General features: G+C 32.7%; 7 protein-coding genes and 1 pseudogene across 11 annotated transcripts in view; 3 read left to right on the top strand and 5 right to left on the bottom strand.

Moving 5' to 3' along the window:
- LOC114174008 overlaps positions 1–3,784 on the bottom strand; it is a 3,978-nt gene extending 194 nt beyond the window's left edge. The window contains exons 1-8 of one of the 2 annotated variants that reach the window (XM_028058729.1): positions 3,627–3,784; positions 3,170–3,484; positions 2,416–2,487; positions 1,390–1,457; positions 1,089–1,245; positions 498–581; positions 307–396; positions 1–168 (exon numbers count right to left, since the gene is read on the bottom strand). The exon at positions 1–168 is cut by the window's left edge and continues 194 nt beyond it. In XM_028058729.1, the coding sequence (XP_027914530.1) occupies positions 49–168; positions 307–396; positions 498–581; positions 1,089–1,245; positions 1,390–1,457; positions 2,416–2,487; positions 3,170–3,457 (879 nt within the window). In that variant the 5' untranslated portion in view covers positions 3,458–3,484; positions 3,627–3,784 and the 3' untranslated portion in view covers positions 1–48. The remainder of the gene's footprint in view (positions 169–306; positions 397–497; positions 582–1,088; positions 1,246–1,389; positions 1,458–2,415; positions 2,488–3,169; positions 3,485–3,626) is intronic. The other variant, XM_028058730.1, reaches the window with a different exon arrangement.
- Positions 3,785–12,168: 8,384 nt separating this feature from the next.
- On the bottom strand, positions 12,169–16,067 carry LOC114173271 (PHD finger protein MALE STERILITY 1). The gene is made up of 3 exons (XM_028057548.1): positions 15,779–16,067; positions 14,815–15,100; positions 12,169–13,552 (listed from the first exon to the last, which is right to left on the bottom strand). Exons 1-3 carry the CDS (start codon positions 16,065–16,067, stop codon positions 12,169–12,171), a joined length of 1,959 nt encoding a protein of 652 aa, XP_027913349.1.
- Positions 16,068–17,807: 1,740 nt separating this feature from the next.
- LOC114173369 (probable apyrase 6) lies at positions 17,808–24,048 on the bottom strand. Of its 4 annotated transcripts, none has more exons than XM_028057712.1 (9): positions 23,351–24,047; positions 22,101–22,213; positions 21,787–21,894; positions 21,243–21,297; positions 20,595–20,786; positions 20,396–20,493; positions 19,988–20,184; positions 18,464–18,582; positions 17,808–18,390 (listed from the first exon to the last, which is right to left on the bottom strand). In XM_028057712.1, exons 1-9 carry the CDS (start codon positions 23,916–23,918, stop codon positions 18,371–18,373), a joined length of 1,470 nt encoding a protein of 489 aa, XP_027913513.1. In that variant the 5' UTR covers positions 23,919–24,047; the 3' UTR covers positions 17,808–18,370. The 4 variants fall into 4 exon arrangements, 3 of the variants coding, with proteins under 3 accessions (XP_027913513.1, XP_027913512.1, XP_027913514.1); XR_003602498.1 differs by having other exon boundaries at positions 18,109–18,390; positions 19,966–20,184; positions 23,351–24,048; XM_028057711.1 differs by having other exon boundaries at positions 17,808–18,582.
- A 1,888-nt stretch (positions 24,049–25,936) lies between these two features.
- Positions 25,937–31,104, bottom strand: LOC114174238. The gene is made up of 8 exons (XM_028059035.1): positions 30,969–31,104; positions 30,639–30,767; positions 30,170–30,496; positions 29,577–29,630; positions 29,121–29,189; positions 28,639–28,779; positions 26,575–26,698; positions 25,937–26,191 (listed from the first exon to the last, which is right to left on the bottom strand). Exons 2-7 carry the CDS (start codon positions 30,688–30,690, stop codon positions 26,577–26,579), a joined length of 765 nt encoding a protein of 254 aa, XP_027914836.1. The 5' UTR covers positions 30,691–30,767; positions 30,969–31,104; the 3' UTR covers positions 25,937–26,191; positions 26,575–26,576.
- A 9,369-nt stretch (positions 31,105–40,473) lies between these two features.
- On the top strand, positions 40,474–42,770 carry LOC114169856 (pentatricopeptide repeat-containing protein At2g02980, chloroplastic). Its single transcript, XM_028055202.1, has one exon. The coding sequence runs from the start codon at positions 40,595–40,597 to the stop codon at positions 42,395–42,397; it is 1,803 nt and encodes a 600-aa protein (XP_027911003.1). The 5' UTR covers positions 40,474–40,594; the 3' UTR covers positions 42,398–42,770.
- An 11,236-nt stretch (positions 42,771–54,006) lies between these two features.
- On the top strand, positions 54,007–56,757 carry LOC114174339 (ribonuclease 1-like). The gene is made up of 4 exons (XM_028059175.1): positions 54,007–54,226; positions 54,314–54,469; positions 55,383–55,581; positions 56,440–56,757. The coding sequence occupies exons 1-4, from the start codon at positions 54,122–54,124 to the stop codon at positions 56,661–56,663; spliced, it is 684 nt and encodes a 227-aa protein (XP_027914976.1). The 5' UTR covers positions 54,007–54,121; the 3' UTR covers positions 56,664–56,757.
- A 2,648-nt stretch (positions 56,758–59,405) lies between these two features.
- On the top strand, positions 59,406–61,280 carry LOC114173109 (ribonuclease 3-like). The gene is made up of 4 exons (XM_028057332.1): positions 59,406–59,606; positions 60,196–60,351; positions 60,461–60,659; positions 60,891–61,280. The coding sequence occupies exons 1-4, from the start codon at positions 59,505–59,507 to the stop codon at positions 61,112–61,114; spliced, it is 681 nt and encodes a 226-aa protein (XP_027913133.1). The 5' UTR covers positions 59,406–59,504; the 3' UTR covers positions 61,115–61,280.
- A 2,137-nt stretch (positions 61,281–63,417) lies between these two features.
- Positions 63,418–66,684, bottom strand: LOC114173211 (annotated as a pseudogene).
- Between the last annotated feature and the right edge of the window lie 4,610 nt (positions 66,685–71,294).

Genomic DNA, 71,294 nt, shown 5'->3' with positions numbered 1-71,294 from the left:
CTGCATTTCAACAAACATTGTGAATATTTATACATAGAAGCATAAAAATTACACTTGTTCCTGGTGCACTGTGGCTGGTCCTGGTGCTATTGCGAACTGTAGACCTCTACGCTGCCCAGATTGAAGAACAAAAGCAACTTGGGTTGCCGCTAGTGCTGCAGCCTCCTGCTTCACAATATAATACAAAAATGTAAGAAATGACATACACTTGCAGTTTCCCAGATGCACATGAACACGAACATTGGATGCAGCCCAAAATGAAAAACCATATATAGCATTACTATTCTGAAAATAATGAAAACTGACTTGTCTTTGTCGTCGACGCTGCAGAATACTGATTGCCCAGGCCATGATGTAGCAAGGTAATAAAAATCCAGCAGCTCGAAGCAAGAAAAGCTGAAGAGAATTGTAAGCTAGTTAGGTTTGGCTCCAGATGGGACATTTGAAATCAACACAAAATGGGAAATATGAACAACTTAAGAAACTAAGTCACTTACAGAGAAAAAATTGGATGGATCATCGTCAGAAGAATCACCATCCGAGACAGAGAGTGCATGCCGCAAAAGTAGAAGAGCCATTAACTGATCCAAAAAAAAGAGTTAGGCTTTAAATCATGTCCACCTACTAGCTTGTTCACATTATAAAGAATAACAAATGCACGGCAAGTATATAGCAGCACTAGATGAAACGAAGCTTCATCATTTTATGGCAACGTTTGGTCCAGCTTATTTTGGGCTTCACCCTTCCTAAATAACAGCTATTATAAACACAATAAAAAGCTCTAGAAAATCAAAAAGACCTTTTTTAATGAAGAAAACAAGACTTTCACAGAAATTAATTTTAGGAACTTCTCTATTATCGCTTCCACTTGTTAAGATCAAGCCACAAGACGAAACTTAATTAAAAGCAACTTTTAATACTTAAAAATGAATCAAATTTTCAAACAGCTTTAACCTAAATTTTAACTCAAGTTTTGAAGATCCAAAAAGTGCTTGACCAATCACTCCCCGTCCCCATATCCTATTGTGTTATCCATTACGATGGCACAATTATATCTGGTAGAAAGGAACACAGGGTTAGTGCCTTACAATTAAAGCAGCTGAGCGGCAAAATGCAGCCCCACTGGCATTGGAAGCAGCATACTCATCATATTCAGCATCCAAGAATTGACGTTCTGCCTCTGCAATTGCCAAGAGCCGAGGATCACGCAAGTCTAAAGGTGTGCCAGATATTGTCCAGCCACCTCTGCAAGAATATTGACAACGTGTTAAGGAGATGAGCTTCAAAATTTTACAAATAAAGCATGATGGCCACCATGCAACTTACAAAGATAACAATACACATATGTAATGGAAAACTGTTATTTAGAAAATGAAAATTTCAGCTTACCCTATATCAATGGTAGTTTCTTCAGGGTTTGGACGAGGTGGTGGTGCAGTATACCCAGGTTGATAAGGCTGAGTGTTACATGCAGAAAAGGAGGAAATAACTCCCATCAAATTAAGCACAAAATATAATTGCAAGGATTCCAATAAGACAGAGGAAAGCCACCATTTGGTTCAATCCAAAAGGTGAAATTAAAATAAGTAATCAGAACACTATTATAATCTAAAAATACAAAATTATATATTCTAGACATGAATAATGTTTTCCCTTCCCTCCAAAAGCAGGGAAGTTATGGAACAAGGTGTACTGTACAAATGCATCCTCGAACAGGCAGCTAAAGCTCCAAAATATCTTGAATTGCTAAGCAATACGCCCATGTTTGTAATGTACAGCTAGTTCAACCTTTCATAAAAGTGTAAGAATATAAAATGGTTTTGAATCAAGAAATTAAATACACAGATCTTTTTTAAATCCATGCATGTTACACTTATTGTTGTTGCAGGAAGGCCACCCCAATGGCTTGTTTATTTAAGAGAAAAAGGGATGGGAGTGTCATAAAGGAGAGAAGTCAGTAGTTAGAAATACAGTTGGAAGTGATTGTTCTCGAATCAGTGGGCATGAGATGACTAGATTTCAGTTCATGGAGGATATGTAAGCAGAGGGTGTTACAAGCAGAACAGAGTAAAAACAACAGTTAAGGTTATAGGAGGAGTAACTATTTTCTTATGGATTCTGGCTATTAGCACAGAGCAAGATCTTAAACAGGAACATATCCAATGTCTCAGTGAAATTCCAGATGTAACTTATTTTCAATTAAGGGCAGAGTAAGTTAATCAAACACACAGATACTTCTTCAAACTGTCACTGCACCCTCATAGGCAGAAAAATAATCTTTTATGAGAGAATTCTTAACATCAAATGAAGAAAATACAGAAAAACTTTATGGGGAGCCACTGCCTCCCGTTCTAGGTCCAACAAATAAAGCTAGACACTTAAAATAAGCTTTCCTATCATTCCCCATCATCATACCTGATGACATATCTCACAAGTAATGTCTCCTTTCTCATCACACCAATGCTGGACACACTTTCTGTGAGCATACTGCACAAAGCAAAAAGCCAACAGTTCAAGAATTAAGAATACTGAATGAGAGGTGGAAAATGAAAATGAACCTGACACATAACAATATCCCTCCACCCTTCTTTCTCATTCCTCTATAAAAGCTGTCAATATTAATGCATTCACCAGAAAATAAAGAATACAAAGCATTTTCTCATGTGAATAATTAGCTGTCATTGTCAATAAAACATGGACCTAATCTAAAAACTCACATGAGAAAATGACAGAGTTTTGGACCAACAAATGTTCAAAAATGACAGAGTTTTGGACCAATTTGTAAACAGAGTTTTGCTTCGACTTTGCCTTCAAATTTTGAAAATCTCATGAACATGTTTGGACCAGGGCAGCATCTAGAAACAGAAAACAGTGCATACACACAACAGAGTCACAAAACTAAAAATCTTCTACCCAAATTTAAGCAAACATCTACTCATTAACCACCATCAACACAAAAATCAACTAATAAATATCACACCTTGAAAACAGTTTTCCACATTGAACGATCATTTAACCTACAACATAATTTCTAAATCCAAAGCGCAGAAATAATTATAACTAACAAAAATAAAATTAAACTTTTCTTTCTAACTTTTCTTTTCCCACAACACCAACCTAAAATTCAAAAGAAAAAAAAAAGAAAATTCTCAAAGACACAAATCGATACCTTAAGACTGCCGCTACAGGCGCAGGGCGTTTCCAAATTGGAAACGCCGTCCTCCTCCTGGCAGATGCGGCACTCCGCCATCTGGATCAGCGGCTCCTCCTCATCACCCCCCTCCCCGACGCGATCCTCTGCCGGAGCGGTGCCGGAACTCTCAGCGACGGCTATGGTGGCATCCGCGGCAGCCGGAGGCGGAGAGGGCTCGGAGGGAAGCTGAGCCGGCTGCGCCACCGGGTCAACGGGGACAGGGCGCGCGAGACGGTCAACGAACAGCACCAAGTGATCGCTCATTGGAAAAACGAAACCCAAATCAAAACCCTAACGAAACAAAAGCAAAGAAAAGAAACGCAATTTCAGAACGAACAACACAAACGCAATAGAAAAAATTAGGGGAAATCGTGGAATCACACGAGGCAGAGCAGATCTCGAGGTTTCACGAAAAAACGAGAGAAAATCTTACCGGAAAATGGAAATTGCGAGAAAGAGAGAGAAATACAATTAAACTGCGTTTTTGTGTTGTGTTTATATTTATGTTGCGTTGTTGCGCGTTTTGTTCTTCTTGTTTTTTGTATTTTATCTTTTCTTTTATATTAATTTTTGGGTTTGAAAAGTTTGCTTGAAAAATGGATAAAGGAAAGTAGGGACTAAGGAAGATACTGTGTTATGGCAGTGCCACGCTTGAGAAATTCAACGTTATCGAGACACGTGCAAAGGGTCATTTTCGTCATTGACGCGTCTTATGCCTTGTCGCTAAACGACCGTTTCGTTTGCTCCGTTGTTACCTAATCTTTTTTATTGTGTCGTTATTTTCACAGTTACTGTCTTTGACGGAAATATCAGATAAATGTGACTTTGAAGAATCAAGTAACTCAATTTTTTATTCCTTACAATTTATTTATAAATAAAAGAGTGTAAAAACATTACTTTAATACATAATTTATTTTCAAGTGTTATTTGATTTCTTTAAAATAGATAAAACTACAGATAAAAAACCGTAATAAATATGCCCCGTCAAAAGTTAATTAATTGCCAATAAGTTTATTTTTTTCTTTTCAAAATAGTCAATATCAAAATTAGTAAATTTAATCATACAATATGATGTTTATATTGAATGATAGTATAAGAAAATTAATGAAACTCTTTTTAAAAAAAAATATATTGTTTGGTATTAATTTGTTATTATATAAATTAAAAGATGTCATGATAAAATATGTGAATTTTTTTAATATAAATAATTAAATAGGAAAATAATCAATAAAGATGAATGAAATATTAAAAAATAATCAATTTTTACCTTTTTAGTATAGTTAATATTTCAATGTGGTTAAGTTTTAAGATCAAAAGAAAGTTTAAATTTTCTTCTAATCTTCGAGATTTATTTTAAGAATAAACATGTGATTGACGAAACTTTAAACTTTAAAGGGACAATACTTTAATAACAATACTTAAATTAACTTGTTTTAATTATATATTAAAATTTATATTTTAAATCACAAAATTATTTATTACCTTATTTTACAACAATATAAAAAATAACAATGAAAATAAACTATTAATGTTATAAAAGTGATTACACATATGGCTATTATGAGTACCTTTTAATAATCACACGTAAGTTTTTTTCTTTTTTCATGCAAATGTCTACTATATATGGTTTCTTTAACAATTTTTTCATTTAAATTATAAATTATACATCGAACATGAAAAACAATAATACATATATTTTTATTTAAATAGATATATAAATACAGACATCACATTAAACTTCGTAACTATTTATGTTAACATTATACATAAATAAAATAATTAAGTTTTAAATATTTAAAAACATGAGAAATATAATTACATTAGAATCAAAGAAGATGAATAGATATATATATTTTTAATTAAGAATATTTGAAGAAAGTTTAAATATATTATGATATGTTGTTTTCCTAAATAATAATGAAATACGTATTTGAAGAGTAATTGAAATTTAGGCGACGTAAGATAAAGATTGAGGTAAGAAGAATAATTTGTGTCTCCAAAGACAATAAATGAATGATGTTGAGAATGTTGATGATGTCCATATCCATAATAGTATTCCAACTGTCTCTCATGTTGTTTTGTGGTATATTTCATATCAAATATCTAAGATCTCATGTGCCATATATTTCTCTAAAATTTGTTTGGTAACAAGAAAACAAAGTGAATCATAGTTGAAAGGAAGATGTGAAACTTGTTTGGAAAACCTAAAATAAAATTAATCATATGATTTGTATTATAGTGTAAAGTATTTGTTTAAGAGGTTTGAGTGTGAGGAGTTGTCATCAAATTTATTAATTTCTCATGAATAAGAAAATGCAAAGTATTTGTTTTATTACAAAAAAGATTAATAAGTATATATATGTTTTTTTTAGCGTGTAATTTTTTTTTTCTCGTCTCAACTAAAGAGAATAAAAGAGATTCCATTAAAAAATAGCATGCGGCAGCTTTGGTAACACGCACGAGGTTTTAATGAAAAAAAGGTTAAAATAACTTTTGTTTTAATTTTCGTCAAATCAAATAAGTTATAATTTTATTTTTGTGTTTAAAGAGATTTTAATTTTCATCAATTTTGTTCAATCAAGTTCTTTTTTACTAATACAGTTTAAATCATTAACGGTCATGAATCGTGACCGTCACGTGTCACTTCGTGATTTTTTTAATTTTTTTTAATTTTTTTAATTTGTAATTTTTTGTTTTAATTTTTTAAATGTCCACGTGCCAATCTAGTCGTGTGTCACGTGTCAGAGTCAATGTTTTATATTCAATTTGGTTTTTATATTTGTTATTTTTATTTAATTTAGTCCCAATTTTGGTTAAAATTGACCAATTTTGTTCCTGTCAAAGATGAGACCAAATTTAATTTTTATATAAAAATTATACAATGTGAATTTTAATATATTATATAAAACTATTTATTTAAAAATGTAAATTTTAATATACAAATTAAATTTGATTTCAATTTAGAGACGAACAAAATTTGTTCATGTTAATAAAAATTGGGACTAAATTGAACAAAAATCACGAATATATGGACCAATTTGAATATAAAACATTGACTATGACACGTGACACGCTGCTGGATTGACACACGGACATTTAAAAAAAATTAAAAAAATCATGAAGTAACACGTGACAATCATTGTTCATAGTCATTAATGATTTAAACAATGTTAGCAAAAAATGACTTAATTGAACAACAAAATTGACGAAAATTATGACCTACTTGAGCATAAAAAAAAATTGGGACTGATTGGATAAAACTTGACAAAAATTAGGACCAAAAAAGTATTTTAACAAAAAAAAAATTGAATACAAAAATAAAAGTGTTATAAATTATAAAAGTTCCTTCTTTATTTTATTAATTAGAATGTTATCCTTTAAATATTTAGCTACACACATAATTTCTAAATTATAATCTCTAAATTGTAAAGATAATCTAACCATAGTTGTACTTTCAAACTATATTTTTGAGATGAAAGTAAAGTAAACATATTCTTGATTTAGATAAGTAATTAATTTTCTATTAAGGGACTTTATTCATGTTTCTGTTCTTTAGGTGTTTTGTAAAAAAACAAAAAAGTTATCGGTGTAGAGTTAATGTTAACCTCTAGTAGATGAGATGGGTGATTAGATATGTGACAAATGTGGTTATTATTAAATTAACATGTCTATTTTGCACAAAAAATTGTTTAAATAATGTAAAGTGTACAAAAGACTATTGGTTAGTTTAAAAAAATTTACCAATATTATCGATAGTTTTAAGAGATTTAATCATAGGATAAGTGTTAAATTGTTAGATGTATTATTAGTTGTTAATCAAAAATGTTTTTTGAACCAATATTGCTCAAGTGATGGACTATTATTGAAGCGACTCCTAAATAATAAATCATACTTACATGTACCATTATTATCGATGGACCACCGACGGTCAAAAATTTGTTGATAAATTTTTTGTCAATAAATTTTTTTGACAAAAATTTTGTTCCGTCAGTAATTACCAACAAAAATTCTATCGATAAAACTTGTAGGTAATTATTGATGGAAAATTATGTTGGTAAAAATTCGTCGATAATTATTGACCAAAAAATTCGTCAGATATTATTGATAAAAAAACTCGTCGGCAATTACAAAAAAATTCGTCGATAAATAGCATGTGCCAGTTCATATTCTTTCTTCTCCTTCTATCTTCTTTTTCCTTTTAGGGTTTATCTTTCATTTTGTTTTATTCTAGAATCTCATCCACTCCATTTCAATAAATGCATCGTTGTCACCGCCATTGTCGTCGTCGCTGTCGTCGGTCCCTCCTCTTCCTTCTCCTTCCCTGATTTTCGTACTCTTTTTTCTTCCTTCTTTTATCTTTCTCCTTAACCACCCCTATTATATATTATTGACAGATTTTATCGACGAACGGTTCCGTTAATAATTGAAATCTATATTTGCAACATATTTTACTAGCAGATTTTTTCATTGATAAATGAAATTTGTATTACTGATAGATTTTTCTGTCGGTAATTAAAATATGAAAATCCGTCAATAAAATCGATCGGTCATTTAAATTCATCTATAAAAATACATCAATCGATAAAATTTTATCAGTAATTCCAATATTTTTTGTAGTGACTTTAAAAATAGGACTTTGACTAGGAAACCATTTTTAATGTATTTTTTGGGTATTAAGCTTGTCGATGCAGTACTCACAAATGCAAACACCTTAAAATTACCGAGGACACTTGGGATGTGGTCTAATTGAAGATGGTGTGATTTTCTTTATGTTTTTTATAAATATACTCAAGTTCTTTTACTTATTTATTTTTCTTACATTAACTCAATAAGCGTTGACTTTTTTCAGATTGACAAAATAATATTTTTTTCGTTAATTTACAATATATTAATTAATGCATATTGATGAGTGAAGGTGAAATAGGGAAAATAGGGTTCATGAATGAAGGTGAAAGCTAGATGGGGTTGTTAATGCATGTTCGGTGGTCTTGGAGAATAAAGATAGGTGATTTTGGAAAGAAATCAGGTGGTGGATTCAGGTGTGTGAGGAAAAAAAAAAGGAAAATGCAGGACACGTTATATTAATGGCCACACTGTTCATTATATCGTTAATTATTTAAATAATGTTATAAAAAATATTAAATTAAATAAAATTAATAAATATTAGAATTTAATTAAAAAATTATATTAAAAATAAATTACAAAAACTCAACAAAAATAAGATAAGTCTATTATTTCTTTTAACAATTGTTTGGATAAGTTTAAAATGCGTTTAGCCAACTCCATATTTTATAATTAATTTAGTGTCACATTTGAGTAAGGTTAAGTGACTCTAGCAATGTCCCCTTAATGCCTAATAGTATTACGGACACTAATAGTAAACATTCTTGTAATGTTTTGAATTAATTAAAAATTAAAACATATCACAAAATTGTTTCTTAAAATTTATTTAATGATTTGTTTATATTTTACTTAAAAGTATTTATACTTGTTATTACAGTTGTCAACCATAAGATTATATAATTTGTTTACAAACGTAGGAGAGATAAGATTAAGAACATACTAACAATCACACATAAATAATTAAAAAAAAAATTCATAGTATGCCTTTTTATTTAATAAATTTTCGTTATAAAATGTTTAACCATGCATATTTCTATAAATTTTATTTAAATATTTTAACACTTTTATAATAACAAAAAATAACTGAATGAGTCATAAAATACTAATTTAATTTAGTTTACATTTTATATCAAACTTAAACTAAAAAAACGAAGTCACATTAAATATATTTAATGAAAGTTCGAACTAAATACATGACAATGGTGATAGAATAGTAGTTGATGGGTAGTTAGATCCAAAGGATGATAAAGTCAAACTTTTATTTGTTTTCTTTGGAAAACTCGTAGCAGTTTCAATAGTTGAAATTAAAAATAATTAGGCACCCACCCCCCAACCCAAGTTCAAAAAAGGTTGCTTCTAAATTCAACCATAGCATTAAAAAATCTAACTTCATTGTCTCTTTATTCCGATACCTTCATTAATTTTGGTAACTGCTTTCGTTGTACCCATTTGTTTATCAGAACATTTTTTTTTATTCAAGAATTAGTTCAACTTTAAACTGATCAATTTTGTTTTGTCATAATGGCTGGGCCAATAACAGTGTATATTAGTTAATATCATTTGGCTCTGAAGATAACAATGTGATGTATCAACTAATTCTTCCATGGAGTCTGTAAGACACGTGCATTTGTTAAGTTTTTTGAAGCCTTAACAACAAAAATGAGATCATGGGTGCATGGGAGGTGGGACAATCCGCCGGCGGATTTTTAATCAAAATTTTGGGACGTCAAAATATTAAATGAATTACTCTTTTGATTCATTTTTTATTTAAAAATATTAAATTGATCATTTATTTTTTTAGTCTTTATTTGGTTTTCATTTTATAATAAATGATATAATTTGATCATTTCGTTAAATTTCTTAAAGCGGAGTAATGATTTTTCATCTAAATTAATATTAAGATTATGTCAATAATATCAACAAAGCAAATTATCTTTAATTTTGATGAGAAAAACCTTAATCTAATTCAAGAAATTTAACGAAAAAGAACCAAATTACATAATTTTTTCAAAATTCATGACCAAATTCAAATTAAAATAATTGGAAGACTAACTTAAAACTTTTGAACGAAAATACGAAAAAAAGAATAATCTCAAAAATTTTATATAAACTAATAAAAACATTGTATCTTTTTTATGATAATAAAAAATAATAAAATAATAAAATAATAATAATAATAATTATTATTATTATAAAATTAAACACAAATATTTTTATAATTTTACTATAATTAATTTTCATCAATGATTAAGTTTAAAAAAATAGTCAAATCTAGAAAATATTAAATTGAACAAATAATTACTTAAAAATAATATTAATAAAATAATTATTTTTATTTTAAAAAATATTTAAAAGGTAAAATTAAAAAGTAAATGTGTATAAAAAAAGAGTTCCTTTAAATATAGACATAAATATATATAAAAAATTTAAAATATCAAATTATATTAAAAATATTAAATTAATATGAAATGATATACATAATTATTATCTTATTATAAATGTGATATTTTTTATTTAATATGAAATGATATTATAATTTATATAAACAATAAGTGAGTTTGTATTATTTAAAATGAAAACATATTCGATAAGACTATTGATATAGTCTTTTAGGGAGTCATGGCCCCCATTTTTTTATACATTTATATATTTAGTATATATTTTTTGATATATTTTTAAAAAATTTAATATTTTTAATATATTTTATATATTTGATATTTTAATAAATTTATATATATATATATATATATATATACGAAAAATGTTTTTTTGTTGTCCATATTTATTTTTTAATTTTACTTTTTAAATATTTTTTAAATAAAAATAGTTATTTTATTAGTATTATCTTTTAAATGATTATTTGTTTAATTTAACTATTTTTTATTTGATTATTGTTTTAAATTTAATCACTATAAATAAGAATTAATTATAGTAAAATTATTAAAATTATTTATATTTTATTTTATAATTATAATAATAACATAATTATAATTTTTATTAGTATAAAAGAAGTAAATACATTATTTATTTTTACTAGTTTATATAAGAATTTTGAAATTACTCTTTTGATTTATGTTTTTGTTCAAAAATATTAAGTTGGTCTTTCAGAATTTCTAATCTCAGTTTGGTCCCGTTTTTTTTTAAATGATGCATTTTTGTCCTTTTTTCGTTAATTTCTTGAATCGGTTCAATATTTTTTCATAAAAAATGATATTGTGAATAAAAATGGTTTGTTTTGTTGGTGTAATTGACATAATTCTCATGTCAATTTTGATGAAAAAGTTTTGCTCCGCTTTAAAAATTTTAACGAAAACGATCAAATTGCATCAATTTTTAAAACATCGGGACCAAATTGAGACTAAAAAATCCTAGATGACCAACTTGACATTTTTGAAATAAAACATGGATAAAAAAAAATAATTTAACCAAAATTTTGGCATCCCAAAATATTGGTCGAAGATTGGCTAATGACCTACAACCAAGAAGTTATCATTATCATTATAATTATGTTAAGTGTGTTTTTAGTCCCTGAACTTTGACTAAAAGTTAGAATTCGTTCTTGTCTGAAATTTCGATATATTTTGGTTTCTAAATTTTAAAAGTGAATGAATATAGTACTTTTAGTGCAATAACTCTTTTTTTTAGGTGTCAAATGCATTTTCAAGCAGCCAGGAAGGTGTCAAACGGTGTAAATAACTTCAATACTAACATGAAACGCATTTGGCACATAAAAAAAATTAACGTAATTGGATTAAAAGAATTATATTCATTTATTTTTAAAATTTAGAGATCAAAATAGAATTAAGTTTCTTACATGAATGAATTTCAATTTTAGATAAAAATTTAAGAAATAAAACCATACTTAACCCCACCTCACAATTGATTGATCTAGGGTGGTGACAATCATTTATTATTCAACACATTTTTAGCGAAAGATAAAGTCACTTGTTATTATTTTATATTAATCACAAAACATTACACTTCTTGACCTATGGAAACTTAAGTAAACTTACATAACATTTATAATCAAGTTATTTGTAACAGACAAATTAAATGTCAATTGAGAAAACATACACTTTTTTTATAGCTCTAGACCAAACAAATTTAATAAAAATCTATTAAAAAATTATCCAAATTTATGAAAAATTTGAAACCTAATTAAAACTTTAATAAGAATAATATGTAATCTGATAAGGAATCTCTCTCTTCCCATAAGTTACTAAAACGTGAAAACATTGATGAAGCTTGCGAGCCCAATTTGTTTGCTAAAAAAAAATGTGAAGCCCACAATTCTTATTGTTGAACCTCAAAGCAATGAATAAACATGATGAAAGAAATTCACGATGGTATAATCATGGCAAAGAAGGAAGCAATACAATTTCTTGTTCACATTTTTTGCAGAGAAAAATATGAGGAATCTCTTCGTCGTTTGGAATTCTAACACATCGAGTGTGTTGCAAAATTTCACAAATATCACACGACACCATTCTTTCACCATCATCTTCAATGGTTCCACAACTACAATCCACTGCACCACTATTTGGATCACGTTCACACATTTGCTCAATCATATTTTCTCTCATGTTGCTGTCACGACCTTCAACCACAATCTTTTCACCCACTTTGGTCACTCCAAAAACCATTTCAGTTCCATCGTTCACACTCAAATTCTGAACTGATTCCACCACAAAACTCTTCAACCCCCAATAAATCTCTCTAAACCTTCTTTCAACCTCCACCTTCAACTCATTCACAGTAGAATTTCTTTTCAGTATGACACATTCATAGGGTGGCATAAAGGCCTTGTTTAGGTACACATCACCATCACCATCATTCCTCACCAAAATTGTGCAGTAAAGGTTGAGTTTTTCTTCTGAACCTACTTCAACTTGGAGAGAAAAATCTTCCCAGTAATCTCTTATAAAATACTTGGTGTCAAGAATTATCCTTGCTGCTAATGGTATAGCTGAGAGAAATTCTGACCCCATGATAGGTTTAGGGTCTATGAGAATATACTTGTACAGAAAAAGCATGTCTTTCATCACTTGAGTTCTTGTGATCTTGTACTTGTCCTTCACTTTGTTACTCATTACCACACTTTCATTACAAGGGTAAACCTTAGAAATGTCTTCCAAGCAATACTCCAACACTTTGGTCACAGGGTTCAAGCTTCTACGAACGAGGTAGTTTCCGACAACATGGTTTCCCAAGGACTTCAACACAAAATCTAACAGACCCGTGTCTCCAATGTATGCACGAGCAGCATCTCTAACCTCTTGCCGTGAAACCCATCTGAACTCAGTTTTTTTCAAGGCCTCAACAATGACCCTTGTTGCCATCTCAATCCTTTTCGGTGACCAACGACAATTGGTCTCGACCAATGCAGTTGTGCTGTAAGAGGCAATGCAGGTTTCTGGAGGAAGACGTGATTTGAGGTCTAACATGTAAGAGAAGAGGTCACCGAGGGTAACTAGGGTCTGATCTGAAAGTGTTTGATATTTTGAGAAGATGAGTGGAATGGCGTGGTTGGAATTGGTGATGTGGTGTGTGATCAAGTACAGTGGCATGCTTCTTATTGCTTCTATGGCTTTCTGGTACATGGATTGAGTTACACCATAGCTTCCTCTGCCGAATTTGTAACCCCATCGACTGAACCATGATTCACTGTATGCTATTCCATTCACAAGTCTCAGTTCCATTCCTTTCTTCTGTGAAATGTCATTCAAACTCACCTTCCTAAACATGTATACATCCATTAGTTTTGAACTTTCTTTCATTGCTACACAAATAGTTATGAGATCTTTGTATGTCACCTTTTTAGAACACAATATGTTAGAACAAACTTATCTGTAAACTGTGCATTACATCATATTAGTAATGGAATAGAATAACTGTTTGATATAATGTCTTTTACATTCATCTTAACTTTTTAGCATGCCAATGCATGGAGAGACAATAAATATAAAGGATGATAAAATACACGAATGAAATTATGGAATCCGGTTTCAAAATAGTATTGAAGATGCTTCTTTACTTTCCCTTTTATCTAATTAATCTATGTTGTTGTGAAAAGACAAGTTACAAAATGTGAAAGTTATGAAAAGAAAAATCAATAGGCTTGATTTATTAAAATCTACACTTAGAAGAAGATATCATCTCATAATGAAATGGAATTGGAGAAATGTTAGTAACATGGTATTCAAATTATTATTTTTTTTTTTACTTTTGACTAATTTTTGTTGGAATCACAAATTTCTATGGGTGATTCTAATAATGACTCTCATTTTTGGTTTTATAATTTTTAATATTTATAACTAACCATAGTGTTTTTGTCGTAAAAAAATATTAAAAAGTGAGCTCTTGATACTCTTGGTAAAATTCTCTATTACAAGGAAAAATAGATGTGAATTAACATTATAGAAGACAATAGAGAGAAGAAAAAAAATAGAATAAAAAGTAGGGACAAGAATAATCATATCAGTAAATAAATTAAATTATGAATACAAACCTTTCACATTTTACAATTATGTAAATTTAGATTTTTCTTAAGAGTTTTTCTATAACCATATGTTGTTTACGTGCGGAATTCTCAACTTTTTTGTTATTAATGTCAAATTTAAGATGTTATTTAAGAAAATCAAATTCATATTACTACAACTAATAACTTTGTCTGAGAATTTTCTAAAATTCTATCAGTAAAAATTACGAAAAACATGGTACCAATTTCAATGTTTTTTATCAATTAAAATCTATTTAATTTACGAATAAAAATTTGAAAAAGTATGCTAGTAACTTTTTACCTTATCAGTCACCTTAAGCAAATACTACAAATCAGTTGAATCTTTGTACGCAAAGAGTGCCAAAAGAAAAAAAGATAACTTTATCTGTGAAACTCATAACTTTGTAAACAATTTTAGTGTTGTGTGGATAAAACTTTGAATAGATATTTACAAAAGGATAAAAAACGAAAATTTATTGATAAATAAAAATGAATTGACCTTGCTTGCAATCCCTTGCACAAACGGTTCCAAAAGTCCATGATCTGGTTTCCAGCCAAATTAGAACCCATTTCCAATCCATTGACACATAGCAAATGGCCGAATCCATTAGAGTGAAAAACACCATGCATCATATGACCCTGTAATTCAATTAACTTTGACTTACCATTGTTAACTGTAGCACTTCCCTCACAGCACCCTTCACAGTTCCTGCAGCTACCAAGTGCCTCCTTTGAGGGTAACACAAAGTGATACTTCTTGTTGCAGATCAAATGGTTTCCCCAGCCTGTGCTATATCCAAATTTAACCAACATCATTCATCAAAATCAATAAACATCTTGTTTTATTATTCGTAAAAAGATTAAATATGTTTTTACTTTCTAAATTTTCACTTTGAATTTGTTTGTTTCAAACTTTTTACTTAAAAAATGGGATATAATTTTTTAATCTAACTGATTTGAATTTTTTTATCATGTCAAATACATTTCACGTTAGCATTTGTACTACAAGAAAATTTTTAAACAATAATTAATTTTAGTGACAAAAAATAATTAGTCACTATAATGTGACTAATTTAGATACCAATATTTTTTAGTTTATAAATTGGTATCCAATTAGTCACTATAATAACTAATTATTTTTAGTTATTAAAATTAGTCATTATTTAATAATTTTCTTGTAGTGTTAATTTGTTCACGTTGTTTGTCATATTCCAAACTTCGATCTAAAACACTGATTAACAAGTTTAAAACAATTAATATAATTTAGTTAAAAAGACATTATTTTCAAAATTTAAAGATAAAAATATATCAAAGTTCGAAATATAGAAGATTTTCAATTTGTTTAGAACTGAAAACATATTTAATGTGTCATAAAATAACATTTTTTAGTTTTGACAAAGATGGTTGTAGCATAATATATATTCTTCTATGAATTAGAGTTCCAAGCCAAGGATGAACATTACCAACGTATTGACAATGCTTGCAATGACGATTGAGCAGTGCTTGTGTTGGCTCTTCAATCACAAACAGCAAGATATGCAAAGGAGGGTGATGATGAACTTCAAGTTGAAAAGACCACATTGGCATGCTTAAATGAGTCTCCAAATTTGCATATTCAAGCAATGAATTCACATTCTCACGAAATGGCCCACCAAACATAACAGGATAACCAGGTTCAGCAAAGTTCTTGAACCTGAAAACCCTCCCACACCTCTTCCTTTTGTTGTTCCCATTCACGTCAACATTCAACATGGCCTTCGATTTTGTGAAGCCAAAACAAACAATGTGTTGTTTGGAAGTTCAAGCATGTTGAAACCATAAAAAGTGTTATATATATGGTTCTTGTTTCACTCACACTCACACACATGGTGCCTTGAAATAAAATTGGACATGGTGACAAAGGAGTTGCACTGACTTGTGTACCTTCTATTTGCATGACTTGTTTCAAAAATGGGTTTCTTTGAAAGTTTATCGCAGTAACATACGAAATGGTTGGTGTTTTGAAGTAAAGTATGGGTAGCATGCAATTATAGCCTCTTCGTTTCCTACAAAATCTATCATCATGTTGGAGTAGTTGATTCCTATATTGTAGGAACTCAGGCAAATGCAACATTTGTTGTCTAACTACCGTAAGGGACGTGTTTTCTTAAATTGAACTTGCATTTTTCATGCATGTCATTACTTTGATAACAGGGTTATTATAAAACCCATTAACTCAAATTTCTTCTTGTCCATTTCAAACTTGTTTTTAGTTCTTTGCCTGTACCACATATTTCTTTCTTTAATTACTCACCGGATGTTTCTTAAAGGATAAATAGAGAAAGTAAGAGAAAATTATAAGTTCTTTATGATGTTGGAAGAAGCTGTGTAATACATGCATAAATTAAAATAATGTTTATTTAAAAAAAAAAAAACTATCAAACAAGATCTAAATTCGTTACTACGTTTGCTACTCTCAGATCTCATGCAGTATACGTATGACACTTGAAGCACTCTACAAATATAGAATAAAAAATGACATTTGAAGCATTCTACAAAATAAATAAAAATTGACAGTTGAAGTATACGTATTGGAAAAAAAATGTAAATAAAAAGTATTTCCACTTAATGTTAGCTTCCTCGTACTGTCAAAGAAAAAAAAAATCCTCTTCAATATATTAAACTTGGTCCATCAGATATTATTGGATGCTTATTTAGCTATTTTGTATGCTATGAACCTAAATACAAATGAATTTATGAAAAGTAAAACGGATGGTCACGATTATTTTAATTAACCATTTTTCTCTTTTATAAAGTTTTTGATCATGAATTAAATCAAATCATTGGTTTAATCGAGAACTTTTCAGGAGCGAATGAATCCCAATACAGATAAAACATATTAGATGATAGACAAAACATATTAGAGGTATAATTACGATAAATATTTGTACACGAAGACATTTCTCATACCACCTTATGTAGGGAATATCAAGATGACCAATAAGCCCATTAACAAATCTATAGAAGTGAAAAAATATTAATGGTCCTAATGGAGTCTGAGATATTTTTGTCTGCATGCTTAGATGTGAGACGAGTGTCCACTTTAAATCATAATTACAAACGTTTCTACTATATTCTTCGAGAACTTCTTCTAATGTGGTGAAAACATTGTCTTCTAGAAACAGCAATTAAAATGTTCAAACTTTGACTGTCCCAAACATGTCCAAATCTAATTTAGTACATTTTTTATATGACAATAATACAAAAGGAGATTACCCCCTAACCGCCCCTTTGTGTTATTATCAGATGTTAGAGAAATAGTGCAATTGCATCTTGTGAGAACAAGCTGAACCTTCTATTAAACAGCAATTCTCCTAGTAAACTAAATCAACAATTTTCATTCCGAATGCCAGTGATTCCATATCTTATCGGATTAGTTCTTCAATGGAATTTTGGGAACGTAACGTATATTTAGTTACACGAAACATTGTGCTAGTTACTTACACCACAAACTAATGAGATGTCATGTTATGTGATCTAATCATTCAAATTTGGAAGCCATTCCAATAAAATCATGTATCCTATAATAATCAGCTTCCGCAACAAGGTTCCCAGGTAGGGAATGATGAATTTCTACTGTATGTAGCAATTGACAAACTTTTGTATAGAGTTTGGTACAAATATAGCACATAAGGTGTTTTCCGTTGAAGGATGCGGCATTTAGTTCCTCCTAGCAATTCCTAGGCTCACCTGCTCCACTTCTTGCCTTACTGTAATCTATAACCAGTGAAGCGAGTGGCGCAACAAACAATTCCTGAATTTCCACTAAACAACAAATATACGTCCTACTCTACACTAGTTCCTCGGGAAGAGTAACTCCATAATACTATTTGAGCCTCGGCTGGCATGGCCTTCAGTAGTTGACCATCAAGTTAGAAAAGGATAAATATTTTCATCATAATCACAACAGGGCCTCCACGTATGTAAACCAAGAACCATGATCTGCTCTACCATCAAGCCTTATCTACCAATGCGCGTGATAATATAGCGTCCTTTTTCTAGATCATATATTGTCTTCAACTGAGGTTTCCTCCACCTAGATATAGACCATGCCGTTAACAACACTAATAAAAATCCAATAATTGAGAGGAGAGTAGGCGATTCATCACTGAAAATGGTGGCAATCCAGTTATGGTTCTGTAAATCTGCATCAGCTGTTGTTTGCAGAATAAAAGCTCCCAAAGCCCAATCAAGCGGAATACTTCCCACCTCACTAGCAACCTTGACCCTGCCCAACAATTCCAGTCAGTAAGATGCAGCCAACAAGAACACAGATGCATTGACATGATGAAACAGAAAATATATGCAATCCCAACCAGAAACGGACAAAAGCAAGTGCAAGCACACAAACATGAGTGAAAAATTGATTACCAATTGAACCGAGGAAAATAAAGGCATCCAGAAACAAAAATGCCATCGTAGGAAATCTTTAATGAGCAACTCATAGTTTTCTAACTTCTAATAAATTTCAATGAATGATATGTGAATATATTGGAGAGTAAGATAAAAAAGAAAACGGTGACTAAGTCATGAGGTGTTACATATGTCAACATAAATCGAATAAAAAAACATTGAAGAATTTTGGGAAAATTACAATTGCTACAAAGGTAGTTAAAATCACAACCCTAATCCCAAGATCACACAATTCAGACTTTTGCCAGACCCACCGATCTTAACCCAAAAGATCTAGTTAGTTTGTGTGGGAGCACCATGCTTAGAAACAGGATTGGTGGAATCGGACATACCCACTATGCTCATCAAAAATAACTTTTTCTCAAACACCTGAGAGCCGACCCAGCTCTGAACCCTATTTTGCCTTTTGCCATTTGACATGACCTCAGTTTCGAGATTCAACATGTGGCTTTGTGTTCATCTTTCTATATGGTGAGGAGAGAGTTGTTATTCCTGACCAGTAGGTCTGTAAAATTAATGATGTAAAATTAAAATTCATTAATTTTACAGGGACTAAACATATTTAAGCCTAAACTTTTTGTAATGAAAACGTGTCTGTTTCCTCATCTCTTCTGTCTTTCCTTTTCATTTTTCACTTGACTCTTCCTAGTATGACCTTCGCTGCTGCCCCCAAGTAAATCCACTGAAGTGGTGCAATATGCGACAGCCACCAGGCCTTGAAGCTTCCATTCATCTACCCTACAGGCCTGCACCAAGCCTTCCCCATTCAGCCACCGAAACAGCATAAAATCCTCCATTTGGCAGTTAAACAACCAAGCCTGAACCACCAAAATCACAATTTTTTGTCCACTCCAAAAGTACCCAAATATTTCCCATCAGAAATTCATAGCCAAACACCTCATGGAGACCGACCTTCAATGAGAAAACCCAAACACCTCATGGAGCCCCTCATTATGTCAAGAAACATGTTTGAAGAAACTTCTTCATAAACAATTTGAAAAGAAGATAAGAAAAAAATGAAATAAGCTTTTCCATAACTTAATACAATTTACGTTAAAGGTGGCCAGTGTATGCAGTGTTAATTCAGCAAACTACTGGAAGTTATTAGGATTTTTTGCCCTAAAATATTTGTTTCATGTACAAATGGGACTAAATGATCAGTGCCAATAATATTATCAACCTCAATGTACTCAAATACCTTAAATAAAAAACAAGAATACCTCTCATCATCCAAAGCAATTCCAAGACTGTCGTGAAGCATAGCAACAATATATGCTGAAGAGAAGCAATACCGAAGTAAATCTTCCTCATTATGGGAAACATATTTTTCCTTCAGCCTTAACCAATCCTCTCCACAGAATTCTTGCCCAGCAGTCATCAACTTGGACAGATAGGCCTTCGGCCGCAATCCAAAAAACTGAAAAAAAGATTCAAGAATCAGTGCTCATAATGACATATGGATAATTAAAATAGTAGCAGACCATGCTGCGTGTCAGAAGCCTGAGAAATAATAGGAGTTACAGTACATTACTGCTATCTCCTTTCTCTAATGCATTGCTTTAAGACAATAACATTTTGCACAATTATACTGGACAACAGTAAAAGAAGCATATAAGTATAAAAAGAACCTTTGATGTGTGATAGAAATTTTCTGTGGCCAGAAAATTCCCCTGAAGATTTGGTATGAACGTTGATCCCATGTGACAGTGTTGATGGGAGCATGATTCTGCATAAATAACAAAATAACCAACTTTAATACAAAACAACAGTGAAGAAAACTTCATTTTAAAGGGAATCTTAACAGTAAAAAATTATTGAAAATATGACCTTTCCCTTTTTGTAGCAACATAAGTGCTGCCGATCTGCACTCTGAAAAGTTCCCCATTGTTTGGACAGTGAAAAGAGAACGGACCTTTTCACTCTCCGAGCTAGGAGGTAACTTCAATGACTCAGCACTGTAAGAGTATCCAGTAGGAGTACAAGGATCTATCCGCAACCTTTCTTGAAGAGATTGAGAAGCTGCACTGAGGAGAGTAAAGAATCAATACCAAATAATATTACCATCTGAAGCCACTATCTCTACTGAATGACTGTAAATAGTTAGTAAAAATAGAGAAATGGAAGCAGGTTTTCAAATCAAAGTGAAAGAAGGAATTGGCGAAATATCACTACCCTAGTTTAAGTAATTTTCAACCTTAAGTAATTTTCATCCCCAAAAAGTTGGAAAAATTCACCACACATTATAGGATATAAGTAAAGTGGAAATCTGATCTTACAAACTAGTTTTGTAGGTTTGAGTTAGACCTAAAATCACTTTGTAAGAAAAACATTACTACCGATAGTAGGTATGCATGTCAGAAGAATTTCATGCGTCAAAGTTCAAAACTGTAAAAATCAATGCCAACCATCATACAGTTTGGTAATTAAGTTTCAAGATGACATATAACAGTACAACAATGTGACCCATATAATTACCCAAGCCAAATTTTCCTGATACAAGTCCTTCTTTCCATGAGTCGTGAGCAACATTCTGCAGAATGAGAAGTTATCAGAAAGTGCAAATCACTGGTACCATTCCAAGTGCATAGAAATAGAACACATTATTAGCCATGTGACAGGCAAAGAGAATCGGATTGAATTAAAAGGGACCAATAAAAATCATTAAGGAAATAAAGTTTTGATCCAAACAAAATTACCATTTCATTATTTGTCCCCTACGTGAAAATATGTTAGTAATCAGTCCCTATCATTATCATATTTAGAAAATTCCTGTCTTGTCAAACATTTGAATGATCAAAACATTATTTAAAGCAAGATTTCTGAAACAGTAGAAATCGTTTCATTGAACTGTAGACTTTTTCCATGTAGGGACTAAATGAAATGTCAAGCAATGGTAACAAAATTGAGCTTACCTTTTTGTTCAGTGTAAAATCATTTGAGTGATTTAGGATGCAGAATACTGACAGATATACACATGCTATCATGACTATAGAACAGGACAGAGAGATAAAACAGTCACCAGGCCAAAATGAAGAAAGCTGTGGCTGTAAAGCTTGTAAGTGATATTCCCAAATTTAACAGTTCTTGAGAAAGAAGGAAGCACCGGTTCTCTTGATACAAAGGTCACCTAAAGTAAGGTACAAATCAATTCGTCATATTTCCAACAGTATGTATGAGCCTAACCAGAAAGGTGGAGCTTTCTTTATAACAATTTGGCTTTAAAACTCACCAAGTAAATTGCAGTCAAATTATATAAATTTAACTGTAAAAATAATTTGGATTCTAAAAGTAAGATTTTGGAATATCAAATAATCAAAAACTATGAACTTGTACCTGAGCAGAAGCACCACCAAGTTCAACAATCCCAGTTGTATCCAAAGGATCACCTCCAAGAGTGCCAAGTGCATAATTAGCAACAACCCAAGCATAAACTCCTTCATCAGAACCTTTACAACCAGAATAATACCATAAGAAGCCAACAAAACGGTGGTTCTACAAAAAACTAAGAAAGCATTACAAAATTAAGTAGGTGGATAAAACAAAAGAAGCATCGCATTTACTTTACGATTTTCTAACAAGAACACATTGCATGATTGAAAGTCAAACTATGATTGGAAAACATAAAAGCAAATGAGTAAACTAGATGATGTGATAATTGGTTCACTACGTAATAAATCTTGAGACATCATATCACCACTCAATTTCATGCAGATGTTATGAACACTGGGGGGATTTCATCATAAAGATCCAACGCCAGAACAATTATCAAGCCCAAACTTATAGAAATTCCATCAAACCCTGAAGTCCGAAATCTTGTGTGCTCATCAACTACAACTATTTCCCGTCTATACTACGGGAGAGGAATAAACGTATTGCAGTTGAAAAGCTTAAGAAATCCATAAAACAGGAGAAAAAGAACAAAAAAAAAACGACACCAGCATAAGGATCCTTCTGCTTCAAGTCATCAAACCCCCTCTCTCACACACTAACAAAGCTATTCCATCAACAAAGCTCCCATGTGCAAAGTTCCATCACCATCCCTTTCTTAAAACATTCCAGTTAATAACTAAACACCAAATCCTACACTTTTACTTCATTCATGGTAAAACTTTTCAGGCAGGCATAGTTAAAAAATCTATTTACATTCCCATCATCTCGCAACTCCATATATTTGTATAAAAAATACTCTCTCAATCTCAACATTTCCCATATAAATATCTGAAAACAGTAAAAACAACAGAAAAGCAGCGCGTCACTATTGTAATCATGGCCTGTCTCATTAGCTAAACATCTGCAGATCCTCACCACTGGCCACTAGCAGACAAGCCCTCCAAAGTATCACAACTACAATACACGTAGAAGAAAAAAAGAGTATAGCATTGATTTGCACACACGCACACGAACACAATGAGAACGAGATAAATGCAGTTGAATACACATCTGCATTAATTATTCAAAAAGAGAACATAGCCACTCGCAGTAGTCTTAATTGTCAGTTATAACAGCCTTGGCTAATTGAGATGTGGTCTCAAAGAGAGAGAGAGAGAGAGAGAGAGAGAGAGAGAAATTGGAAGAAAGAGAACCTGTGATAACAGAAGCCCAATGGTCCATAAACTTGAACCCGGAGTTACGCAACACCTTCCTACACGACTGCAGAATCCTTTCCTGCACCTCCGCGTCCAGCATTCTCAACCCTGCCGTTGCCATCAACCGAATCTCCGTCTCCCCCCAACTCACCCTCGGGATCCGCCCTTTCGCGAATTCCACCAGCTCCGATACCGACACGCCCGCCCCATCCGGATCCTTCGCGAACGCCGACAGCCCCGGGTTAACGCGCATCGAGGCCAAACTCTCCTTCCCGAACTGCAACGGGCTGCCCGACCGGTACTTAAACACGTGCACGCGGGTGCCAGTGCTCCCGCCGTCGACGATGATCCGGTACCGGAAACTAATTTCAGAGTGGGAGAACGCGCAGTAGGAGAGGAGGAAGAGGAACGAGAGCGCGAGAATGAGGAGGAGAACGGAAGATAGGGAACGCGATGGAGCGGACTTAGGGTTGCGAGCGAAGAGGTTGGTGGAGCGTGTTTTGATCGGATCCATTTCGTCGTTGCGATTCGAACCGGCACGAGTACGGGCAGTCGATCGGCGCATCAAAGGTCTGAGGGACGGAAGGAATCGGAGGTCATGTTATCGCCGGAGTAGTTTCCGGCGGCGATGTTCTCTCTCTAAATGCCGATAGAGAGAGAGAAGAAAAGAAAACGTGATTGTGATTTGTGCGAAGTGCTGGCGTTGCGTCAAATAGTTTCCTCGCCGAACCTGATATTCGGTTCGGGTTGGTCTTGAGCCTCTGGTTCGGACTCTGGGCTTGGCTTCGGGTCGATTTCTTCTGCTAAACTACTTGTATTGGGAGAATAATTATTCATCACTAATTATGATAACAATAATAATCATATCAATATACATTCCAATTTTTGTGTTAGGAAAAAAAGGAATAATTATTAAATATTTAAGAAGTTTATAGGTTGATTATTAATATTTGTAAGGATGATTAAGATATAAAAATGATTTTTCATAATTTCTAACTAAATTTGGAATATATATAGTCAATAAATTAAAATAGAAAGAATGAAGAGACATAAAAATTTAATAGAATGGTAGTGTACGTATGAAATCTGTTCTAGTATTCCTGGATAACTCGTAAATAGAAATACTAAATAAGCTTTTAAAAAATTAAAATTTACAGAAACAGTGTATCATTAACACAATTATCAGAAATGTTAACCTTTTAAATCCATATTTCAATTTTTGTACCTAAATTACTCTACTAACTTAAAAGAAAAAATTACTCTCTCTTTATGTCTCGTTGATAGTCAATCCGGGGTAACTAAATTTGAGTTCTAATCTGTTAAGGATAATGACAGATAATTAAGTAGGTGTTGCCTAAAAAATACTAGACAATCTTATACCCTTAAATTGTCTTAAGGGCGACCTTCGTTACGACATATCTTATTTTATTTTTTACATATATTTTAAAATTATATTTATATATAATTATTTTAAGTTTAAAATTATATCTATATTTATATATTATTTATAACTTATTTAGAGTTTACTTTAACTAATTTAACTAATTCGATTTGTTTTATAGATAATTTTTAACAGTTAATGAAAGTTTTTTATAATTATTTTATGATATAACAGTAAATGATGATTATATTCTTTTTAGATTTTACGTGTGCTTGTTTTGAATTATTTTGAGTAAAAAAAATAAAAAGAGAAATGAAGATCTTTTTCTTAATTAGAAAAGTTTAATTCATATATAAAGATTAATTTGGTATTTCTGAATTTCTTTTCCAAATTTCGTCACTTTTCTCTCAAAATTGTTATATTTGTACGGGTAGATGAATAACAAAAAAAAATAGTCTCGCGGATATTTAGTGGTAGCAGTTGCTAATTAAATGAATGTGGAAAAACCTGTAAATAAAATTAATAATTATAAGTGAATTTTATTCAATTTTTTAAATTAATTAGTTAAAATAAATTTATTATTGAAAAAATATTAATCACAAAAAAATCGTTTAAAAAGTGACACTTCTTAAAAACGGATATTCTGTCAAAAATGAAATAGTCCTGTAACTTCCTTAAAATTCTTACTTCCTGAATATCATTTCCTATTTAATACTTTGAATTTGAATTTCATGTTTGAATAAAATCGATTCAACACATTTATTTGTGCTTTATATTGTTAATATTTTTTATTTAAATTTATGAAATTGAAGTTATATTTCTAAATAACTTTTTTTTAATTTTTATTTTAGTATAATTTTATTTATCTAAATATATATTTTAAAGTTCTATTTTTAAATAATTTTATTTAAAATTAAAAAAATATATACATAAAATATTTATAAGTACCCATAAATATAAAATATAAAACTAGAAGTATTTTCACAGAAACAAATTGCAAGTTATACACTCTTTCAAGATTGACAAAAATAGCAACATTTCTTTAACATTTTTCTGAGGCATGCTTAGAAGTTAGAAGCCATCCTTTATCGTTTCCATACGAGCTTATCAAGGATTCAACAAAATCAAACTAATCAAACGTTTGTCATGGAACATCCATACATAGGTTCATAAAAAATGTAAATACAGTATAAATTCTCCATATCAGTCATTTTCTGATTCATACGAACAAATCAGGGTTTCTTTCTGCCAAATAGAGTCAATCAAAAGTTTGTTATGGGATGTTCATACATAAAAAAGGTACGAGTTCATATTAGCCTTGTAAGGATTCGTTCTTGTATACATTTAATAGCCCTTTAAAATGCTCACTACCAAGTCACATTTGTACAAACAAACAAAAAAACAAAATGCTGGTCTCCCATCAAAGCTTGCAATACCTCATCCAACATCAACAACACCTACATTCAAAGTGATGTTCATGCATAGTCAAAGAGTGTTACAATTAATCTATACAACGAGTTGTCAACATAGGTTTTTGTTTACAAACACATTTATCGACACCAATAAATCGTGAACAAGTCCATATAAGAGACAAAAACACCACTTTCAATCCAAAATCTTAAGACAATAGAATTATGATCATTTTACTTATATACTAGTCATCTTACTTATTTTTATTCAATGTTGAACTTCCAACTCATCTACCCGTTGCAAATACTTTCTATAGCTACGGTCAACAATTACATGTAAACCACTCATGGACCCATTTTTTGAAAAACAAAACTGAACATCAAGAATGTTTTGCTACAGTTTTCCTGTCATGACAATCAGGAGTAAATACCTCTAGTTTCCTGGCAGTCCTTGCATAGCAGGAAAGTGATTCCCTAAACGAGCTTCACGTCTCAACTCAGTTAAGCGTAATCTTTTCATAGGTATAAATTCCTTTGGTGCTTCTGAGTTTTCAGCTGATACATTAAGTTGTTAGATAGATATGTATGGATTTGATACTCGAATGATTAATTTGTAACTTCTGAGAATAAAATATTTTGATGCACGAATTAAAACTATCTGAAAATAAAAAACCATCATGTGTGATTTGACCAGAAAGGGCACGAAGATAAATGCCAGCACCCAGTACGGACATCCAATTGGTTCTCACATTACACATAATGTGAAATGAAAAAATATATCACAATCTCTCGAGTCCAACCTTCACAGAACAAACAATCTCAAATTGCTGAACTCTTGTCCTTCTCTAGTGGTACCTAAACGACTCTATCGTAGATGTTGTCTCACCTAGTGCAGGGGTTTTTGTCTGCTTAACCTTCAATGCACTTTTCTCTTCAACACACTCTGTTCTAAGCTGGCATGAAACAACATTGTGACATTCTTTGGCTGGCAGCATATGTTTCGTATACAACCTCATGTAGCATGTACACTCACCAACACGGAGGAGACTGAACATAGATACAAACATCGGACATACACAGATATCGACATGGAATATATATATATACACACACACTAAATTATTAATTCTTTATATTGGCAATCAAGATTTATATATTCAAAATTATCTATAAAAAAAGTTAGTCAAATATAACAATCTGAATATGTTGTTACCTAGTACAAAAAATAATATAATCTATCTAAGGTCCGAAAAGAGAAAAGAGAATCTAATTCATTTAACACATTTTACCCCCTCTTCATCATTGTCATCGAAGAAGACACTCCGGCTAAGATTTATCCAAAGATAAATTAACAATTTCAAAGAATTTCACATTCAAGAACAAATAAAAAGCTCATAACAATATATATAATCTAAAATCCAAGATTATATAAGATATGTACCTTAATTCTGTAATTATAATAGAAACTTATGCAATAAGTTTTCTAGCTTTTAACTTGCAAAAATAAAAAACATCGTGCTAGCCCTCATTAAGGCTGCGTCAAACGTGAAACGTGTCAAAGACCCAAAAAATATAAATATTCTAAATATTTAATATAAACATACATAGGACCTACTCCTTATTTCTATATTATACAAATCTAAACATATATAATATAAATAATCCTAATTATGTAAGATATGCTCCTCTTTTTCTATAATTATAGTAGAAACTTACTTACACAATAAGTTTTTTAAGTTCTCAACTTAATCATGTTTGTCCTCATTAACACGGTTGGACGTGTCAATGACTGAAAAAAACGATTTTTAAATCAGACACTTCAGCAGGTTCAGTATGGTGTCCATACGTGATCAATGTCTAGTGGAACAATAAACCTCATAAATAACAAATTTCACCAAAATGGACTCTATCTCATGACTTTAATACCAAGTGAACTTTAAGTCTAACTCAATCTTATAAAACCAGCTTGTAAGGTGAGGTTTGCATTCACATATTTAGTGTAAATTGGTCTTATCTCTAATTGATGTAAGACTTCCAACAAGATGATCAAGTTTCTTAGAGGACTGAAAGATAGTTATTTTATTATAAACTCACAAATCATGTTGATGGATACATTGCCATCTTTAATCGTGTTTTTCTTTGATGGTTCAACGAGAGACAAACTTTTGGTGACACAATGAATTAAACTAAAGTGATGGTAGAGGATGCACAAAATGAAATGGTGGAAGAGGATATGGTGCCAAGCATTGCAAGACTATCATCATCCGCACCACTTGCAAAGAACCTTAGGAAAGCTGCACCACAAAGGATATCCGTTCTAATGGGAGAGCCCAAGGCCTTATAAACATCACACAAATATCCTATATTACAATGTTGAACTCAAGTCCCACCATACCTTGCAATTCCCACCATAATACATCCACCAGTTTCAGGTGGTTTGTGAGAACATGAAAGTAAATCATTACATTTCATTAACTATTGTGCTTTGGTCATACCTGTTAGCGCATGCAAACTTGCATTGGAAGGATTTCGTTTACACTCGGTCCTTAATTGTTGTCTTAGCTTTTTAGTCTTGAATATCCTTAATCTCCTCGCAGTACGTTGAAGTTCCTTCAGATTTTCAACATCCCACCATACTGCAGCAAATTGATAAAAGATTATTTAGTGATTGATTGTAGTCCAATCAAAACTGCCAGTGCTAAATACCCAGAAAATGTCAATCTTAGTACATATTTAACAGTCACACTAAGTTAAAAATTAGAAACACACAGACATTCATGACCTACTATTTTGCATAAGATGATGACAAGTACAAATTGAAACTAAGTACAAATACAATTGATTGCAGCTTACTCTTTGTACATTAGGTAAGAAGAGCATAGCTCATCCGATTCTTAACATAATTTTTTTATAATGAAGTTCGTTTAAAACCAAATTTCTAATTTTTTACTTCATACAGAACCTATATGAAACATACCATCAGACAGTGGACTGGCTCCTCTGTATAAGTTATGTGCAGGAACACCTTGAACAGAAGGATTGAAATCTGAAAGATAAATCCAGAGAACAAGAAAGTCAATATCAATTACTACTTCGAAAGATAATGATATATCATTACAGTAACATAACAATCAAGTCAGCATCAGGCTGAACCGACCTATTTACCACCTTCAAAATAAAGCTCATTAAAAAAATTATAGACTAATAAGTGGATATTACATATTAATTTGATGCTGACCTATGCAGTACAATTTCACCGTGTGCTTGAATTGAGGAATTACATGACTGAAGAGAACTATAAATAGCCTATAATACATATAGTATGGAGCATCAACCAATGTTCCTTCCATTAGTAACCGTTATAGAACAACCAAAGTCAAGGAATCATAGTCTTGCTATATATTAATGATATTTATGGAAGGAATACCCTTACCCCCTTGACAGATATTGTTCTTCACAGCTTGCCCTGCAACCACATTTTCTTTATCTGTAACAACGATAGCAACTAGTTAATCCTAGATTGCTAAAAGAACCAATATAAAGGCAAACATGCTTGCTCACTGCTCCAACTCAGTTAATTTGACTGGATGTACTAATAAGTTCTTCAACTAGTTTTGCTTATTGAATAGAAACTAAACATTTAAATAACATAAAAACTCACACTTGAAATCCTAATAGTCTCCCTTTCAAATGTGAGTTTTCTTCCACACTGGTACTTCCCCTCAAGCATCAAATTCAGGATTCTTGAATCACTCTCGAGGGGATATTTGGAATAATTCAGCACCAATGAGTCATGAACATACATATAGGAAACTAAGACACCATCTTCAATCCAAAATATTAATGCAGTAGGTTTGTGGTCTTATTTCATATATACTAATCATCTTGCTCATTCCTACTTACGACACAGACACACAATTGAAATCCTAATACTAATAATATAAGTACTTAACATGTTCAAAATCAAACTGTGAAAAGTTCAAGAATTGTCCCTCTCTTCACACTATCAGTTTCCTTATTAATCACCTTTAAAGCTGTTGCAAGGCAAACTCTGATCCATACGCTTCTCAGTCCCATTTATCACTGTTGCATTGTCTTTGGACCGAGCTCGACGTTTGATCTGACTCAATCGAAGTATTCTACCTTTTGGTTGCTCATTTTCAGGCTCAGAAATAGTTCTTTTCTGTGACAAATCATTCTCACTTTTACACCGAGCTTGATGCTTTATTTGGTTCAGGCGGATTATTTTTCCTTGTGAATGTTTGCAGCAGCTATCACCACCCCTCTTCTCATCCAATAAAAGGTAGTTACATCTAGCTTGCTTCCGAATTTGAGTTAAGCGAGTTCTAGTAGCTACACATCAAAACCCACACTCTTAACTACTAACATAACAAACTGTAGATAATCTATGATCAAAATACAAAAACTATTCCAACATTGACATTGTAAAGTGCACAAAGCACGAGAAAATTGAATAAAGGGCAGCATCACCAACCATCCACATTTATTTTGCTAACACGTTCCTGTGACATTTTCTGAACTACCATGCCACAACTTGTAACCTCGCCACAGTGGATTTTAGCATAAGTTAGTCTACATCAACACCCATAGATTTGGCACAGTTCTGAAAAGCAGTAAGAAAATGCATGAGGAGGAGACCAAAGCGCACACACACACAAAAAAAACAAAATGGCAGCACATGGATGAAAATGACAGCAAAAGAAACAGAGAAAACCCTAGAGGATACAGAGACAAAGGAGTTGCACAGTAGCAAAAGTTAGTACTAAGAAAAACAAGTACATTTTTTATTTTTTGTAGTGTGTACCTTTTTGTCTTCTTGAGGAGGAAAATGGAGTGAAGTGAAGAAAGATAGAAGGTGGTTATTGAGATGAAGACAACATATAAATATCTGAAAATAAATTAAATGAAAAAATAAATAAGGAAACAACCCTAAACGGAGACTCCTAGGAATCAAAAAACAGAAGTGGGGCAACCGGGAAGATTTATAAGGAATGTGTCCCTGTCTTCATGAGTACTGTAGTAATAATAATTAAATATTTACATTAAAAAAAGTAAACAATTATTAATATTGAGATTCAACGTATTGAAAGCTTCCCCAATCATAAGTGATGCCATTAATCTATTAATAAAAAGATTTACACTTATTTTGTTGTGTTAAATTAAATGTATTAAATGTGACTCTTTTTATATTTTTTTGTCCTTTCTTAGAGTAATTGTTAATTGTAAAGTTTTTGGTTTTTGGGACTTTTTAGGGCGTCAAATATTTTGTCGTGTTTGATAAGAATATATTCTAACTAATATTTATAAATTAAGAAAATTTAAATTATTCGAAAGGTATTTATTTTGGTAGAGGTGTGTTAATCTGGTACCCGTTTCTAAAAAAGTGTCAATTGCATCCTATTTTTTGAAAAAGTGTTTCAATTAAGTTCTTTTCAGACGAAGTTGACTAACGCCATTAACAACGTGTCATGTGTCAGTTTGTCATTTTTTTATTATTATTTTTTTTTTGGTTTTTTTTATTTTTTGAAAAAAAAAATGTCACGTGTTAGGTCCCTGTGTGTGACAGGTGGCATTGTCAATGCCACTTGACATTGTGATGTCACATGTCAGTGTCACCATCAGATATCATTATGTGATTTCGATTTAGTCTCCATATACGTATTTTTGTTTCAATATAGTACCTACTTATGTGTATCTGATTCAATTTTGACCTAATTTTTTTAATAATTAAAAATTCATTTTTTTATAAAATTAAAAATAATTAAGTATAAAATTTTTACAAAAATTAAGTATTTGATATTTATATTAAAATTTAGTGGTAAAAGTTATTTTATTAAGTCATTTTTAATACAAAAAATTAGTATAACATTCATACAAATAGAAATTTTGGCTTAAAATTAGTAAGAGACAATATTGTTCTATTTTGAAAAAAAAATTAACAAAACATAATTACTTAATAAAAAAAATAATTAATAAAGTAATATGTTAAAAAGTCGTTTTTAATAAAAAAATATTAGTATAACATTTATACAAATAATAAATTTGGTATGAAAATGAAAGAAATAATATAAATATTAGTACTTGATTTTGTAAAAATATTTATACTTAATTAATTTTAATCTTATAAAAAATGAATTACAAAAGTATTTTAATTATTAAAAAAATGGAACAAAATTGAATCAGATATACATAAGTAGGTATTAAATTGAAACAAAAAGACATATATAGGGACTAAATCGAAACCAATACAATGGCATCTGATAGTGACACTGACACATGGCATTGCAATGCCACGTGACACAATGTCACGTGACACTGACAATGCCACATGTCACACACATGGACCTGACTCGTGACGTGACATTTTTATTTTTTTCAAAAAATTAAAAAAAAATTAAAAAAATCACAGATTGACACGTGACACGTCGTTAACAGCGTTAGTCAACCCCGTCTGAAATGGACCTAATTGAAACACTTTTTTAAAATTTGGGATGTAATTGACACTTTTTTAGAAGCGAATACCAGATTGACCTACCTCTACCAGAATGAGTACCATCAAGTAATTAAAACATTAAGAATTTGTTAAAGTCAATATAATATCTTCAACAACAAAAAATTTAATAATTATTGGCATAAATTATTCTTTGTCGAATTTTATTTAGATTATCATGAAGAGAACTCTTCCAATACTAGAAGAAATAAATAAAAAACAAAAATGTTTTTCTCATACAGCTTGTGAAAAATTAGTCTTGAGTCTTGACTCACTAGTCCAAATTGTGGTTCCTTTACAATTTATTGACTTTTTTTTTCTAATTTTACTATTTGTGTTAGTTGTTTGTAATATTTAAAAAATATATATAAAAACAATTGCCTGTAATTTGTTATATTTTTTTTACTTGAATAATTTTGTAAAGATATATGGGATACACAGTTATCTTAAAAAAATATGTTATCATTATGACAAAAATATTTTATAGTGACAACTTTTTTATCAATTTTTTAAATTGACACTATTTTATTAAAATTTTTAAATTTACATTATATTTATAGTAGCAGTCTATGTTTATAACGTTGTTGGACAAACTTAGGTCGCATCGAAACAATAATCAATCTAAAATTTGATAAGATGTTTAATTTTATTTTTTTTATTATATTTTTCTTTTTGGTAACAAATTCTTTCATCTTTCTACCATAAAAAGACACATGAGTTCATTTTTCTTCCTATCACAAGCGAGTGTTTCTTTCTCACTGTAGGTCTTCCCCAATTTAAGTTTCTTTCTCATTTTACACTACTGCAAAACGCTCATTTTCTCTGTGCATAGTTTAAGTCATTATTTCTTCTTCATAAAAGTCCTTTTTGTAAGTATTTTTCCTGTGGTAGCTGTTTTTTTTTTCTTCTCATGGGTTTTTATAGTTTCAGTTTGTTATAAATCTAAGTTCAATTTTTGGAACCCTAACTTTAATTTATGTGCTTTGATGATAAATTATTGACTGTTAATTAGTATTGATTCATAGTTTTATACTCTTTTTATTCATAATCTCTATGCTAGATTGGGCTATTCATAACTTGGATTTGTGAATGTAAAACCTAGGTCTAAGTTACTTGTGTTTATATGGCAATTTAGTTTCACCCAAAGTGTGAAGGTTTGTGTAGTTTAGTGATGCATGAGTGGCGTCATTTGCAGTTATATAAACTTTTATTTCCAATAGGCATATCTAGCATAACCATAAATCATGTTCCATGGTAATCACATGTGGAGTGGAGATATTTTCAGTTGAGAGCTCAACAACTTAAGTAGTATGAGAGGGACATTTCACTACAAAAAAATTTGTATTTAACAGAGGTTGTTTATCAAAAGTTAATATAACCTCAAGGATGGATTTAACTAACGGAGTTTTAGAATCTCCATTAATTATTTCAAAACCTTAGAAAATTAGTGTAGGTTTATTTCAAACCCCAACAAATGTATATAATTAAATAAATTAAATAATTTTTAATTATTTTTATAATCGATTAGATAGAGTAATTATTTTCCTTCCTCTCTTTTTTATATTTTTTCTAAACCCTTAAGTTAGCTATTTCGCAAGACTCCCACGTAGGGATGGCAACGGGGCGGGGCGGGGACGGGTTTCGCTATCCCATACCCATCCCCGCATAAAAAATTCATCCCCATCCCCATACCCAAACCCAACGGGTATCAAACTTTTTTCCCATCCCCATCCCCACCGGGTAACAGGTATAATCTCGTACCCATACCCGTACCCGTGTTCTAACTACTTCAATATTAATTTTTATAAAAGAAAAAAAATTACGGTAAAGAAAACATAATATTATGAAATATTCAATATTAGGAGGATTTTCTTCGATGCCAAATACCTTAAAATAAATTATAATTGTTTACATTTTATATTAGAATACCAAATAAAATTTCATGTGAACCAAAACATTTGTTAAATTTGCAAACTACAACATTGATGAACTTAGTTGATAAAATTAAAAAATATTTCAAAAAAATATAAAAGGAAAACAAATATTTAAATTAAAATATATTTTAAATGTTTGTTTACTTCAATTTTTTAAATTCTAATGAATATCTTTTTATACACTAATAAAAGTTATAATATATCACTTGATCAAAATGACACAAAGAATAAATAATAAACATAATAATAAAAGGAAAACAAATATTCAAATTAAAATATATTTTAAATGTTTGTTTACTTCAATTTTTTAAATTATAATGAATCTCTTTTTTATACACTAATAAAAGTTATAATACATCACTTGATCAAAATGACACAAAGAACAAATAATAAACATAATAATAAAATTTTGACATAGATTTTGTATCTTTTGAACTTCAATATATGTTGGATAGTGACAAAAAAATATTCATAGCAATTACATTAAATTTTTATATTGTAGTAAATAAAAGTTATTTATACAATTAAAGTGGAAAAAATTACAGTATGATTAATAGTGAGTTATAAAATAACAAATAATTAGATAGAATATATCGAAATATTATTCTACATGATGAAAATAAACAATAAATAAAAATATTAAAAGACTAACAAATGTGTGTTTTAGAAATAATTTGAGAGACTATCGAAAGAAATCGCACAAAGGAAATCAAATGTATAATTAAGGTATGATAAAATGAAAAATACCTTACAGAACTAATTATTAAATTATGTTTGAAGTGGTTAAAATTAAATAGAAATATCATTAGTGACCAAAAAATTTGTCATTAAATTACATATAAATTAGTAATTAAATTGGTCACTAAATCAAGTACAGATTCGATCATTGAATCGGTCACTAATTTAGTCATTGATTCAGACAATAAATCAACTACTACCACCAATGACGAAAAATAGTGACTGATATGGGTTACTGACTAAATCAGTCACCATTTCATGTTTTTCTTGTAGTGAATTATCATATACTATTCCTAAATATCATTATATATATATATATATATATATATAAAATTTTAACCACTTCAAACAAAATTTAAAGTGAAAAAATTACATTATGATTAATAATGAGTTATAAAATAAAAAATAATTAGATAGAATATATCGAAATATTATTCTACATGATGAAAATAAAAAAAATAAATAAAAATATTAAAAAACTAACAAATGTGTGTTTTAGAAATAATTTGAGAGACTATCGAAAAAAATCACACAAAGGAAATCAAATGTATAACTAAGGTATGATAAGACGAAAAATATCTTAGAGAATTAAGAAAACTTTTCAAATATTAACATATAATTAATGGTTGAAAAATAACGAAAATTATTTTAATGAAACAAAAGAGTTCTTTAAATTAAACAAAAATAAATAATAATAATAAGTAAAGAATTTTTTTATATTATCTTAAATTGAGAGTATAAACATTCTCATGTGAAAGAAAAATTTATAATAAATAAAAATATTAAAAAATAATATAAATATTCAAATGTGAGGCATAATTTTTTTTTAATTAACATACATCATTTTAACATAATTACATAAAGGTTATGATAAGATAAAAAATATATTGGAGATGAGAATGAGTTTCATGACAAATGAAATAATTAAAAGAAATAAAAAATAGAAGAAAAAAAAAATATATATATAGGGGTTACTTGATTAATTGTGAATATTTTAATAATTTAAACGAGAATGGAGATATGGCGGGGACGGGTATTATGGCGGGTATATGTACATCCCCATACCCATCCTCATACCCAACTGAAAAAGTCGGGGATTCCCCATACCCATACCCATACCCAGTCAATGCGGGGATTCCCCGTCAAAACGGGGACGGGTTCGGGCAATACCCACGGGGACGGGTTTATTTGCCATCTCTACTCCCACGACGTCTCAACATCATCACTGTATTGGCACCATTGACCTTGCATTACACCATTGGAATCGCTCCACTCCATTGGCACTGCATTGTTGCATGCGTCGTTGTGCTTGGAACTACCCAGACCTTTCTCTTCCCTCAATCTCAAACACCTTATTGCGATCAACTAGTGCCGCTCGTCTCTTATTCGTGCGTAGATCAATCTACGTTTTGGATTCCAATGTTTGAATTTGAACCCTAAAGTTCGGTGTTGGCGATCTCCTCTCAATTGGAATCTGTGGATATGTCGATGAGGAAGACAACTCGGTCTAGAAGCTTGACAAGTGCGAAGGAAAATGGACCTAAGCTTGAAAAAGGTCTCAATCCCTTCAAGACTGAAAAATCCGTCACAAAGTTATATGGACAGTCTGATTGTTCCCTCAACGATAGGTTCATTTCGTTTTCCTCTTTACCATGTCCTATTAGTTGCATATTCAGTGATCTGTTCCAAGCCTTTTCGATTGCGTTCGTTCATAGTACCTCGTTTTTTCAAAACTCAGTTCAAATTATAAATCTATTTGCAAGTTTATAAATGCTTGCTAAATTTCTTCTCACGAGGAGATGCATTTTTCCTCCACAATATAAATAAGAATACATTACGCCAAAACTTTGTGAACGAGGGAGTTAACTATTCCTAGATATAATGAACAAAGGTTGATGTTGAAATTGAATGTGTCAAGCCTTCAGAATGCACTTCTACCTTTAAGTGTGAAGATATCAAGTTTTTTCTCTCCCCGAGTGTGTTTTTGACCTCCGTAAGGTCCTCAATTTATAGATTTTCTGAAACGCATGACTCGTTAGGCGAATTAAGCATGATTCGTTGGGCAAGTGGTGTTTCGCTGACAGATGGCGCAAATATGATTTGTGCCTACAACTTTGTACTTGATTTTATAATGAAATTCTCCGTTAAATTTATCTTTTTAGTGTTCTAAAACTTCATACTTTGTCTTCAATTCTTCTAACTTGAACTTGATTAACTAATTGATGTAAGGCCCCCTTTTTATTTTTTTCTGCCCTAAAAGTTAGTGGGCTGCCCTTGTAAGTGGGCCTAAGGCCGGCCCAACAGGTAAAGTCACTAGGTCTGCCCTAAACATTTCACTTCTTCACATTTCAGAAAAATTGTCATCCTTGCATTAGAGCCGCAGCCGTCTTCTACCTCTGCTAGGGTTTGGGGACCATCGTGAGCACGCCAGTTCGAACCCGTTTCCATTCTTACGTAAGTACCCCTTCCATTATTGTCTGTTTTCCCCCACTGTTACCCTAAGTAACTAATGTTCCATTGTTGGTCATGGTTTCCAGCTCTGGGAGTCGCCTCTTAAGGACTACGTTCCGCTGTTTAGGGTCAAACTCGTGTCGGGCCTTTTTGCTAGCTTACTCCCAGGTAAGGGAAGCTAGAACCCTATTGTTCGGTATAAAAATGGTTGCTTGGATGTCATTTCGTGGTTTTTTTCGTGTTTATATGTGACTGTGAATGTATGGTGTGAATTGATTTGTTGTCTCGGTATGGAACTGTGTTGACGGTAGAGAGGAACAGTGGCGGAGTCTGATAGACTCGCCCAGGCGAACCTGTCTCGCCCAGGCGAGAGTTACAGGGGCTCGCCTGAGTGTTTTCCTCGCGAAGGGTTGCCCAGGCGACCCACGGTGTTTGTTTGAGCGAGTGAGCATCTCGCCCAAGCGAGAGGGGTCTCGCCTAAGCGAGATCCCGCGTGTGCTTCTGCTCCCTTCTCGAGCTCTCGCCTAGGCGAAGGGTAGCTCGTCTGGGCGAGACCATCTCGCCTGAGCGAGACCCCTCAGCCTGAGCGAGGTGCTGGGCGAGACACCGTGTGGTTTAGTTGCTTTGTGACCTTTGGATGAGTGGTACTGGCTTGGGTATGCTTGTATGTTGAGACGTATGTATATATATATATATATATATATATATATATATATATATATATGATGGATCGCCATGTGTGTGTGACATGATTCTTGAATGGAATGATGGGTATTGTGGAAGTTCGACATGTGAGACTTATGAATGAGTTGGAACTTATGGGACATGTTATCGTTATGAGGTGAGGCCCTATACTCATGAAGGGGTGGTGATCAATGGTAAGAATTAAACATGCGATACGAATGAGGTGTCATTGTGTTGAGATAGACGTGGGAATGTGGGTATGATTAATATTCTCCTATTGTGGTTTTATGCTTGTTGGGTTTGTGTTAGTGCGTAAGTCCTTGAGGATCTCTAAGTGAGATTTCTAGGGCTGCGCTTCAGTGGTCGGGACGTAATTCCATGGCCCCTGTTAGTGGGTGTCCATGGTGGTGCCCCATCTGTATAACTAGGTAAGGATTCAAGGTAAGGACTGCATCCTGACACTCTAAGGGGCCAGTTAGCCTCACTTAGAGCGGACTGACTCCTGTGGTGAGAGTAGCAGGAGGCCTGAAATTCATTAAGGGCTAACCTTGTGGTGAGAGAGATTTGATTCATCGTAACACTTGTAACACTTAGCTCGAAGATGAGCAGCTTAGGGTCGAGCAGGGGTATCCACCACAAGTGCAAGCATCCGCTGAATCCAACCAAGTTATACGTATCCGGATGAGTCGAGTCGAGTTGTAGTGTATTGAATGAAGAGTCATAACATGCTTGGTTGTTATATGGATATTGGATGATGAAATATGATTGACTATATGATGATTATGTTATTGGCTCTAGCTTACCCTGTGCACTGTATGGTTGTCTTGTATATGGTTCTTCTTTCTTGCGATGATCATCAATGTAATTGATGGGAGCAGATGGGCGAGGTTCCAAAGGTCAGCAAGGAAGTGGAGATTCTGTTGCATAGTCCGCGTGGACTAGTTGTTATTCCTGCATGAGTTCATTTAGGGTTGCGACCCATGTATCTGTTCGTCCTTGGTTTTATCCACTCTGGTTAACCTTTCCTCTAGTTTATGTTGGGCAGCGTGGTGTGCTATGGGTTGTATGGAATTGAACCCAGACCGCGTTTTTATGTTATCTTTATCGTGACATTCCTTTAATTTCGCGTACTTAATTAAATGGGGTGTTACAATTGATACTATTAATAATTCTTTATGAGTCAATATTTCACTTATTATGTTGATAATCTTTTTAAATATTGGAGATTTCTTGTAAAATATAACCCAAATGCTTATCTTTTTCACTTTTTTTTTGACTAAAACTTGAAATATCAATAAAATCAAAAAATAAAATAACAATAAAACATAAAAATAATTAAAATAAAAATATGATAATGCTAATTTAAATTTAATTAAAGACCATGGTATTGTTATTGGTATAAACATGATCTAAATTATTTAATAATAAATAAATAAAAAATTCAACATAACAAATATTACCATATTTTATTTTTAATATAATTATAATTTAAGTTTAAAAATTTAAATTTCATTAATTTTATTTAAATTTCTTTAATATTTAAGATAATTGAAGAAATATTTAACTACTATTAATACTCTATTTTATATAAAAATATATTTGGCGTAAGTTACTTAATAACAAGTAAATAATTAGCATCATATAATAAACATTAATATATTTTGTTTTTAATTCTTAGTATAATAAAAAAATTACAATTTTAATTAACAAATTAGAATTTTACTAAACTTTATTTGAAATTTGTTAATCTTAAGATAATTGAAAACAAATTTAGTATAAATTTAAATTTTTTAATAATTTTTTATTAATTCTTCTAATAAACACCATCAATAAAAATTAAACATGTTTTTAATTATTTTAAATATTAACAAAATTTGGATAAAGTTAATAAAATTAAATTTTTTATATTAAAAAATTTATATGAAAATAATACGTTTTTTTATTATATTAAAAATGAAATATAAGAATACTTTTCCCATCTCTATCCCTAATAATTGAGTTTAGAATTTTTATTTGAACCACTACTTCAATCCGTTATCTCTATCCATTCGTGTATTGTATTGTCTTCTGTTTCATGTCATGTCTGAACTTTGAGACCCAGTTTATGGTTAGTAAGCAATTAGCGTCTCAGCAATGGCAGTGTCCATTCTCCAATGCATTTCACATTCTCCCACAGAACTCAACACAGAAGTTGCACTTCAACCTTCACCGTCCATTCTTTCTCTCATACCCAAATGCACCTCTCTCAGAGAGCTCAAGCAAATCCAAGCCTACACCATCAAAACCCACCTCCACAACAGCCACACCGTCCTCGCAAAGCTGTTAAATTTCTGCACTTCCAATCCTACAACCGCTTCCATGGACCATGCCCACCAACTGTTCGATCAAATTCCCCACCCAGACATTATTCTTTTCAACACCATGGCACGTGGGTATGCACGGTTTGATGACCCTCTCAGAGCAATTCTTCTTTTTTCTCAGGTCTTGTTCTCTGGCCTCCTTCCAGATGACTACACTTTCTCCTCTCTTTTCAAGGCCTGTGCAAGGCTTAAAGCGCTTCAGGAAGGTAAACAGCTGCATGGCCTTGCTGTTAAACTTGGGTTCAGTGGTAACATGTATGTGTGCCCAACACTAATTAACATGTACACTGCCTGCAATGACATGGATGGTGCTAGGAGGGTCTTTGACAAGATCGATGAACCGTGTGTCGTCGCGTATAATGCGATCATCACGAGCTGTGCTCGGGGTAGCCAGCCCAATGAGGCCTTGGCTTTGTTCCGAGAGTTGCAGGAGAGTGGCCTCAAGCCTACTGATGTCACCATGCTTGTTGCTCTTTCCTCGTGCGCTTTGCTTGGGGCGTTGGACTTAGGGAAGTGGATCCATGAGTATGTCAAGAAGAATGGGTTTGATCAATATGTTAAGGTGAATACTGCTCTTATAGATATGTATGCTAAATGTGGGAGTTTGGAGGACGCTGTTTCTGTGTTCAGGGAGATGCCTAGGAGAGACACACAAGCGTGGTCGGCGATGATTGTTGGCTATGCAACACATGGGCATGGATCCCAAGCCCTATCAATGTTGGAGGAAATGAAGAAGGCAAAAGTGCAGCCTGATGAGATAAGCTTTCTGGGTATACTGTATGCCTGCAGTCACAATGGATTGGTAAAGGAAGGTTATGATCACTTCTATAGTATGATTCATGAGTATGGGATTGTTCCAAGTATCAAGCATTATGGGTGTATGGTGGATTTGCTTGGTCGAGCTGGACGCTTGGAAGAGGCGTATAAGTTCATAGATGAGTTACCGATCAAGCCGACACCAATTCTGTGGCGGACTTTGCTATCTTCTTGTAGCAGTCATGGTAATGTTGAAATGGCAAAGCAAGTAATTCAGAGAATCTTTGAGCTGGATGATTCCCATGGTGGGGATTATGTCATTTTGTCAAACTTGTGTGCAAGAAATGGAAGATGGGATGATGTGAACTACCTAAGGAAAACGATGGTAGACAAAGGAGCAGCGAAAGTCCCTGGTTGTAGCTCAATAGAGGTCAATAATGTAGTGCATGAATTCTTCGCCGGGGATGGAGTTCGTTCCACTTCAACCGTATTGCACCATGCAGTCGATGAATTGGTAAAGGAATTGAAGCTGGCTGGGTATGTACCTGACACATCTCTGGTCTTCTATGCAGACATAGAAGATGAAGAGAAAGAAATTGTTCTTAGATATCACAGTGAGAAACTGGCCATAACTTATGGTCTTCTGAATACTCCCCCAGGAACAACAATTCGTGTGGTCAAGAATCTTAGAGTCTGCGTGGATTGCCACAACGCTGCTAAATTTATATCATTGATCTTTGGTAGGCAAATTATTCTAAGAGATGTCCAGCGATTTCATCATTTTAAAGATGGGAAATGCTCCTGTGGGGATTACTGGTAGTGGAGTTTGTTGAGCCAATACTCAATATTTTTTATCAAGATTAATGAAGAAACTGGTCTATTCATTCCACAGAATTGAGTGCTACTATTTTGTGCTTGGAAGGAATAGCCACTGTATGCAACTCGGAAGAAAAACAAATCAAGGCCCCGTTCTTAAATGTTGGGAATTGGTAATTGTTATGACTTTCAAATTCGGATAATTAGTGAGCAGAGTTACATATGTTTGTATAAATTATAGCATACGAATTTCCGGTATTTTGACCAGAAAGTTTGTTAGTGTAAATAATAAAAAAGAAATGTACATTTAACTTTGTAATAGTAGATATGTTTTGATGTTGTTGCAGATTTTTACTGTGAGTAGTGAACTTTTTGTGAATGCTGCATTAAAATGTTGATTTCTGTTATATAGTTTCTATTCAATCTATAATACATCGATTATTTTTAAACTAAAATATTCTCAACCAGAGGTTATACCAACAAACAATTTGGTGAGAAAATAATATTTATTGGATTAAACATATTTGTGGTTCCTTATCTTTTAGTAAATTTTGAAATTAGTCAATTTTGAAATTTTGGACCAATTTAGTTTTTTATCTTTAAAAATACGTGAATTTAGTCCTTTTAATCAAATTTTGATGGATTTATTTGATGTTTTATATACATTTCAAGATTGTTTTGAGTTGCTTATACTGTTGTTTATACTGTGTAACACATTTTGACTTTAATATTAAATCAAATACTATTATAAATTTAAATTTTAAAATTCACGGAAAATTAAAACATCAAAACATATTTAACTCGATATTTACAGTTAGGATCAATTTAGAACAAATTTATTGTTATCAAAGATAATCAAATTTATAAAAATAGGATAAGAAATAACCAATAACTTTTTTCTGAAAATAAGTAAATTAAATTTTGAAATAGGCGAGCTGGATTCTTTACGATCTTTCTTAAAATACAATTAATTTTAGCAGCAAATTTACGTAGATTTTGACAGTTTATATTCATTTTAAATGTTTATTCACAAATTTTAATCATTTCTGAATTTAATTTTTATTATATCCAATTAATCACATCTACAATATGTTACAGTTTTTTTATTTATTAAAACGGAAGCAGTTTTTTAAAACTCAATGGTTTGCCATTCCTAAAATTAAAATATTAATTTAGTCAATTAATTAAATTTTATACACAATTTTTTCTCATAAAAGACATTATTTATTACACGAATTAAAACATTTCAAAAATTAAATATCCACTTAAGCCACTGTAAGCCCCTTTTCAGTACTATAAAGTTTTGGGCCGGGCCTTTTCGGAGGTCCAAGGTCAGCCCTTCAGTAGGACCCCTACCCTAACCCCTTCCTTTCTGTTTCATTTTTCAGAAACCAGCTTCTGTTCCTTCTCTTCACCTCAAGCCAAGTTCTCTGCTACGGCTCTCCATCCTCACGTCTCTGAGCTAGCAAAACTCTCCCCTTTTTCCAGGTAAGCTGACCTTTAGAGCTCAGGGTTCGTTCCTTCTCCTCTTTACTCTGTTTAAAACGCGTCGGTCAAGTTAGGGTTAAGACTCTTAACTTCGTGTTGTCTTCTTTTTCCAGTTTCAGCTCACTGTCATAGTTCTTGGAGCTGTTGTGCTACATAGTTAGGGTCTAGTTGTTTTTGGAGCTCAAACGAAGGTAAGGGAAGCTAGATTCATTGGTTTTAAATCACTACTGGCTGTTTTTGGTCGTTGTATGTTTTCATGCGTGTGTGGTGTGCTTTTGTTGAATGAAATGGAGTTGCATGTGAATTTGGGAGTGGATCTCAGTTGTTTCCGCCATTGCATGTGGGTTGACAGTGGTGAACTCTGCTATTCTCGCCCAAGCGAGCTCGTCTCGCCTAGGCGAGAGTATCAGAATGCTCACCCTGGTTCTGCCTCGAGCACTCGCCCAGGCGAGGGGCTGCATTTTTGGGCGACAGGCCAGCTCGCTCAGGCGAGACAACATCGCCTGAGCGAGAAATCGTGAAACCTTCCAGGACCCAATGTTGTAGGCTCGCCTAAGCGAGAGCCAGTCGCCTGAGCGAGACAGCTCCTCTCGCCTGGGCGACTACTCCTAGCTTGAGCGAGGCTGCTACAGCGGGTGGTTCCAATTCTGTTTTCTCTCTCTGTTTGATGGATGAATTTGTGATTTATTTATTTACCCCTTCCTTCCAAAACCTAAAGCATGTGGATATGTTTATGTGGTTGTTTGAATCTTATGAACTAAAAATTTGTATGTTGGCATGAATAACACATGGATTTTGTTTGGTTGGTTGGTTGAGAATTTGCATGAGAATTGGATGTTTCAAGCCAAAGGTGGTGGATATGGTATGAAATATGAATTTGGTGTGATAGGCGTAATTCCATGAGTCTCGTGGGGAGACCTCATGGTGGCGTGTAGTGTATATATTAAGATATGGATTCAAGTAAGGATCGCATCCCGAAACTCTAAAGGGTCAGTGAGTCTCAGGTAGAGCAATCTGACCCAAGTGGTGAGAGTGGCGGGAGACCTTAGTCTTTGGCAGGATAATGGCCTTAGATGCTTGAAGGTTAACCTTGTGCGTGGTAGGGTGAAACCCATTGGCAATGGCTCTGCAGAGCAGTAGAGGCCACCACAAGTGCAAGCGTCCAGTGAATCCGATCTTAATATATGTATCCGGATAATCGAGTCATAGTGTTTTGCTTGCTTGTCATAGCATGAATTATGTGCCTCTGTGTTGTATGTCTGGGAATGTTTACGCACTGGTTCCTTTATACCATGATAAGATTAAATTGCACTAGCTTACCCTTGCATTTTGTGTTGTTTCTGTTATGTTTTCTCTTTTGCGATGATCACCTTCTAGTGGGAGCAGATGAGAGGGAGGTTCGAGATGGATCCGGGAGACGCAGCGGTGCAACCTAGATTTCCTTGCTTGGATGTCTTAGGAGTAGTTCGTGGCCATGAGGCCTTTTTGTATTAGTTGCCTTGAGGGCAACCCTTTTGCAAGACTGTTAAACTTTTAGATTTGTGTTTTCTTATGGCATGGTTGTATGTCCAGGTTTTCCTCTAAGTACTCCTATGGATGACTGTAATAGTTACTTTTCGTACGTCTCATGTTGATCTGATTGGTTCTCGTTATCAAAATTTTGTGATGCTTTATTTGGTAGAGTAATCTATTAAAATGGGACGTCACACTTTTATGGTATCAGAGCCTTCGTTCCTAAGTGTCTGTGGGTTATGTGTTGCTTAGCTTTTGCTGTGCCCTCCTTGTCATGATTAGATGAGATTCCAGTCTAACCCAGTTTCTAATGGTTCTTTATGTGTGTCCAGTAATATGGCACCCCCGCGTATCGCTCCTCATCCACCCCCTCAGGACGACAGACAAGATCTGGCTAGGGTGATTGAGGCCATGGCTGCGGCTTTGACTCAGCAAAGCAATGCCATGATGCTACAGCATGAGGCGGCGATGCAGCGCCAGGAGGCCTCTCTTGAGCAGCAGAACTTCATGATGCAGCAGATGGAAGCTGCTAGGCAGGCTGCTGAGGACGCTCAGAGGCAGCATGTGGATGCTCTCCGCCAGTTAGGGGAGAATGCTGCTGGTGCACCGATGTATGGTCCTCATCCCCAACCTCCACCCCCTGAATGGAGTTTGGAAGACTTTTTGAAGCACCAACCTGCCAAGTTTGATGGCAAGAAGAGTCCCGATCAGGCGGACCAATGGATGAAGGACATGGAGCGCATCTTTGATGCCAAGAGGTGCCCGGATGAGAGCAGGCTTGCTTTCACTATCTACATGCTCACAGGAGAGGCTGAGCATTGGTGGGCCAGCATGAAGCTGGTGATGGAAGAAAAGCACGAGGACATCACATGGAAAGCCTTCAAGAAGAGGTTCTTGTCTGAGTATTTCCCTGATAGCGTGAGATACGCTAAGGAGGTAGAATTTCTCCAGCTGACGCAGGGAAACAGGTCAGTGGCCGAGTATGCCGAGCAGTTCAAGCATTTGGGGCGTTTCTATACCATGCCGCTCGATGAGGAGTGACGTTGCAGGAAGTTTGAGAACGATCTCAGAGGGGACATCCGCTTGATGGTAGCTCCACTGTCCATCAAGGACTTTGCGGCCTTAGTGGAAAAGGCCAGGATCATGGAGCGAATGAAGGTAGAGGTGGAAGCTCAGCAGCAGCCACAGTAGAGAGTTAGCGGACCATCTGGGTCCAGGCCACGAGTTGAAGAAAAGAGGAAGCCTTATGCTAGACCTCACCCACAGTCACAGGGGACTAGAGGTTTTTCTTCCCCACCCGGCAGGATCCAGTGCCACCACTGCGGAGGACCGCATGTGAAAAGTTTTTGCCCACAGCTATCGGGTTTCCGCAGGTGCAACCATTGTGGCACAGAGGGCCACTTTGGTAGGGATTGTCCTACTTTGGGGAGGGCAGTAGCGCGACCTTCATCGCAGACTCCGAGTCAGAGTTCAGGCCAGACTCAGCAGAGGAGAGGAGGCAGCAGGCCTCAGGCTACAGGTAGAGTTTTTGCTATGACTGGGTCAGAGGCAGCAGGTTCAGGTAACCTTGTTATTGGTTGTTGTGTAATATCTGGCAAGTCCTGTTGTGTTCTTTTTGATTCTGGAGCGACACACTCTTTTGTGTCAGAGTCTTGTGTGCGAGAGTTAAGTCTGCCGGTGTGTGAACTACAGTTTGATCTAGTGGTATCGACTCTGGCGTTTGGGTTGGTTAGGACTTTTTCAGTGTGTTCTAGATGTCCAGTTGAGGTAGAGGGGCGCGTATACAAAGTCAATCTTATATGCCTCCCTCTGCAAGGGTTAGATGTAATCTTGGGAATGGATTGGCTCTCTGCCAATCACGTTCTAATCGACTGTCGGGAGAAGAAGTTGTTGTTCCACAGCTCGGAGGAGCCTGAGCTAATATCTTCCCATGGGGTTATGAAGGAAATCCGGGACGGCGCACAGTGTTATATGATCTTTGTCAGGACAGAGGTTGAGAAAGAGGAAAAGATAACAGTGATACCAGTGGTCAGAGAATTTGAGGAAATGTTCCCTGAAGAGGTACCGGGTTTGCCTCCGAGGAGAGAAGTGGAGTTCTCCATAGACTTGGTACCAGGGGCCGGTCCTGTATCAATAGCTTCTTACCGCATGGCGCCAGCAGAGTTGGTAGAGTTAAAGAAGCAGATAGAGGAATTGCTTGAGAAACAGTTTATACGGCCGAGTGCTTCGCCGTGGGGAGCGCCTGTCTTGTTGGTAAAGAAGAAGGATGGCACTCGAGGTTGTGTGTGGATTATAGGCAGCTGAACAAGCTGACTATTAAAAACAAGTATCCTTTGCCGAGAATAGATGATTTGATGGATCAGCTACATGGGGCGTCGGTGTTCTCCAAGATTGATCTTCGGTCAGGTTATCATCATATTCTGGTAAAAGCAGAAGATGTGGAGAAGACTGCTTTCAGATCCAGATACGGGCATTACGAGTATGTTGTCATGCCATTCGGTGTGACTAATGCCCCGGCTTTGTTCATGGACTACATGAACCGGATCTTCCGCCCGTTTCTAGATAAGTTTGTCGTGGTCTTCATAGATGACATTCTCATCTACTCCAGGACGCAGGAGGAACATGCCGAGCATCTGAGGGTAGTGCTCAGCATTTTGAGGGAGAAGCAACTGTTTGCCAAGTTGTCAAAGTGTAACTTCTGGATGAGAGAGGTGCAGTTCTTGGGGCACGTGATATCAGCTCAGGGTATAGCTGTGGATCCAGCTAAAGTAGAGGCCGTGATACAGTGGGAGTGTCCCAAGTCAGTGACTGAGATTCGGAGCTTCGTGGGTTTAGCTGGCTATTACAGAAGGTTTATAGAGGGATTCTCTAAGATAGTAGCACCCCTGACACAGCTAACCAGGAAAGATCAACCGTTTGCATGGACTGATAGGTGTGAGGAGAGCTTCAGGGAGCTTAAGCAGAGGTTGACGAGTGCTCCAGTTCTGATAATTCCAGATGTGAGTAAACCCTTTGAGGTTTATTGTGATGCCTCTCATCAGGGACTTGGGTGTGTCTTGATGCAAGAGAGGAAGGTGGTGGCCTATGCTTCAAGGCAGTTGAAAGTTCATGAGAAGAACTACCCCACTCATGACCTAGAGTTAGCAGCGATGGTTTTTGCTTTGAAGATATGGAGGCACTACTTGTATGGTGCACGATTCCGCGTGTTTAGTGACCACAAGAGCTTGAAGTATCTCTTTGATCAAAAAGAGCTGAATATGAGGCAGAGGCGGTGGATAGAGTTTTTAAAGGATTACGACTTCGAGCTTCTCTATCATCCAGGAAAAGCGAATGTGGTGGCAAACGCATTGAGTAGGAAGACAGTGCATGTGGCACACTTGATGATGAAAGAGTTAGAGTTGCTTGAGAGTTTCAGGGACATGAAGCTACAGTTTGAGTTGGAGCCGGAATTCATTAGGTGTAGCACCTTAGTTATATCTAGTGACTTCTTGGGCTTAATCAGAGAAAGACAAGCAAGGGATGTTAGTCTACAGAAGGTAAAAGAGTTACTGGGATCGGATCAAGCCAAGGAGTTTGCCTTGGGCAGTGATGGTGTGTTGAGATTCAGAGGCAGGGTTTGTGTACCAGAGGATGTTGAGTTGAGGAAGTTGATCCTTGAGGAGGGACACAAGAGTCGTCTTAGTCTGCACCCTGGCATGACTAAGATGTACCAAGACCTCAAGGAGAACTTTTGGTGGCAGGGCATGAAAAAAGAAGTTGCACAGTTTGTATCCGCTTGCTTGACGTGTCAAAAGGCGAAGGTGGAGCATCAGAAACCCGGTGGAACGCTCCAGCCCTTGGATATTCCGGTGTGGAAGTGGGATAGCATAGCCATGGATTTTGTTACCCACTTGCCTCGCACCGTGAGAGGACATGATGCTATATGGGTGGTGGTGGATCGTTTGACGAAGAGTGCTCACTTTTTGGCGGTGAATCTCAGAATGTCTATGGCCAGGTTGGCCCAGCTCTACATCCGAGAGATAGTGAGACTTCATGGAGTGCCTAGTAGCATAGTGTCTGACAGAGACCCCCGGTTCACTTCCAGGTTCTGGCAGGCACTACAGGAGGCTATGGGTAGCAGGTTGAGGATGAGTTCTGCTTATCATCCTCAAACGGATGGCCAATCTAAGAGATTGATTCAGTCCTTGGAGGACTTGTTGAGGACATGTATCTTGGATCATCTTGGCAGTTGGGACGAGATGTTACCGCTGGTGGAGTTTACCTACAACAATAGTTACCAAGCGAGCATAGGGATGTCGCCTTATGAGGCTTTATACGGGAGGAGGTGTAGGACTCCTTTATGTTGGTACCAAGACGGTGAGTCAGATTTGGTTGGCCCGGAGTTGTTGCAACAGACCACAGAGAAGGTGCAGTTAGTGAGAGACAGGTTGCAAGCATCTCAGAGTCGACAGAAGGCGTATGCAGACCGAAGAAGGAGGCCCCTAGAGTTTGAGGCTGGGGAGCATGTGTTCTTGAGGGTGACCCAAACCACTGGTGTGGGGAGGGCTATCCGCTCAAGGAAGCTGTCTCCTAAGTTTCTGGGTCCATATCAGATCTTGAGGAGGATAGGGCCCGTGGCTTATGAGATCGCATTACCACCCCAGTTGGCTAATCTACACCAGTCTTTCATGTCTCACAGCTACGGAAGTATGTTTTTGACCCATCACATGTGTTGGAGGCGGAGGATGTGGAAGTCAGGGAGAATCTCCAGGTGGTAGTACAGCCCGTGGCTATAGAGGATCGCCAAGTGAAGGAGCGCAAGGGAAGAGCCACTAGTCTTGTGAAGGTCATCTGGGACCGGGGGACAGGTGACTCGACTTGGGAGCTAGAGGAGGAGATGAGGAGTTCATACCCGCATCTGTTCTGGTGAGTCTAATTTTTCGAGGACGAAAAATTTTGTTGTTGGGGAGATATTGTAAGCCCCTTTTCAGTACTATAAAGTTTTGGGCCGGGCCTTTTCGGAGGCCCAAGGCCAGCCCTTCAGTAGGACCCCTACCCTAACCCCTTCCTTTCTGTTTCATTTTTCAGAAACCAGCTTCTGTTCCCTCTCTTCACCTCAAGCCAAGTTCTCTGCTAGGGCTCTCCATCCTCACATCTCTGAGCTAGCAAAACTCTCCCCTTTTTCCAGGTAAGCTGACCTTTAGAGCTCAGGGTTGTTCCTTCTCCTCTTTACTCTGTTTAAAACGCGTGGGTCAAGTTAGGGTTAAGACTCTTAACTTCGTGTTGTCTTCTTTTTCCAGTTTCAGCTCAATGTCATAGTTCTTGGAGCTGTTGTGCTACATAGTTAGGGTCTAGTTGTTTTTGGAGCTCAAACGAAGGTAAGGGAAGCTAGATTCATTGGTTTTAAATCACTACTGGCTGTTTTTGGTCGTTGTATGTTTTCATGCGTGTGTGGTGTGCTTTTGTTGAATGAAATGGAGTTGCATGTGAATTTGGGAGTGGATCTGAGCTGTTTCCGCCATTGCATGTGGGTTGAGAGTGGTGAACTCTGCTATTCTCGCCCAAGCGAGCTCGTCTCGCCTAGGCGAGAGTATCAGAATGCTCACCCTGGTTCTGCCTCGAGCACTCACCCAGGCGAGGGGCTGCATTTTTGGGCGACAGGCCAGCTCGCTCAGGCGAGACTGCATCGCCTGAGCGAGAAATCGTGAAACCTTCCAGGACCCAATGTTGTAGGCTCACCTAAGCGAGAGCCAGTCGCCTGAGCGAGACAGCTCCTCTCGCCTGGGCGACTACTCCTAGCTTGAGCGAGGCTGCTACAGCGGGTGGTTCCAATTCTGTTTTCTCTCTCTGTTTGATGGATGAATTTGTGATTTATTTATTTACCCCTTCCTTCCAAAACCTAAAGCATGTGGATATGTTTATGTGGTTGTTTGAATCTTATGAACTAAAAATTTGTATGTTGGCATGAATAACACATGGATTTTGTTTGGTTGGTTAGTTGAGAATTTGCATGAGAATTGGATGTTTCAAGCCAAAGGTGGTGAATATGGTATGAAATATGAATTTGGTGTGATAGGCGTAATTCCATGAGTCTCGTGGGGAGACCTCATGGTGGCGTGTAGTGTATATATTAAGATATGGATTCAAGTAAGGATCGCATCCCGAAACTCTAAAGGGTCAGTGAGTCTCAGGTAGAGCAATCTGACCCAAGTGGTGAGAGTGGCGGGAGACCTTAGTCTTTGGCAGGATAATGGCCTTAGATGCTTGAAGGTTAACCTTGTGCGTGGTAGGGTGAAACCCATTGGCAATGGCTCTGCAGAGCAGTAGAGGCCACCACAAGTGCAAGCGTCCAGTGAATCCGATCTTAATATATGTATCCGGATAATCGAGTCATAGTGTTTTGCTTGCTTGTCATAGCATGAATTATGTGCCTCTGTGTTGTATGTCTGGGAATGTTTACGCACTGGTTCCTTTATACCATGATAAGATTAAATTGCACTAGCTTACCCTTGCATTTTGTGTTGTTTCTGTTATGTTTCCTCTTTTGCGATGATCACCTTCTGGTGGGAGCAGATGAGAGGGAGGTTCGAGATGGATCCGGGAGACGCAGCGGTGCAGCCTAGATTTCCTTGCTTGGATGTCTTAGGAGTAGTTCGTGGCCATGAGGCCTTTTTGTATTAGTTGCCTTGAGGGCAACCCTATGGATGACTGTAATAGTTACTTTTCGTACGTCTCATGTTGATCTGATTGATTCTCGTTATCAAAATTTTGTGATGCTTTATTTGGTAGAGTAATCTATTAAAATGGAACGTCACAGCCACAAATAGACATTTAATGAAAATAACATGTATTAAAATTTTAAATACATTTAATTGGAGTTAAAATATAGATTGTTTTACCCAATTTAGTTCCATATATGTCCCTTAATTTACATAAAATCATTTTTTTACTCATTTTCTTGGTCTCATATCTCTTTTAAATAATAGTTAAAACTGATTCCCTCACATTTCTTATATATAATTTCTTTTTCTATAATTTCCAAGTGCACTTCTCTTCCAGATTCCTTTTCTTCTCTTTCTCAAAGACGATTTTAAGCCCATTTGATCATAAATTTAAAACTTTCAAACTATATCTCAAATTTTAAAAAGTCACACAAAAATAATAAATTATATAAGTATTAATTAAAAAACATATGAAAATTAGTATATAAAATAATAAAAGTTATTACAAAAATTAAATTTGAACTAAAAAACAAAATATTATAATATAAATCCGTTAAAACGCGTGTTTCTGCAAATTTGCAAATAATTAACAATTGTCTTATGATTTGTGCTTTTATTATTTTTATTGGTCAATCCAATCCTTGCCACCTCCTTACATTAGGTTGAATTTTAAATGTAATATCAAAGTAAATTTAACCCAATTTAACTCATTTTTAGAATAATTAGTTGAATTTACCCATTTTAACCATCTTTATGAAAATACTATAAAAATGTAAAAATAAAATTAATATACGAATTAATTTAGTTGACAAACAATTATTTTAGGGAAAATAGATGTAGTATAAGTACATATATAGTTTCGAAAGTGATTCTAATCAATAAAATTTAGTTTTAATAGCGAATAGCAAATATCATGTTGTATTTAAAGTTGATGAAAGAAAATTACATTTTTCTACTGAAGTTATAGAAATTAAAAAAAAATACTTAAATAACTAATTAAGAAATGAATTTAATTTAAATTTGTTTTGATTTAATGTGGAAATTTATATACGAGTCATAATATAAGAAAAAAAACACGATTTATAAGGAAATAGAGTATAATATGATTTTATGGGATTTAATGTCTTTTATGCACTTGAAGAGGAAAATTTAAAATGGAAAAGAAAAAAAAAAACTAAAAGTAATTGAAGATGAGATTTCAGAATAAAAAAAAGCAAAACACAAAGTAAAATGAAAATTTAAAATTTTAATAATTCCAAAACTCTTAAAACGTAAAATTAAATATTAAAATTAATAAAATCATTATTAGGAGCATGGAATCAATCTAGAGTTATTTAAAAAAAGAAGAAGCTAAAAGTAATTAAAGATGATATTAGAGAAAAAAAAAACACAAGGTAAAAGGAAATTTAAAAAAATCATTAATAATTTTAAATCTCTTAAAATATAATGCTAAATATTAAAATTTACACAACCACTATTAGATGCATGAAATCATTGTAGAGTTATTTTGGATTATTTAATGATTGCAAATTCAATGTAATGGACACTTTTGTCATCTATGATAAGTTCACTTGATTCAAGTGCTAGGATTACACATAATTAAGGCAAAATACACATTATTTTAAAAAATTAATAAAATTAAGCTTCCAAATAATATATCTTACATTTAAGCGTGGAGATTTGGAAAGTCGATATATGATATTAATATTTTTTTTTAAAAAAGAAAGAAAATAGAGTGCGGACATGTTACTGGTATTCTGCAACAGTTACACACGTTAACCATATCAGACAATTAAGACAAGAGAACGAATATATATATATATATATATATATATATATATATATATATATATATATATATATATATATATATATATATATATATATATATGTAACGTTCTGATACTCTGCATTTGGGTTTCATCTTACCTTTCATTTTCATCAATCTTTGATATACCAATCCATAGTTGTAGCATTCACTCAAAATCAAAGCCATAAAAAATCACACCAATCCTAAGAACGTGAAAATGGAGTCTAAAAATTCCATTTTGGTCAAGCTTCTGCTGCTGCTGCACTATGTGTCCCTTTTCTGTGCTTCACAGGATTTTGATTTCTTCTACTTTGTTCAACAGGTAATGTAAAATTTCATTGAAAGATCATGCATTGATGCATTACAAGGAACTTTTAATGAATCATTGTTTCAAGTTTTGGTTTTTCAGTGGCCTGGATCATACTGTGACACACAGAAGAAATGTTGCTACCCCACAAGTGGAAAACCTGATGCAGATTTTGGAATTCATGGTCTGTGGCCTAATTACAATGATGGCTCATACCCTTCTAATTGTGATCCTAACAACCCTTTCAACCCTTCTCAGGTGCTTCATTATCATATCATATCTCATAATTTTTTAATGTCATTCCCCTTAGACATCAATCGGGTCTCGTGTTTCTATTACGTCAAATAGTCTTAATTAAACCGTATTTTATCTTGATTTCGACTTCTAAGTAATATAAGACTATTGATGTAAGATTTTATTCTGATTTATAAATAACATAAAAACATATGATGTTATCTAAGTTTTCTCTTGTCATAATATATCATGCAAGTTGCTGTAAGGACTGTTTTCCTGTCTCCTCTTCTGTATCTTCCATTTGACTCAAAAGGGCTTTTGGCACACAATTATTGTATCCAATTTCAAAAGCCATAAAAGGTGTTTTGCCTTTTATCCTTCACAGCACAAACGTGTTCAACTTTATGTTGTGCAATCATATGTTGCTAAATTCTAGTTGTTATATTATCATAATGTTTAATATCACAAGAAACTTTAAAAAAACTGAACCATGCAGCTGTAGTTTTGATGGAAATATAACTGAAAACTTCCAAAAGCTTTTACATTGTGCTCAGAATCACGTTTTGAAACCTTGTAACTGGCTCTTCAACACAAGTTTTTATATGAAAGTAAATTTCAGTTTTCTGATGTTCCTTTTATACCAAGCTATGGAAAAGTTATGCTTATCGCTCACCAGATAAACCAGTCTGTTTTTTCTTTAGTATTCTTCGGTGGAACCCACCAGATAACAAATATATTCTTAAGAACATAGTGTGTTGTACTATTGTTAGAAACCTATGTCATTTGAACGTGTTGTGATGGAATATTTTCTAACTGAAATAAAGAAAAGACTTGTTCTAACTCTGAAATCAGAATCTGAATATATTTTATTCGTGAACAGTGTTCTGTTTGCATGATGGTTAATTTGGCAGTAATTTTGTCTTGACTATGATGACAGATATCTGATCTGACAAGTAGTTTGCAAAGCAATTGGCCCACACTTGCATGTCCAAGTGGGGATGGAATGACATTCTGGAGCCATGAATGGAGCAAACATGGAACTTGTTCAGAATCAGTCCTCAAACAACATGACTATTTTGAAGCAGCTCTCAGCCTCAGAAAAAAAGCCAACCTCCTCCAAGCTCTTACATCTGCAGGTACATGTTTAGGGTTCTTCGTTACAATCTTTTCAATAAATAGCACATCTTCTTCTGTGTTAGAAATTCAAGCTGAGTTAATAATGGATATATTTTTCACATTTTGGAAACTATGGTTCTATATATATAACATTAGTCTAATATACACAATGCATTTAACACCACTTTTAACCCAAAACTTTACAACAATGGATTTGTGAGTCTTTCATATATAGTGTTTAACTTTATTTTTTTTATTGATACGAAACTTTGACTCATTATTTCCAACAGCGGTTAAAAGTATTAGATCAAGTAAAAATGAGTAAACTAAATAATTAAATAATAGGGTTAAGTATGGTTTTATACGATGAAATTCGTTTCTATTTTAAACTTATACATTTTGGTCCTCAAACATTAAAAACAAATGGATATAGTTATTCTAATCCATCTATATTAAATTTTTTTGACATGTTAAACGCATTTTTTTGACGGGTCAAATGCATTTTAAGATGACATTTAAGTTGTTTGCACTGATTTGACACGTTCTAGCTTAAATGTCAAACCGAAATTATATTTATTAATTTTTAAAGTTTTGAAACTAAAATATATCAAATTTTAAAAGAAAATCAAATTTTGATTTCGTATATAAGTTTAAGAACTAAGAACATATTTAACACTAGACAATACACACTAGACAATACACAGTTAATCCTATATTCAGTGTCTCAATTTTAGATTGAAAGTGGTATCTGATATCTTTTATAAACTACCTCATGAATCATTAAATTGATTTGAATGTAGTATCAAGAATTTTATATAAGCTTGTAGATGATTTATTGACACTGAATCTCCTATTTCTTCTGCACTTTGTGTTGTCAGGAATTGAACCAAATGGAGAATCGTACAGTTTGAGCAGCATAAAAGGGGCTATAAAGGATGCAATTGGGTACACTCCATTCATTGAGTGCAATGTGGACTCATCTGGGAACAGCCAGCTATACCAAGTTTACTTATGTGTCAACAGTTCTGGTTCAGATTTCATTGAGTGTTCTGTATTCCCTAGAGGAAAATGTGGCTCAGACATTGAGTTCCCATCTTTTTAGGTTCTAAGAATGAGTACAAGTTTATAGAAAATCTTTCTACTCTGTAACTTAATCTACCATATATTTCAATAAATGTTCTCATTTTCTTATGAAAGTGCTTTGTTCAATGAAATGGTGTATACAATTATAGCCAACAGTTCTGCAACTTCTGTTTTCAATATGCAGGTGAGAATCTGTGGGAATAAGTCCTAAGAATTGGAGATTTTTATCTTTTCAGATACTGGTTTAAAAGACACTTTTCTTTAATAAATTCAACTGAAGTGTAATATATTAATCACCTCTGATATTTTTTGTTTGTTTAAAATTCACATTCATGTAAGATGAGCATGTAGTTTAAAAGCTGAGGATAAAAGTGAACATATTCACAAAAATAATTGTGCTTGGTCATTTTTAATTTTAATTAAGTTTTTGTAAAAGTTTTAAGTAACTTAGATGCACGTAACTAAATATAGTGTTATTTTAATCCAATATGCATTCACGTTAATTATTTCTTTATCAAGAATTAAAATTTTTAAAATATCAAATCAAATGTAACTAATTGTTTTTCTTTTCTTGAAATAGACTAATGTAATTGTATCTTCATTTAAAATTAAGTAAAATATCTAATTTTATATTAATTAAATATGTTTTCACAAGAAAATTTTCCATTAATAATAAATTTTATTGACAAAAAAGTATTAGTAACTGTACTAATCAATTTAGATATCAATTTATAAATTATAAAATTATTTGTTATTAAAATAATTAATATTATGAATAAAAAATTATAATTGATTTCTAAAATATAACCACTAAGACTTTGATTATCAAAGTAATTAATTTATAAATTGTAAACTTCAACTATCATAGGAATTAATTTCTAAATTAGTTTGTAATTAATTAATGATTGATTTAATGATTAATTATAATTTTTTATTCATAATAGTATTTATTTTAGTAATCGATTATTTTTTATTTTATAAATTATTGTCTAAATTGGTCATTACCAATTTTATTATTTAAGAGTATTTTTTAGTGCTAATTAAGAAAATGTTAAATAAGTTAATAATTTGATATAAAAATACAATTTTTTTTAACTATCTTTACTCACATTCATTAGATCTATTATGGATTTAAAGATAAGGATTTTTTTTTTAAATAATCACGTCAAATACATTTACTTAGTAAACATTTTCTTATATTTAAGTCTAGTATAATATATATGAGTTTTTTTTTTCCTCCATTTTGGATAAAAGTGAGTAGTAATATTTATTTAGGTAAAAAATGTTGTTTAAGGTGATTGTTTTTTTTTTTTATCATTAGTTTATTTATAACTAAAGTTGAAAACAAATTTTGTTGCATTGTCTCAGAAGTTCTAGATCTGGATCCACACTGTTACCTGGCATACGAACAAAGAAGCATTCAATTGGAACACGTCAAAGTCCTTCAAATAAACTAAATTTTTATCTCTAAATTTTATTAATGTCTACGTATGAAAGCATATAATTTAAGATTGGGTTTACCATTTTTTTTATCTCTAAACTTTTTAGTCTCTCATCTAAATTTGATAAAGGTCAAAACTTTGAAGCTTTTTTTATCTGAAATATAAGAATTGAAAAGAAAAATGTTTAAAATATGTTTTTACTCCAAGCTTTTTTTAGTTTTATTACCATATTTCAGTTATTGTCTGTTCCGGAATTCGAAAGTACTATCACATTTTCATCTTTAAAATAAATTTAAAAGAATAATTTTATGTTTAAAGAAGTAAAAAAGGAAGATATATATTTAAATTATTTTTAATCTTAATTTTAAATTATGTGATATTATTAAATCTAACAAAAGAAAATTTAATCTAAAATCGCTTGAACAAGGAAATAATAATTGAAAAGAAGAAGTTGTAAGTGATAGGAACTATTAGAAGAAATTGCAATGGGAAATGGATTGTGCTAGTTGGTATATTTCTGTTGCTAAGATCGCAATCAATAAGCCAAAATTGACTTACTTGCAAGCAAGATCACCCAATGGACAAAGCTTTTGAACTTGACTTTACGTCGTTAACATTGCAACCAACCACAACGTTAAAATTCACATCCATAATTCAAATCTTCTTAGTTTAAATTTGCAGCTAAACTTTCAAACATGTTTCTTCCACATATAATAAATTATTGTCACAGGGACTTATTTGCCGTGTATAGGCAGAAAAAAGTAAACGGAATTTATGGATATGTTTGTATAGATCGTTGGAAGTTCTACATTGATTAGAGATAAGATAATTTTATACTATATAAGTAGGATATAAATCTCATCTTACAAACCAAATTTTGTAAGAGATTGAATTAAACTTAAAATCTATTTCTAACATAATAATATAAATACAAATTAGGTACAACACTTCATATTAAGATGATAAAAACTAAAAAAACATCTGGAAATTTCAGAAATAAATAATGAAATATTAGATATAAAAATAAATTAACGAATATTGTTCAGAGTGAATTATCAAATATTTATTAGGTTTGGAGGTTTGTCAATAAATATGATAACTTATTGGTATTGGTAGCTATAAAAAGTGAAATAGTATTGGATACACGTTAGTTAGTTAATTGGTTGATTAGCTAATGACAGCTTAGAGGGCACGTTTTGGTGTACACATTGGATACAAGTACGTGAAGTTACAGACAAAGAGTGTGATATGATTCGCATATTCTCCATAACATGCCTTGTAAGCTTGAGCATCATTTTATTGCAAGCATGTAATAGTTTCTGGCCTATAAAAACATTACTTTGTTAATTATCTTTCATTGTGTGTTTGCTTGTGAAGTGCCAAAAACTCAATTATTTGAGAGGAAGCAGGCATCAAAGATGAAACTCAACTTTTGTATTATATCCAAACTTCTGATACTGCAATGTCTATCAGTTGCATGCCTTTCTCAGGACTTTGATTTCTTCTACTTTGTTCAGCAGGTAAGTCGTGAGTTCTGCAATGTAATGTGTTTTGTTTAACTTTCATTTATAAATATGTTTTGAATCAGGTTAAACATGTTTTTAATTCTTAAATCTATACGCAAAATTAAAATTCGGTCGTCAACCTGAAATGGAGTTTATTATATCAAAAAAATTTTATGTAATTAGATTAGAAGGACTATCGGTAGTAATAACTTTAAACCTAACTCAATCTCACAAAATCGAATTATGAAATGAGGTTTGCACTTCACTTATATACTATGAAATTGTTTTATCTCTAATCGATGTGAGACATACAACACATGCTCACACGTTGAGCTATATACATCTCGTATGAGATCTAGAAATGGGTGGTCTGTTAGCGGTCCGATAATAGATGAGATAAAATGTCCAAAAAATCTTACTAGGATAGGTTTTTTAAATAATGACTCTGATAACATATTAAAAAAAGTGTACTTTCAATAATTATATCTATTATTTTTAAAATTTGAAGAGCAAAATATATCAAGATTTGAGACAGAAACAAATTTTAATTTTAGGAAAAAAAAAAACATAATGTTCACATTTTATGTATTATGGTTCTATGCAGTGGCCAGGAGCATACTGTGACACAAGGCAGAGCTGCTGTTATCCTAAGACTGGGAAACCTTCTGCAGATTTCAGCATTCATGGACTTTGGCCTAACTACAATGATGGCTCATGGCCCTCAAACTGTGACCCTGACAGTGTCTTTGATAAATCTCAGGTACTTCGTACAAAGTTTGATCATAAAAAAAATTACTAAAATTATAAATTATGATATTAGTGAATATTTGTGAACTAAAAACTCATTAATGATATATATATTGATGCAGATCTCAGAGCTTATAAGCAGCATGGAGAAGGAGTGGCCATCTCTGAGTTGCCCAAGTAGCAATGGCATGAGGTTCTGGTCACACGAATGGGAAAAACATGGCACGTGTGCACAATCTGAGCTTGATCAAACCGAGTACTTTGAAGCAACTCTCAAACTCAAGAAAAAACTAAACCTCCTTAAGGTCCTCAACAATGCAGGTACATGTTTTTCATTTTCCTTTCTATGTTGTTTAAAGTTTTAATTATTGGACTTGCACAAATTACATTTTAAAGTTATTTTAAAATTAAATTGAACTTTAAAAGTAGTTCAACCCAACTAAATAGTAAAAGATAAACTGAATTAAATCACATTACAATTCTAATATTTAATTACTTCAAACTTTTTTATAATTACTTCAAACAATTCTAATAGCAATGAATGAATTTCAGGGATTCAACCAGATGATGAATTTTACACTCTAAATAGCATAATAAATGCTATAAAAGAGGGCACTGGGTTTACCCCTGGAATAGAGTGTAACAGAGATTCAGCTCATAACAGTCAACTCTACCAAGTTTACATGTGTGTGGACACTTCTGGGTCAGATTTTATTGAGTGCCCTTTGCTTCCAAAGGGTAAATGTGGTGAACAAGTTCAATTTCCCAAGTTTTGACAAAATTTATTTCATTATGTTAATCATGTTTTTCCTTCTTATTCTTGTCTATCACATGTTCACCAATATAAATTGGTTGAGGTGATTTTAATTAGATCATGTCACAACCTTAATCACACTCGCCCATTCATATAATCTCACTTATTCTTCATGATGTTGTGGATCATATCTTAAGTGCAATGCATTTATTTTTTTCAAAATCATGTATTTATTGTTATTGATCGATTATCTATTTCTTTTACGTATATACTTAACCTAAAAGGATCATATTATATATATATATATATATATATATATATATATATATATATATATATATATATATAATGATTTATTTTGGATTAGAGCCACAATTTGATAAGTAATTTTCCATTAGTTAAAATAGAAAATTATAAACAATTAAAGGAACTCACAACAAACAAAGTTAAAAATAAATTAATGAAAAAAAGAGATCTTGTATTATATTATGTTTAAAATATGAATTTCTTCCTTGAGATGGTAATAGTAAGATTTAATTACTCAGTTGGTACCTACTTTGATATAGGTGTATCAATCTGGTACCACTCCTAAAACAGTGTCAATTACATCCCAATTTTTTAAAGAATGTTTCGATTAGGTCTCTTTCAGAAAAAAATGACTAACGCTGTTATTAACGGTGTCACATGTCAATATGTTATTTGTTTTAATTTTTTAAGAAAAAAATTAATTTTTAATTTTTTTGCAAAAACAAAATTGCCACATATATCAAATTCATAGTATGAATAACATTGTCAATGTCAAGGAATAACATGGTTTAAGGACATGTTTAAGGGTTGCCATGACATGAGTTTACGCAACCATATGATATGATGAAACTAAGCATGACATAGTAGATTTATCACCATATAGTATAGTAAATTATTGCTCCAAATAGAATATCAAAGTTAAGCAATATAGTGAAATTTTATTTACTTGCAAGTCATCTTGATTTCATCATTATAATCCATGTTCCCATTCATGTATCAATATTCTCATACATGAAGGTGGTCCACCTTAAAATCTACCCAAAATACAATCCAATCTCAATTTGTTTGACTTGACTTTCCAATCAAATATATGGAATACATTGATACAACCTAAATTGTCATGTGATGTCACTCTTAATCCTAAAGCTATGGAAAAAAAACAAACAAACAAACAAATGATTCATCTCTCTATCTTGTTTTTGGCACCACCATTTGGAAAAGGAATAAAATAAAGTAGTGGTGAAAAAGAAATAACAATGACAAGAGAAAAAGAAAGTACAATTATATATATATATATATATATATATATATATATATATATATATCGAGGCTCAAAAATAAATGTTAAAAGAAAATGAAACTATGAAAGGTGTGATAATTTGCACGAAAATAATATTTGGTTGAACATAAAAGAAAGCTTAACATTTGAATAGCAAAAAGGAGCATACAATACAACAATTGTCCAAATGAAAATAGGAGAAAAACAAAGTAATACAAGAATTTTGATGATATTAAGATGTTTAAGAAATTGCTTATGTTTGTTAAAATACTATCAATTTTGAAACTATGTAGAATTCTCAACTCTAAATAATTATTTTTGAGATACACAATTTTTAATTCGGCATAGTGAGTGTAATTTGATTGTAATTTTTAGTAACGTTTTGGAGATGGGGAAATAATAAAATGAAAAGTACGTCTCTAAAAACAGTAATTATAAAAAAAATACAGAAAACTGTTTAAAATTATTTTGAAGTTATTAAGAAAAATGATCAAAATAGGGTTGTTTAAAATTTTCTTGAAATAATTGAATTCATGAAATGACAAAAAGGTCCCGAGTTGACTGTTAAAACTCAACCAAAGATATTATCGCTCAAAAATATTTTGAAAAAGTGAAATATGTTTATCTTAATTAAATATATATATATATATATATATATATATATATATATATATATATTGAATTTACTTGTCAATGCATTCAACATAAAACAATCTAAACAATTTCAATACAAACTTAAAACACGTTCGATATATATCAGAAAAAATTAACATAGTTAAATTAAAAAAATTATATTAAATCATTCTTAAAATTTAAAAATCAAAATATATCAAAATTTTAGACAAAAATAAATTTCAATTTTAAATCAAATTTTAAAGATTAAAAACATATATTTGACCATTATTAATATTATAACCCATTTAAAATTAAAATACTGAACTAAAAATTTAAAAGTCAAATCGTTATGTCGAGTAATGGAGGAATTAACTTCTTCGCATATACAAACTATTAGCAACCCGTTTAAAAGCTAATTAACATTGATAGAAAAAGAAAAGAAAACAAAATTGGAATTCTGGCCTGAAAAGAGTTATTCCTGTACACTAATGCTTTGGAAATTCCAGAAAATACATTTTTAGACAAAATTGAGCTCCATTCTAGAGACATCAGTGTGCTGAACTTCTAACAAAATCATATATTATCATAAGGCATAGCAATACCATCTCACATGGCCTCTAATTCCCGAGTAGCGGAAGATTTCTTCATAAAGTTGAGACGACTTTGTTTGGTTCGTTTGCAAGGAGCTACAAAAAGTGAGAAAGTAAACGGGGTCAAGCATCACGAATCTTTGGCTCTTAGCCAATAAGGACAAAATCCAAGTATTGATTCAATACCTTCTTTTTTGTTTTGCTGATTGGATGCAACAACTGAGGATTTCCACTTTTCATAATCACGTGTTTCCATTTGCTTGCGTTTTTTATAACATGAAAGCTGTATAAACACCAATGTTAGTTTGAATTACAGTCAAATTATATCAACATAAAATTTGAAAACCACATCCTACCGCAAATATCCAACAAAAGTACTAAATGCACTTTCAAGACAGCACAATGATGAGAAAACAAGAGCAATAGAGGGATTGAAACGCATGGGATGGATCTTGCATTTAATCGTGACCATCATCACTTTTTAAACCAAATTCGAGATGGAGACCAGATTGTAGTGAACTTATTTTGGAGAACAGAAATAATTCAACTACACTTCCTGGTGCATACATTTTTAAAGCCACGATTATCCCTCAACAAGTTATTTGCCAAACTAAAATCATTATAATTTAATGGAACAACTAACAAAGACCCTTTGCTGAATAGAGAGGACACCATACAATAAGCAAATACTTATGAATATTGAGCACAAACTTAAAATGGAGGAGACATTGCCCTGGAGAGCCAGCCGGTATTATCGTATCTCAAGAAAACCACAAGAATGCGAACGCGAACAAAGGTAAGCTTTTGGCGGGTATTTCAATAATATCCAAGTCAGTGATTTAACTCTAACCCTATACGCTCCATGTAACACACCTAACTCTACACCCGGTTTGTTGTGTGAAGTACACCATGTATCGACTATGCCATAGCAAGTGAAGAAAGAGTTAAGAAATCTCCGGTCAGATGTTGGTTTTAACTTACAAAGGACTTTGGGAACAATTAGTCAATTACCCAAGTTAGGACTCTGCAACTATGTTTGTAAATGATAGTTAATGGTTACAATTGAAAAGGAGATACTAACGGATTCAGTCTAGAAAGATGTAGTCTTTTTAATACTGCAACACAGAATTACAGTAAAAATATAGTCACAATAAAAGATAGAAAGGCATCATCAATGTGTTGCGTCAACATTGAAGGAAATTGAGAAAGCCGAGCTTCAAAACAATGAGCATTGAAAAAAGAAAAACTTAAGGTTGAGCTACATATGAAAGAATTGTATACAAAGCACATCTTGGAATTTTATTCATAATTTAAGAAGCAAAAAATTAACTCAAAACAACAGTATGTTTATGCAACGGCTGTTTGAATGTCTATAAAACATCAGGGTTAAAAACACTTTCACAAGGAAACCAAAATGTCTGCAAATTACAAAGAGAAGCTAGACATTAGTACCTCAGGACCATCATCGGACAAATAACCTCCATCCTCAGCTTTTCTTTTACTTGGCAAAACGTCAAGCAAATCTGCAAAACAATGGGATACAAAAACAAATGTTCAATGCAAAGTAAATCTTAAAATAATAGACAAAATAGCTCACATTTAAGAATGCATTACGATCAACTACCGAATAAGGAAAGGTACATACCTCGATTTGATTGCACTTCCTTAGCATTTTTTTTCCTTTGCAAACCCCAAACACGTCATGACACAAATCCTTCATAGTGACAGAAACTTACAGCAGGCCATTCACACCCCGTTCAAAATCAATAACATCACTCAATTAAAAATAAAATAAAATAATCGCACATTCAACATCCACTAGACATACAGCCACTTACACTTGAAAACTCGGATTCAGATGTACCACAGAGCTCAATTAACTTCAGCTTGTCCACTTTGAGCTGCAAAACAAACACAACCCCTACCACAACTTAAACCAGAGCAAAACAAATAGTTGATGACATTCCCCGCAATTCTTCATATCGAAGAAAATTGAAGGCAAATGCACTATCATTGACTATTTTACTATTAAAACAGTAAGATTGCAACTATAATTGCGATTGCAAACCCTTTTGAAATGACTTATATACTAAAATTACCTAATAATATTAAAATTTCGACACAATCAACATCTTAAAATAACCACCTATAGTTATTTAATATCCAAATAAGTTCTTTAATGGTACCTTGTGTTTTTTAGCACATAAATAAAAAGCAACGCGTGAAATCAGCACTTGCAGAGGACGAGAAGTAGGCAAAGACGAAACAAAGCGATCCTTATACCTTCATGAAAATAGAAATAGCACAAAGTGCAGCAATACATGAAGTTTCAACAGCATTTTAGCATTTGATCAAACGCGTGGCAGATAACTCACAGTTTGAGACCGTCGCAAACGAAAGGAATAGTACGAATGCAACCAAACTGAATTGCCGATTCCCTCACATCTATTGTCGTCCTAAAAACACCAAGCAAACATTTCATGAATAAAAGGCTTTAAAAAATGAAAGCTGAAAAAAAGAAAGGGAAAGGAAACGAACTTGACACCAAGGCCGTTGTGGAGAGAACTGTAGGATCTGATGTAAGCTTTTTCGGACATTCCGCTGAGTCTCACCGCAGAGAATCGGTAGAAGAGAACACCGAGCCTGTGGCCGCAATTTCCAAGCAAATAAGAGATTTAGCAACGTCGCTCTGAGAAAACCAAACAAATAGCTTCAGAATCGAATGGAAGGGAAATCAATAAAACAGGACAGAGGAAAGAGATCGGGACATACAACTCCTATGACTGGAGGAATCAAACTGCACATCGCAGAGACACGGATCTCAGCAGCTTTTCGGACTATAAGTTTGGAATCTGACAGATCGAGATTCTTGGCCAGCTCTGAAACGTCCATTTTAGGTTTGGATCCCAAAGGCGAGGCTAACTCCGATTTCTTGTTCGCATTTTGAAGAAGGGATTAGAGAGTAGGAAATGACGGGAATAGAGAAAGAGATCATGAAATGGAATCCAAATAACTTGATATCGTCATTTGAATATTCGCGCGCTCATGTAGTTGGCCGGGAAATTTTCCTTTTGGCGCATTCTTCACATTGGAAATCTTTAGGCAAACTTTATTTTAAAAAATATAATGATATATATATATATATATATATATATATATAACACTCAAATATTCATTATTTTTATTTAAATGTCATTGATTTTTTATTTATAAAACTGCATTAAAAAATTACTAGTATTTTGTAGTATTTCTACGGATTACTTTTAAGATTACTGAATTTTGCTTTTATTGCAATTAAAAAAATTAAAAATATAAATTATATTTTTAATAATAATAATAATAATAATAATAAATTTAATTTAAAATAAGAGATACTAACTTAATAATATGCTTGTTCAAAAAGTTAAAAAAAATTCAAATATGCGTATACACGTGTATTGTACAGGAATTTTAAATGTAATATTATTTTTAATATTTTATTATTTGATATATTTTAAGCTTGTTGATGAGGTTAATATTGAATTACTTATTTATTATTTATATAATATTTTATATTTTATTTTTATTATATGAGAGTAGTTCAGAAGTTGAAAAAAGTTCAATAAAAAATTTATTTTATATTTTTTTGTTTTGAATTTTAAATGTAAATTTTGTTATTATATTTTTATAATCTTTTGTAATTTAAAATCTCATTCAAATTTGGTTATTAAATATTTTGAATTTCAAATTTATTGTTAATAAGATGAATCTTAATTTTTTTTTAAATGACTAAAATTGAAATGGTTAATTATTTTTTTATATTCAAAAGTTTAATGAATTTATAAATATTAAAATAATAGACAGAATAGCTCATCTTAATCCCATCAACTACTGAACAGGAAAAAGGTACATACCTAGATTTGTTGCACTTTCCTGGTATTTTTTTTTTCCTTTGCAACTGCAAACTTGTCATGACACAAATCCTTCACAGTAACAGAAACCTACAGCAGGCCATTCACAACACCCAGTTCAAAATTAATAACACCGCTCAATTAAAAATACAATAAAATAATAGTTTAAATTCTAATTTATAAAATTTATAAAATCCCAATTAAAAAATTTCAATAGTATGCAAGATTGTGCACTCTCATAATGTAACATTTTAATTTTGGTTTTTATTTCTATTTATGTTTTTATCATTTCATATGTTTTTTTAAATTCATTTCAACATAATATAATATTGTAAAATTATATATATTTTTATAATTAAAGAGTCTCATTAATTTAATTGTGACATCTCGATTAATAGATCATTTTTTATAAACAAAACATCACATGATCATGAATAAATAGAACACGAGATATAAAGTATAAAAGATTTGCTATTATAATTATCCCAACTTATATTGGAAAGGAAAGCTAAGTCACAAAACAATGTTATAAACATATCTCAAAAACAAAACAGTCTAGTCAAAGATTGCTCACAAAACAAGAAATTTAAAATAAAATTGTTCTTCAAAAGAGGCTCACAATGAGCGGAACCCAACATCACTAAACTACATTGCAGCATCTCTACCATACGCACATTCACCAGAAGTTTCCACATGCTCACACCAAAAATCAGTGATCATTGCAAGAAGGAAAAACTAAACAAGAAAACAAACACAAAGAGAAATGGTAAGCTAGTGAAAATAATTTTTTATCATATAAATAGATAAGTAGGTTATAAGCAGCTAATTCATTAAGCACATACAACATGTGTTAACAACCAATTCAAAGATCATTTAACTCAATTATCTGGATATATGTAATGAGATCAGATTCACTGGATGCTTGTGGTAGCATCTACCGCTCTGCAGAGCCATTGCCAATGGATTTTAGCCTACCATGCACAAGGTTAGTCCATGACCATAAGATCTCTCCAAGAAACTCGTGGAATTACGTTAAACACACAGACCCTAAATATATCCTCACACATCCATTATCATTCCATACCGAGCACACAATTTCAGTTTCATTACATCGCATTAAACATACATGACATCATACTTTATGCTTTTAAGGAGTAAATCAATCAATCATGGAAATAATCAAGTAATTGAAATAATTCTACTATCAATCTCACTCAAGCTAAAGACTTTTGTCTGGGCAAGATTGCAAGCAGGGAGCATTGGAATATCTACAAGTCCTCGCTTAAACTAAATCATTTCGCTTAGGCGAGATTACTCTCGCTCAAGCGAAATGCCCTCATCCAGGCGACAACTCAAAACAAAGAGCATGAACTAGTTTATGCTATTCTCACTTAAGTAAGAGCTTCTGATTTGGACAAAAAACCTTCATTTGGGCGAGAACAACAGATACTCACCTGCACTCACACATACAAAAATCATAATCCAATCCAAACCATACACAATTCATTTTCATATCATCACAAACATCAATCCACATTTTAAAACACGAATTTGAGAAAAAACAATCAAAGCATCTCGAGATCTTTAAAAAAAACCCCAGTTTCCCTTACCTTGGCAAAAACTACTACGAGTGAGAAACCCTAAGTGAAAGGAACACCAAGACCTAGAACAACTTAAGGAGTTGAAAATAGAAACACAAGGAAACAAAACTGAAACCACAACAGATATTTACGTGGAACCAAGGCTTCAAACAGAAAAGAACAGGAAAGAGATGAAGTTTAAGTTCTACTTATGCGGAGAGAAAGCGTTCAGTAAACTCAAAGGAAAAACTTGCAAGTATCCTAGCTTAGGTTCTGCTTCAGAATGGGAGAAGGAAAACAATTTTTTTTTTACTTAATTGATTTGATTTAGATTGTTTAAATAAATGGGAAAAAAAATCAATCAAAATTAATATTTCATATTTCATTCTTTTCAAATTAAGTTTATATTGATTTTCAAAGAATCCTAAGAGCAGCTTTGGTTTAGTTGTTTTTTATTCAAACTTATAAATTACTTTTATTAATAATTATTACTAGCTAGAACAGAAAAACAAAGAAAGAAGAGAAAACATTACATCTTGTACATAACAGAAGTCATTCATAGTAACACTATAGGTTAAAAACTAAGATTTGTCATCTTCCCAAATTATTGATGAATAAATCATTCTCATCTTTTTATCTTCACACCCACTTATGTTGGATCTATTTAGAAATTTCTGAATTTGATAAAACTTAGGACACGTTGCAATTTAGGTCTGCTCCAAGACTCATTCTTAGGTGAGACGTCAATGACAAAGGCCAATTCTTGACTTCTCATGAAATTAACCATAGAATCCATATACACACAATCAAGAAAGCTACCAACAATTGTGTCGCCTAACTCATTATAAAAACTCACGAAAAGAACATTCATTGTGTTTGGTTCTTACTTATAATGTCTGCCATTGTTCTGTTTTCATCTCAAGAAATGAGTGACTGTTAGCCGGTCGCGAAAATTACGTTCCACCTGAGTCTAAATAACGCTTTTGCTTCAAGACAAGAACCTCAAGGGTGTTTATGTAATTACACCATGTTCTGCCGTCCTTAGTCTGCTGTAAACAGCGCACAACTTCATATTTTTTCCTTATTCCTTTAATGTCTATGTCCACTGAAAACTAATAATATAATCTAATTATAGAAAATTTCTAACCTGACACAATAACCAATTATATATAATTAATTAATATGATAATAATATAATCTAATTATAGAAAATTTCTAACCTGACACAATAACCAATTATATATAATTAATTAATATGATAGAAGTCAACTTTTTATTTATGAAAAAAAAATATCAGTTTTAAATGAGTGCTACCAAAGTTGGAAAAAGGATTTAAAAATATGAACTACAAAGCTTTAGATTCATAAAACTTTTCTCTAAGAAAACTTTTACTATAGTTTACATGGAAATAATAAAGTTTCTCGATCACATACTTATTATATTAGTATATGTATTGATATACATCCTTACTATATTGCTAGGAGAAAGAGATGTGCATTCATATATAAGTGTTTGGTTATATATTTTATAAATAATACACAGATTTTATAAGTTAGTGATTTAAATATATAATTTAAACTTAATTAAACTTTGCTTTGGACACAAAACATATTTTGAACTACAATTAATTGACATATTCAATGTGGGGTTTGAACGTGGATCGAGACAGAGAGAGAAACTTTTTATTATATTCAATGTTGGTTTCATTATTCAATATAATCATTCCGAGTTGGAGTTGGAAAATTAGAACACGCAACATTGTGGAAATTTTTATTTTTTCAATCTAGAATTGCTTTAGGTTTTTCTGAGTGCTTTCTTCCTAAATTATTAATAAATAGAGAAGTTATTTGGGTCTTCCATAGTTATTGTCTTAATTACTTAGTCAAGTAAATACCACAAATAAGTTTGACCATTCTAAATGTCAAATTACTTGCCTAATTGAAATTTCATGTTCTATAGGAGGAGATTGATGGATGGTTCCATGATGAGATGTTATTAGAAATATTTGTTAGAGGTGATTTTTTGTTAATGAATTAATTTTTTTTGTGTGTGGAATAATATAGAAGTTATGTATTTTGGGCGGATAGATATGTATAAATACGCTGTTGAGGAAATGTAGTAATATTTTCAATTTTAAAGGTATTTATTAAAAAAAAATGAACTTAATATTTAAAATAGTGTTTATTGAAACTGATTAAGATATTAACAAGTAATTCTAAAT

The sequence above is a fragment of the Vigna unguiculata genome, chromosome 2 (assembly GCF_004118075.2).
Source record: "Vigna unguiculata cultivar IT97K-499-35 chromosome 2, ASM411807v1, whole genome shotgun sequence".
Lineage (NCBI taxonomy): Eukaryota > Viridiplantae > Streptophyta > Magnoliopsida > Fabales > Fabaceae > Vigna > Vigna unguiculata.
Note: the sequence above shows the minus strand (reverse complement) of the source record. Positions and strands in the feature narration are given on the sequence as shown.

What these genes read in the sequence shown, in the direction of transcription:
- LOC114173271 (XM_028057548.1), bottom strand. Translation starts at nt 16,067, where the DNA reads ATGTTGAATGTTGACGTGAATGGGAACAACAAAAGGAAGAGGTGTGGG. An exon ending in CAAGCATTGTCAATACGTTG is followed by an intron (nt 15,101 to 15,778) that starts GTAATGTTCATC and finishes GATATAGCACAG; the next exon opens with GCTGGGGAAACCATTTGATC. An exon ending in TGCAAGGGATTGCAAGCAAG is followed by an intron (nt 13,553 to 14,814) that starts GTCAATTCATTT and finishes ATACATGTTTAG; the next exon opens with GAAGGTGAGTTTGAATGACA.
- LOC114173369 (XM_028057711.1), bottom strand. Translation starts at nt 23,918, where the DNA reads ATGCGCCGATCGACTGCCCGTACTCGTGCCGGTTCGAATCGCAACGAC. An exon ending in ATCAGGAAAATTTGGCTTGG is followed by an intron (nt 20,787 to 21,242) that starts GTAATTATATGG and finishes TCCTCAGTGCAG; the next exon opens with CTTCTCAATCTCTTCAAGAA. An exon ending in ATTGCTTTGGATGATGAGAG is followed by an intron (nt 18,583 to 19,987) that starts GTATTCTTGTTT and finishes ATTGTTGGGCAG; the next exon opens with GGTCAAGGTTGCTAGTGAGG.
- LOC114174238 (XM_028059035.1), bottom strand. Translation starts at nt 30,690, where the DNA reads ATGGTAGTTCAGAAAATGTCACAGGAACGTGTTAGCAAAATAAATGTG. An exon ending in GCCTTGCAACAGCTTTAAAG is followed by an intron (nt 29,631 to 30,169) that starts GTGATTAATAAG and finishes TCGTTGTTACAG; the next exon opens with ATAAAGAAAATGTGGTTGCA. An exon ending in AGCCAGTCCACTGTCTGATG is followed by an intron (nt 28,780 to 29,120) that starts GTATGTTTCATA and finishes AATTTGCTGCAG; the next exon opens with TATGGTGGGATGTTGAAAAT.
- LOC114169856 (XM_028055202.1), top strand. Translation starts at nt 40,595, where the DNA reads ATGGCAGTGTCCATTCTCCAATGCATTTCACATTCTCCCACAGAACTC.
- LOC114174339 (XM_028059175.1), top strand. Translation starts at nt 54,122, where the DNA reads ATGGAGTCTAAAAATTCCATTTTGGTCAAGCTTCTGCTGCTGCTGCAC. An exon ending in TCTTCTACTTTGTTCAACAG is followed by an intron (nt 54,227 to 54,313) that starts GTAATGTAAAAT and finishes TTGGTTTTTCAG; the next exon opens with TGGCCTGGATCATACTGTGA. An exon ending in ACCCTTTCAACCCTTCTCAG is followed by an intron (nt 54,470 to 55,382) that starts GTGCTTCATTAT and finishes CTATGATGACAG; the next exon opens with ATATCTGATCTGACAAGTAG.
- LOC114173109 (XM_028057332.1), top strand. Translation starts at nt 59,505, where the DNA reads ATGAAACTCAACTTTTGTATTATATCCAAACTTCTGATACTGCAATGT. An exon ending in GTGTCTTTGATAAATCTCAG is followed by an intron (nt 60,352 to 60,460) that starts GTACTTCGTACA and finishes ATATTGATGCAG; the next exon opens with ATCTCAGAGCTTATAAGCAG. An exon ending in TAAGGTCCTCAACAATGCAG is followed by an intron (nt 60,660 to 60,890) that starts GTACATGTTTTT and finishes AATGAATTTCAG; the next exon opens with GGATTCAACCAGATGATGAA.